General features: G+C 45.6%; 1 protein-coding gene across 1 annotated transcript; it reads left to right on the top strand.

Annotated features, from left to right (window-relative positions):
- The first annotated feature begins 9,229 nt into the window (after positions 1-9,229).
- Positions 9,230-41,165, top strand: LOC116885165 (microtubule-associated tumor suppressor candidate 2 homolog). Its single transcript, XM_032886381.1, has 3 exons — positions 9,230-10,216; positions 14,568-14,808; positions 40,632-41,165. The coding sequence occupies exons 1-3, from the start codon at positions 9,281-9,283 to the stop codon at positions 40,928-40,930; spliced, it is 1,476 nt and encodes a 491-aa protein (XP_032742272.1). The 5' UTR covers positions 9,230-9,280; the 3' UTR covers positions 40,931-41,165.
- The last annotated feature ends 20,300 nt before the right edge of the window (positions 41,166-61,465 follow it).

Below are 61,465 nucleotides of genomic sequence, written 5' to 3'. Positions count from 1 at the left end.
ACCCTTTGTTGCTTGACTCAGCAGCTCCTCGTTCTCCTGGTCACCCCGTTTTCTTTCCCCCATTTTCTTTCTTCTTGCTGCTTGTTATGGTCTTTTCCCCCTAGGGTTGCGTCTTGGGGTTAATAATTTACCGTCCTGTCCCCTTAGGCTCATTTGGTAGGAGGAAGGTGGCAGAAGCTTCTGAGCCAGGATAAAAGAAAGGAATGCGCCTTCCTTTAGAAAAAGGAAGACATTCGGAGGAGCCGCATTTATAGAGGCTGACCCTGTGCAAGCCTCTGAGCTGTGGGTGAGCATTGCTTTATCCCTGACGAGGTTGGAAAAGATTTATCTCTGCTTTTTAGATAGCACAAGAGGCCGGGGAATTATAGCCTGCAGCCCTGTAGATAAGGGAGTTTCACAGGCAGCCTCTGCCCTGAGTGCATCCCTTAGGTCCGAGGGGCTGAGGACCAAGTGCGCGTAGCACAGACATTCTGTTGCCTTGGAATGAGTCCACTAGGGGCAGTGGCCGAGCTGAGAAAGCTTGCTCTGTCTCCATTGCACCAGGCTAGCCCTCTACCTCCCTATGATTAACCCTACAGGGTCAATCTGCTCCACCTGCTCAGATGGTTTGAATTTCCCTGTGGTTGCCCCATTCAGTTATTTCTCTCTTTACGGGAGGCAGGGGCCCCTGGGCTAGCCACAGGGATGAGAGGGAGGAGAGGGTTTGCTGGGAAGATAAGCATAGTGTTTGTGGGGGGGGGAGGGAGGGGATACGTTAGTGAGAAATTTTGTGACTGGTGCTGGCGCAAAAGGGGATAGAGTCCGAGTCTCAGATCGGCTTCCGGTGCCATTGTGGGTAACTAAGACGGAAACAACCGGGTTGAGTTCATAGGTCTGGCAGTCACTGTGCACACAGGAAAGCAATTGCTTTGCAAACAGTCGAATGAATTCTATTCTTCAAAGATTGCTTCCTGCTCCTTCAAGCCCAAGAGTAAAACCGCTTCTGATTTCGCCTTCGGAGAGCTGAGATAGAGCGCCCGGATGTAAATGTACCTCTTCCATCATTCCAAAACGGCTTATTTTTATCTAGATTAAGAAATCCATGTCTCCTTTCAGTAAACCACAGCAATACACTGCTATGGGAGCAGTTCAGCTCTTACCATGTGTTTCATGAACAGAATATTAGTCTTCAGGGCTCTAGCTTTGCTCACCTGCCTTAGGGAGTGAGAGCCAAGAACTTACCACCAGTTCTCAGTGGCTGGCACAGTATTCTTGCACGTTTGAAACCGTCAGTCTCTTCAACTAGCTGGAAACAAGCGTATATCTGCCTTGTAACTCTCTGGCAGGGCAGGCAAGGGTTGCAGCAATGAAGGGAAACCTTAGATAATTCCTAGGCCTCATTTCAGGACACACCCGCCCCTCCCCCAATCCTTTTCTGAGACGGTAGTATCTGGCAGACATGAGGTTCACAGTGGCTTCTCTTCCTCTGTAGTCACCACCAGGGAAAAAACAAAATGGACCGTAAGGAAATGGGTGTCTGGGTGGAGTAGGGATGACTGACAAAGCCTGGACCAAGACCTTTCTGTTTGTTTGCTTTTGGTTTTTCTGTGTAGCTCTGCCTGTCCTGGACTTCATTCTGGAGACCAGGCTGGCCTTGAACTCAAGAGATCCACCTGCTTCTGCTTCCCGAGTGCTGGGACTAAAGGTGTGCACCACCCCCAGCCCCCTGGCTCTCACATTGCATTCTTTGGTCTGTGTGGCAGGTGGCTGGCTCGAATGCTGGTCACACCAGCAGGGTCTCCATATTCTCACTATGTGCAAGAGGCAAGTGTCCCTTCCCTCAGTTGGACTTGCCGTCTCCTTGACCCGCTGAGGTGATTCGGGTTTTCCAATTAGCAGCCTGGGAAGAGTTGCGACAGCTTAGCCTGGCTTATAGCATGCACACAGCCTGTGCTCAGCCCTCAGATACCCTGGTGACTTCTAGAGTTACCCAACTTGCCTCTGCCTTGGTGTCATCACCAGTAAAAGGGGACAGAGATGCTACTCGCAGATAGTGTTAACACACAGCACACAAGCTGAAAAACCTGGTTCGTGCAGCTCACCTCATGATTGTAGGATAAAAGCTCTGAACACTACAAATCAAATTCTATTTCATAGAGGTAGAAGAGGAGGACCTTCACAGATTTTTACCTTTTTATGTGCAACCAAAATATTTAAAAAAATAATTAATGATATAAATTTTTCATTTTGGAAAATAAAACCACCAAAAGGCAATGACTGCAACAGGTAAGTAATGGGTATTTGAATTTCCTGGGTGAAATTCTTTCTTGAAAAGGACTTTGTAAGTGGTGAAAACAAGTACATTTTGTTAGCCAGTTAGCCAGTCAGAATGAAGTTTCCTTTTGATGGGCGCGCAACATATTGGTCGTGGAACCAAGTATCAGGTTAGTTTAACTGAATAATAATCCAGTTACCCTCTCTCTTGAACTTATAAAGGAGTAAATAGCATGTCACACTTTAAATATTCTGTAGTACCTCGAAACAAACATGATGTAGATAGTGCCTTGATTATTCATTGGGATAAGATGTGACGGCGCTCTCTGCCTTTCTTTCAAAAGAAAGGAACGAAGCCAGCTCCGGGAGCTGTTGTTGCTTCTGTTTGGTCTGTGGAGGTGGTCAGCACCACGGACAGCTACCGAGCGTCCGCGTACTGACTACCTTACCCTACTGACATCCAAGCACATTGCAGAGGGATTAAACGTGTAATGCTCGTTTAACTCCAGAGGATCGTGCTTTAGGAGAGTAAATATAGTCAGATTAAGCACTCCAAATTGAATTTCACATCAATTCTCTAAAACCTGAAACGTTAAAAAAAAGTATATTTTTCTTCTCTCTTTGTCTCTGTCTGTCTTTCTGTCTCTGTCTCTGTCTCTCTGTCTCTGTCTCTCTTGTCTCTGTCTCTGTCTCTGTCTCTCTCTCTCTCTCTCTCTCTCTCTCTCTCTCTCTCTGTGTGTGTGTGTGTGTGTGTGTGTGTGTGTGTGTGTGTGTACATCCATACCTAATAGGCCCGGGGATGTTGGGGAACCACTTGTATAAATGAGTCTGGTCTCCACCATGTGGTTTTGGGATCATATGCAAACTTTTGGGTGACAAGCACTTTTACCCACTGAGGTATCCTACAAGCTTCAAATGTCTTGAGTGCTGACATGATACCGCAAGACAACATGCCACTTCCTGACCTTGTGGTAGCTGCAATAAAAATGCATATGCATTAAGGACGTGTGGCATTACCTTTAAGCAATATATAAAAGGTGCATGATAAGCCTAGCATAACTGCCCTGTGAGAGGCTCCTCCCAGCAGCTGACTGAAACAGATGTAGAATATCACAGCCAGACATTAGATGGAGCTTGGGGGGTCTCATTGAGTTGGGGGAAGGATTGAGGAATCTGGAGGGGATAGGGACTCCACAAGACCAATGGAGTCAACTAATGTGGACCCTTAGGGGCTCCTAGAAACTGAACAACCAACCAAAGAGCATACAAGAGCGGGACCTAAGCCCGCCACATATACGCAGGAGAAGTGCAGCTTGGTCTTCATGCGGGTCCCCCAACAACAGGAGTGGGGGCTTACCCCGACTCTGTTGCCTGCCTGTGGATCCTATTCCCCTAACTGGACTGCCTTGTCTGACGTCAGTGGGAGAGGCTATGCCTAGTTCTCCAGTGACTTGAGGTGCCAGGGTGGCTTGGTACCCAGGGGGGTCTCCCCCTTCTCAGAGGTGAAAGGGAGGGGGCATGTAAGAGGGAAGACTGGGAGGGGGGCTGTGATCAAGATGTAAAGTGAATGAATAAATAAATAAATGGGGAAAAGGTAGATGCTAAATAGAAATGAATCCCACGTTTTGGCTTACTATGTATGCCAAAGGTACTTAAACATACAAAACACTATAAAGCAGGCCTAAGAATCTGGAAAACTGCAATGCTTATGTCTGCATCTTTTAAAGCAGACAAACAGATGGGTTTATAAGAAGTCATGTGTAAGGACATATAAAATTACATGGTTATGTGGAATTGAATATTACAGATACCAGATGCATTCTCAAGAAAGTTGTCCATTAAAAATTAAACTTGGGACTTTTGACACTTTGCATGATAGCAATCAGAACATAGTTTTCTTCAAGTTTTAGAAATAGCACTTTTAACATGTGTGTGTGTGTTTTGCCTGTAAGCCTGTGCACCGTATGCCTGCAGTACCCATGAAGACCAGTAGATGGCGACAGATCTCCCTAATTCGAGCCTCCATATGGCTGCTGGGAAGGAACCCAGGCCCTCTGGAGGAGCAGCAGACAGTGCTCTTACCCACTGAGCCGCAGAATGTTCTCTTCATCTTTCCCCTGATTTAGCCCTGAAGAGGAGGTAGCCTGTTCTTCACTTAGAAGAGCGACCTTACCATTTAGACTTACCATTATACAATTGAAAAGGCTGGAGTTCACTCGCAATCTCACGGTAGTGAGCACTCAGTGTTCTGAGCTAAGGCTGGGGTACGGTTGGGTCACTTTGTCTCCGGTCTCTACACCGCAGAGGGCTGTCCAAGAAGCCACAGAGGCACAGAGGCTTCTGAGTCATTAATCTAATAGCTTGTCGTCTTCTAAAGGGACGGAGACTCACTGCCCGATACAAAGCACATTTAACTGCTGTAAAATTAAATGTAAATTCCCATCCCCCATCCCCATCTCTGGGGGTTCCACATCCGTGGGTTCAACCAACTGCAGATGGAAAATATTTAAAAAGCGCATCTGTGAGGTTGGGGATTTAGCTCAATGGTAGAGCGCTTGCTTAGCAAGCTCAAGGCCCTGGGTTCGGTCCCCAGCTCCAAAAAAAAAAAGTGCATCTGTGCTGAGCACACATTGAGCCTTCTTGTCACTGTCACCAAACAACACAACATGCTAGGTATTGTTGTTGTAGTAGTGATCATTAGTGATCTAGAGGCATTTAAATGAGTTTTTAGTAAAACTGCACAAGTTTAATTACAGATGGACTATGGAGCCGGGGACTCCAGCTCTAGCCTGTCATTCAGTCGGCTGGCTCAGGGCGATGTCAAGGATGATATGGGGTTGAATCTACCGTGCTTCTTGTTGTGCGAGAGTGACTTACGGGCTGCAGTGCCGGAGCAAGCAGAGCTTGCAGGGAACTGGAGTCTAAGATAGAGGAAGAGATTATGCGTGAGTATCCAGGTATCGTCGGTCCATTTCATGAGTCAAAAGGAGGTAACGCCTTCAACCGAAGAAACTTCTAGATAAGGCGCCCAGTGGTTACTGAACCTGTGAGCTGTAGACAGCTGAGCCTGCCCAGTGGTTAAAGATGGGTACGGATAGAGGAACCCAGTACTTCTGTTGCACCCATATCCTCTGCAGGGACATTTTGACCAACAAGGGATGCCTGTGTCACAGTGATCCTATTAAATGTTAATGATGCTGTTAAAAATCTCCAGTGTTGGACTAGATGGCTCAGCCTTTGAGAGCCGTGGCTGCTATTGCAGAGGACCCAGGTTCAATTCCCAGCCTTGACTCAAGCTGCTCAAAACCACCTGTCTCTACCAAGGGATCCGACACCACCTTCTGGCCCCCAAGGGTACTGCATGCACGTCATGCACGGGCACACGTGTTTGTGAAACAACCATATACCATCAAATAAAAATTAAAAGACAAAACAAGAAGAGAAAAACAAAACAAAAACACAACACAGCTTTCTCTAGTGCTACACTGATTTTTATGATCAGTTGTCACTTTCTAGCAGATCCTACTGTGCCTTGTGGTTTCTGATGTTCTGTTTGGTTTGTCCCTGCTATTCAGATCAAAAGAGCTCTTGGCTTTGCATCTGTATGTCCACCTACAGAGGCCCAGAGCTGGTGTCCTTCTGTGGATGGTTGTGCTCGTGAGTTCCTTGCTGCCCTTGACGCATTTGGGACATTTATATCCCAGCCTGGAGAGTCCAGCTTCTTTGGAAATGGCTGTCATCCCAATCTGCCTACATGTTGTTAGTATTTGTGCCCAGGGGGCAAATGTATCTTCAAGTGGAGCACGTTCTCAAAATGGAAACAAGAAAGAGAAGGCAGTTGTGGCATGTCCCTTCTGTGTTAGGCTCAGTCCGTCAGTTAGGGGCTGTGTGAGGGTCGAGTTGCACCTGGGGTGCCTTTGGCATGCTGAGGACCGATGAGGAGCTCTGGGGGTGGGGAAAATGGAGATTATGAGGGAGCTATGGGAAGAGCCAAAGACCAGTGCAGCGACGGATAATAGAGGATATGTGTCCCAGCGTCCACATTCCCAGAGGACAGGTACGGACTCAACTGTGCTAGTATGTCCTGGGGCGAAGTGGGGACGGGCGATATAAGAAAATAAAACTGACCAAGGATCAGCTTATAGGAAAGGACCTCATTTAGGTGGGAACACATCTATGTACAGGCGGAAAAGAAATGGATGGGAAAGAGATTTATTATAGACGTTGCAAGGATGATGGGATGGCTTATTAGAACTAGGAAGTGGGGGCTACATGGAGAAAGATGTGGCAGTAAGGGCAGGATCTCTGGTCAGGCAGCTCTCAGATGCGGGACAGTGGTTCACCCTCATTGCTAAGGATGCAGGTCAAGATCCCTGGGGTGCTTAGCTTTATGAGGATGTCATACACATCAGACCTGTGATTAAGTGTGTCTATGCATTTGGCCCAGCATGAGGTTAGCACCTGGCTAGCTAGCAATGAAACAGAGGATTCGTAACAGTGAACTGGAGGGAATTCATCTACACGGGACCTTTCTTTTCTTCTCAGAATAGCTTGTGTTGTCATACTCACTCTTCTGTGGATGGTGGGAGGTGGCATGATGCCTTTGATGAAGGGGTAGGAGCGGTGCAGGGGCCATGACGTCACAGCAGGGAGCGGTGTAGAGGCTGTGACGTCACAGCGGGGAGTGGCACGGAGGCTGTGACGCCACAGCAGGGAATGATGCAGGGGCTGTGACGTCACAGCAGGAGCGTTGCAGGGGCTGTGACGTCACAGCAGGGAGTGGTGCAGAGGCTGTGACGTCACAGCGGGGAGCGGTGCGGAGGCTGTGACGCCACAGCAGGGAGCGACAAGAAGGCTGTGACGTCACAGAAGGGAGTGGAGTCACATGGTCACAGGTTGCTGAACACAAACCTCTTTTCACGTGGCACTTGGTCTGATAACGGAAAGCCACCACGTGACAGGAAGGAAGGGGCAGGGAGAGTGTTAGCAAGCTGAAGAAAGGAAAGATCCAGAACCTGAAATGACGGAGCTGGGATAGCACATGGTTTTATCACATAGCTAAAAATTTGTACCTTGTTTGAAACCAATGGATTGTTTCTGGAACTTCATCTGATATTCTTAGAGCATGGCAAACTCTGGACAACAAACCAGAAAGTAAATTGGCAGTGAAGAGAGGAGACACCACACATACACCATACTACACATACCACATGTGCTCACACACACCACAGTACATATATATATATACCACACTGCACATACACCAGACACCACACACAAATACACAATACACACCACACACAAATACACAATACACACCACACACACATACATACTACACTATACATAAACTACACATACACATACAGAGACACAACCACACACACAACTCTAAGACAGCATACATGTGAGACCCCTTATATCTCACTCTAAAATGTATCCTTGTGGTGTCTCAGCCTGGATATTTAGTCAGATACAGCCTTTATTTGAAACGATTTTGAAATAAGCACATGAAGTAACAGAATAGAAGAAAGGGTCACATCTATGTGATTGCTGCCTGTATCTTTTGCTCAAGATTATTGCTGTCTTCACTCTAAAGCGCACATGATTTGGTTTCTTTCCAGGTCTCCTGAACCCACTGGTTTGCACTGAACAGCAATGGAGCATGAAGAGTTGTCCTACTGTGTGTCAAGACAGTGGTTGGTTCTGAAACTCATCTGAAGAGGTTCAAAGAATCTTCTAGATGTGACATTGTCAGAGGGGGACAGAAAAGGTGACAGCTGCCTGTTGCCCTGCAGCTTGAAGGGAGACCACATGGCCAGCAGCCCTCATTGAAGACGTGACCATGAGTGTCCCACTCGCTCCAAAGAAATCCTGTTTCGGTCAGTTGCGAGATCACCGAGAGGGAGCAAAAAATAATAACGAGAATATTCTGAGGACGGGGGATACAAATGCCAATCAAATCATGTTGGAGGTTAGCGCCTCTTGTGATGAGCCCAAGTCACGTGATCTGGATGATGAGATCGGAAATGCAAATTTAAGCAGGCCACAATTCCACGGCCACTTCCAAAAGGAGCCCCTTCACCTTCAGGGCCTCGGGAAAGGGTCTCAGGCTGGCTCTGTCAGCCAGAGGGATTCTCAGTCTTCTCTGACTGTCCATAGGCAACTGAGTGAGGAGCACACAGTAAAAAGAGGTACCCTGCAGACCCCCCAGAGTATTCAGGGACCAAGTTTCTCCAGCTGGAGGAACGCAGTGGGTCAAGCCAGTCCAGAGGTTTCTGCTGAGATTCCCAGGCACATTCCCAAGGACAAATTGGCAAAGACTCTTGACAACGAAGAGCTGAAGCGAGCAAGCAGGTCAGCAGCTGCAGCTGGTGGCATCACTCCAACTACGAACCCGCAGCCAGCGCAGCCGGACATCTCGGAGCCTCAGGGCCACGTGCCTGGGCATGGGGAGGGGCCACAAGGGACACCAGCCAGTCACTCTCCGGGGAAAGTTTTTTCTCCAGGTGACGGAACCTCAGAGGGGAACGGTGTGTCTCTTCCTAAACCATCTACCTCAGAAGCCAAGGGCTCCAGCCCATCAGACACCAAGGTGGAGGGGACACGTGGCCCAGATGTTCACAACCAGTGCACCGCTCGTGCAGAACTGACTTCCTGTCTAGCTTCAGCACTGAGGGAAAACCCCAGCCTCTGTCATCCAGAAGTGTATTTAGGTCAAGGAACAGGGAAGCCCAAAGTGGAGCTCAAATATATCCAACCCAGGAATGAGGAGGGACTAACATCAGCCCAGGCCCAAGCTCTGGTATGTTGTGAGGAAAGAAGCACGTCACCTGTAGAGAGGAAGGAGCTACTTGAGAAGGAATACCGAGAGGCCACCGGTCAACTGAACAGCAGCCACCACCAGCTTGGAGTGGGACGAGGCGGCAGCCAGGAAGACGGGATTGGAGTCAGTGCTGGTGTGGAGGGGCCCGCGGGAGAGGCAGGGACTGGACTCACCGGGAAAGCGTCAGCAGGTGCGGGTAGGATGGCGAGGGAAACAGCATTCGGCAAAGCTGTACCTGATGACGAACAAGTAACTCCTGTTCTCCGTGATCCAAATGAGAGCGCGCCCTCCGAGGTCAGTGGGGAGGGGAGGAGGCTGGGTAGCGGGAACTCCGGCAGTGCCAAATTGTTGGCCTCAGGTCCTTCTGTGGGTGGGAACAGAACCGACGCCTCCGAGCTCTTGAGCCCTCGAAGGAGCAGCTTGGAAGCCAGGAAAAGCAAAGAGACGGTAACACCTGTAGCTGAAGATAGGAACCTTCCAGAAAATGCGGCCCAAACTGACGTCACTCCGGCTGGAGTAGATTCCGTGTTCAGTACTCCGGCTCCCCTCCACCCAGAGACAACTGTGAACTTGACTCAGTACCTGACTCCTGCAAGTAGCAGTTCTCAGGAGCTCGGAGTGTTCAGTGTGGACACAGGGTCACCCTCAGTGGCCTCACCCCCCACTGATGGTGGGCAGATACTGAACACATCGCCGAAAGTGCCTGACAAGACCACCTGCCCCAGTGGAATCCCCAAGCCTCTTACGCATCCCAAGGACACGCCCTCCTCCCAGGAAGCACTGGAGAAACCGGAGACAGAGAAAACGGAAGAAAGGACAGAGGCAAAGCCCATCCTCATGCCGAAACCCAAACATGTGAGGCCCAAGATCATCACTTACATACGCAGGAACCCCCAGGCGCTGAGTCAGGGAGATGCTTCCCTTGTCCCAGTGGGGCTTCCGTATGCCCCTCCTGCATGTGGTATGCCTCTTCCCCAAGAAGAGAAGGCGTCGAGCCTTCAGCGGTCTGCAAATATGTACGAGAAACTGAAGCCTGACTTGCAGAAGCCAAGGGTCTTCCCTTCGGGATTGATGGTGTCTGGGATCAAGCCCCCAGCGCACCATTTCAGTCAGATGAGCGAGAAGTTCCTGCAGGAGGTAAGCCGACATCATTGTAAAATGATGTATCCATTTGTGGTTTTCTTTACCTCTGTTGTTTTTGTTTTGTTTTGTTTTTTGAAGTGAAACTTGGAAACAAAATGTCCTCTGTAAGTGAACTGCAGACGCTCAGGGATACTCCGCTACCGAAGGGTGTACTTAGGCCTGGGAGTGACTACTTAGAACACAGAGTGATAGTCAGGTTGGGATCGTCCCAAGATCCAAGGCGGCTCATTCGAGTTTTACTGAGCACGAGAGACACGTGGAATTAGACAGGGTCTCATTTAAGTCAGCTTCCACCTTTAATAAGGAAGTAGCGATGTATGGGCCAGGTCAAAGCAAGGAAAAAGCTGAAGTAAACAGTATTCAAATCCTTTCGAGTGGAGCAGTTGACTCTGGAGAAAGTCTTGTGGTGAGCTGCAAATGGTGGCACACGCCTGGGATCCTAGCATTCATGAGGTTAGGAAAGAAAGAGTCACAGGGCCTGGGCAACTGAGTGTAACTGTGTCAGAAAATACAATGGAATATAGTTCGAATGTGGGCACGGGCTTTTTGTTGGCAGTAAGGACAGTGGTAGTGGCTAACATTGTGTTGTATCTTTAGTGTGCACCAAGCCCCACCTGGGCAGGTGGTGGGTCCTGGGATGTAGAAGAAAGCAGGCTGAACAAACATACCATGGTGAGTAAGCCAGTAGGCTGCGCTCCTCCAGGGTCAGTTCCTGCTTTTCTGGTTCCTGCCCTGACTTCCCAGCACAATGCCCCGGGGCTTTGAAGGGTGAAATGAATCAAGCCTTCCCTCTGAAAGTTAGTTTTAGTTGTTTCATTAAAACCACAGACAGTCAAATAAGGGCCATCTTGTAGCAAACTGTCCATTAGTTGCTCTTCGTGCTAGCCTGGGGCAAATCATGGCATTGTCCCTATAGCTGAGAGCACAGTTTGTCAAAGCCAGCAGGCTCCCTGAGGAAGGCTGGGATGGTGTACTCATGAATAAAAGACTTTAGAATCTGGCCTTGTTTATGCTTCCTGCTGTCTGAGCCCCTAGTCAGCTCTGCGACTTAAAAACTACTTAGTGCTTCTAATTCAGCTTTGGGGTTTTTTTGGTTTTTTTTTGTTTTTTTTTTTTGTTGTTGTTGTTGTTTTTTGTTTTTTTTTTTTTTAATCAATTCTGACTTAAAGTCATAGAGCACGTGGTTGATGGAGCATTATTGACATCAGGAAAATACAGCTGTCCACAATTGAGTGACCCCTAATAAGTTCAGTATACTCCTCAAGCAAGATGAGCTTTAAGGAGCCATTTAAAAAAAAAAAATTGTGTGTTTTGTCTGTTTGTGGATCTGTGCCTTGTGTGAATGTTGTGCCCAAGGAGGCCAGCAGATGGCGCCGGGGCCATATCCCTGGAACTGAAGTTACAGGGGGTCAAGAGCTGCCATGTGGGTGCTGGGAACTGAACCCAGATCCTCTGGAAGAGCAGCCAATGCTCTTAACTCCTGAGCCACTTCTCTAGTCCGTGGAAGGAGTCATTTTAGGAGCTCTTGATGCTGTGCCAGTTTGAGAGCATATATTAAATTTATATGGCCCCAGAGAAAAGTCATGCAAAAGAAGCCTAGTGAAAACAGGGAGGGGCAAAGCAGGAGGGGAGCTACGGCAGGGGGAATCGGTTTGCATATATCGTTTGATCTTAGGACTCCATTTGAAATCTGAGGAGTCTTTTGTTGACTACGAGTTTTCTCTAAAAATAACCCCGTTGGAGAAGGAGCTCAACGGAAGCTTGTTCCCTAACTACAGAACCTGCTCTGTTTTGTCACAAAGATGAAAGGCGAATGGGATCCCCCTGTTTAATTAAAAATGCATAAACTCGACATGAAAAGCCTACTGTTCACCTTGTAAACGAATTTGTGCTTGTTATTTTTTGTCACTTTGACAAAATACCTGACAGTGGTGCCATAAAATTGTGGCATCCTGAGGAGGCTAGAGAGAGGAAGCTCGCAGCCTCAGAGAGTTTCAGTGCACCGTGCAGGCACCGAGCCGTCAGGGCAGCTGGCTGTGGTAGGAGCCTGTGGCTGCAGCGGACATAGTGTGCACCAGGAAGCAGAGAAATCCGGTTGGGTGGGTGCAGCGTCAAGGTTCAGTTGTAGAGGTGTCGCGAGGACCATACCTCTTACTGTGTCCTCAGCTTGCTGTAGCAGTGCCGCCATCTTGGAATCAAGGACTCGGTACAGGAGCCTATAGAGGACATTTCAGACGTTCGCGTTGTGAAAAAGATACCCAGCCAGATGGCAGGCATTGAGACTGCTGAAATCTTTAGAGTCACTGTGGAATGACAAGAGTTTCCTGGGCTTTGAGCTCTAAAAATTGTGCATTTCCGAAGAATCAGATCAGCCTACCGCCATTCTAAAACACTTACCTATGGAGATTAGAAATGATGTGAACTTCCTTGTGTTGTACGCTCATGAGAGAGTGCACATTTTGGCACCCCAAAATGTTAAAAAACGAGGGGTCTAGAAGAGAGAAGTCAGGGATAGATACAAAGACAATAGATGATGATAAAAATTTCAGCAGAGCGCAGATGTTGAACTTTCTCTAGAGGGGATATAATTCTCCCTACCCTGAGTGCATCCTAAGCACCATGCCTATTTCACAGTGTGATTATAATGAAAGTTTAAATGCCTAATCTTTTGTTTCAGGGATGTGTTTTAATATCTATTTGAACATTAAAAGGGGATCAAAATAGGGTTTTTGCCTTCAACAGCGTGGATCAAAGCTTTTAGAGCCCCTATTAAAAGATATTGGGAGAAAATCATAGTACCTAAATTTATTATGATTCCTAGCAGAATCAATTAATAAATGTATCTACCCAGATGTTGTCCCAGTGCTGGGTTTTTCTTATAACTTAAACAGACCATGCCACTCTCTTCTGCTTGTTTAATATAAAGGAACAGTGAACTGGGAAGTGGGTCAGGAGTAAAGAGCTTCCTTAGCATGAACAAGGCCCCCAACCCCAGCACCACAAAGTCCCAAGTCATTCGAGAACAGACACTCTGAGAGCAGGATGTGTATATATGACCTTCTGTATTATACTTACACACGTGTACATATATACTCATAACTATGTTTCCTAAAGATTGTGTCCTGTTAATTCTTTACTGTTGAGTATAGGAGAAATTAATAGTGATGCTATGTTATTAAACCGAGGCAATGGTGGAGGGAAACACAATTCCTTTATTTAACAAGTCTGTCTGTGTAGGCACTGCTGATCCGTGCTCTGAACAGAGCAGTACACAGGATTCAGCCCGAGATCTGTTATCCCAGAGGAATCCACCTACCCAAGCATTCCCGAGAGCACACAGCACCCGTGTGTGTGTGTGTGTGTGTGTGTGTGTGTGTGTGTGTGTGTGTGTGTGTACAAAGCAGGAGCAGAGGTCAGAAAACAAGTTGTAGGAGTCTGTGCTCCCTTTTCATTGTCTGAATCTCTGGTATTGAACTCAGGTCATCAGGCTTAACAGCAAACACCTTGACCCACTGAGCCATCTCACTGGCCCCAGAACCTGGTTCTAATGATGTAAACACACAGTGTAGGCCTACAACACTCTTTTTCCTATTAATTTCTCTATCTTTTTGCAGGTAAAACATTTCCCTTACTAACAATTCTTTTTAGATGTTCTGTTGGTCAAATAAAAAATGATAGTTTATTTACTTATTATAAGATTAGTGAACATAAAATCATGCAATTTATCCACAGGCATAATGACACTTTTGATCATTTTTGAACATTTGATAAATTCTCTCTTTTATTAACATTATTTATTTTAATTTTTAAGATTTATTTTTCTTTTATGTATATGGGTAAAAGAAAATTTACCTGCTTGTGTGTGTGTGTGTGTGTGTGTGTGTGTGTGTGTGTGTGTGTGTGTACCTTGTGTATGTAGTGCCTGAAGGGGCCAGAAGAGGGCGTCAGATCCCTGGAGCTGAGTCACGGAGGGTTGTGAAGCCATCTTGGCGGGTGCTGGGAACCCAACCCCCGTCCTCTGAAGGACAGCAGCTGCTCTTCACTGCAGAGCCCTCTCCAGCCCTGACATTATTTATTTAATGCATAGTCACTCAAGTTTCAAAGCATTCATAACAATGAAATTAAAAAGCAACCCCGAAACTGAGCTCTTTTTTCTCCCCTGGAGTATTTGCACCAGCAGGCAACGAAGCGCTTACACCATCTTCGTACTGTCATGGTAAAGGCGGGGACCCTGGGCTGGGCGTGGCACCAGATCTCTGAGCGAGCAGCCAGTCCTGTGGTGGCGCTTATCATTTGAGCGTGGATCTCCTGCCTGTGATGAGCTCTCTCTGAACTCTCATTTTAGGTCACAGACCACCCTGGGAAAGAAGAATTTTGCTCTCCTCCCTACACCCACTACGAAGTCCCTCCCACTTTCTACCGCTCGGCAATGCTCCTTAAGCCTCAGCTGGGGTTGGGTGCCATGTCCCGACTCCCATCGACCAAAAGCCGGATTCTGATCGCAAGCCAGAGGTCCTCAGCGGGTTCCATCCATCCGCCCGGATCAATCGCAACAGCCGCCAGTTTCTACGGTTCTGATCCTTCAGGTAATTAAGTCTAACCGTGCTCTCTTTTCCTGTTGTGCATTTAAATATCAACTATGAAATATCGTGACTGTCTCCTTACGACTGCCCCTAATAAGAGAAGCCACTCCCTACTCCTCCGTCTGTGTAGACACAGATGTCCTTGAGAATTCACCTGCAGGGGCTCCCATCTTCCACGCCGCTGTCACAAAACATGGGCGTTTGTTATCACCTCCTGGCTTCTTGTGTAAAGTAATCTACATGTTATTCTTATGATAAATGATTTGAAGTTAATTATTGTGTGAAAATAGATCTAGACATAAAAAAATGTGTTTATCTTTTTTAATTTTATGTGTATGACGTTTTGCACCACCTGCATGCAATACCAACCGAGGCCAGAAGAGGGCATCAGATACCCGGGAATTGGAGTTAACCAACCATTCTAAGTTGTCAGATGGATGCTAAGAATCAAACACTGTCCTCTGGAGGACAGACAGACAGACAAACCTCTCTTAACCTCTGCACCATCTCCAGCCTATATTTGAATACATGTGTGTGTGTGTGTGTGTGCGTGTGTGTGTGTGTGCATGTGCGTGTGAACTAATTTTCTAGGTAGTTTATAGCAGCTATTTTGCCCTAGAGTTTCTTGAAAGTCTCAGTTCCTTGAGACTATTGGGTTTTACCATTTTATTTTTGAGCCAAGTCTCACACGTGGCCCTGGCTGGCCTAGAACTCACTATACATACCTGGCTGGCCTAGAGCTCACTATACATACCTGGCTGGCCTCAACTGTGAGTCGCCATACCCAGTGAGCATTGAGATTATTGTCGGAGAGAAACTTTTTCATCTCTTTGCCATTTATTACTTTGTGAATCGTCGTGTACTCAGAGAGCTACTGATGGCCCTATTTATTTGTTTTCTTTAATAAGCTTCTGTATTGGCGATTCCCACAGTAGCTGTATATCTTAATAGAATTACCTGTGCTTAGAGCCGGTACAAGTCTGCTGCTTTTCAGTTAGTAGGTAATGATTTCTGGGGGGGCTGTCAGCCCAGCTTGCTGTGTAGGGACAAAGAGATCAACACACAAAAATATCCTTGCCCTCTGGGAGCTTACATTTTAAAATATGGGGATGCTTTGTTTAAAAAAAAAAAAGCCAGTAAATTACACAGTCTGTTGAAGTGAATATTGAAGAAAAAGAAACATTAGTGAGGGAGGAGGGGGCCTTTGGAAAAGAAGGAAGGGTGTTGTCTCTTTGAACAGTAGCCAATCCCCAGGGAAGATGAGAGAGGAGCTGTAATAATTTTTTTTCCCTTCCTGGTCCCAGGCTCCTGGAATAATGACTCTGGGACTCAAATATAAATACCTAAGCCAAAAGCTTTGGCTGTTCCCCGATGGTTTATAATTTTTTTTTTTTTTGATTCTTTTTTTCGGAGCTGGGGACCGAACCCAGGGCCTTGCGCTTCCTAGGCAAGCGCTCTACCACTGAGCTAAATCCCCAACCCCGATGGTTTATAATTTAATAATCCCATTATTGTCATCTAAGCTGGGGCCCCATCCTCCTGTGCTTGGCCCTCCCCCAGAATCCTTCCTGCCTGTTCTAGTTCCTGCCTCAGCTACAGGCCAATCAGCTCTAATTGACAAGTGTTGCATCCATACAGTACACAAGAGATTTTTCTCTGCGGGGGGTGGGGGGGAATCCTGGAGGACTTCTGAAGTATTGCTTTCCAGGAAGTGGGAGGAGCCAACGCAAAGGCCGCTGGGAAGCACGGGACTGGATGGAGTGGAGAGTGGCAGAGGAATGGGATGGGGACAGGGAGGGAAGTTGGGGTCAGATAAAGTCTCTTTGCCAGTGATTTGACTGTTCCTGTGAGAGGCAGCTGTTGGAGGGCTTGAAGCTGGCACGCACGGCACAGTCCAGCTTTTTCTTGTTTAAGCACGATCTCCTTGCCTGTAGGGAGGAGAGCAGAAGGTCAAATAACCTATAATATAGGTCATTTCTGGAGTCTGTACTGAGTGTGTACTCACAGGGTCTCTTCACTTGGGCTATGGAACAAATTCAAGATTGTGTGAGCTGTGAGAGTATGATTTGTTTGTTTGTTTTTGTCTGCCTAATAACATCTCAAAATTTTGTCCATCTTGTAAGGCTTTCCACATTACATCTACAGACTGATGATAAACATTAAAGAGTGCGTCTCAACCTTCCAACGCTGAGACCCTTTAACACAGTTCCTCAGGTTGTGGTGACCCCCACCACCACCATTACTGAACTATAGTGTAAATATCTGTGTTTTCTGATGGTGTTAGGTGACCCCCGTGGAAGGGTCCTTTGATTATCAAGGGGGTCGCAACCCACAGCTTGAGAACCCCTGATGAGAGCTTTAAGCGACTCTGATGCAGATTCTTGGACATCCCGTTCTCAAGACTCCCTTCTCTCTGCCTCCTCCAACCTAGATGTCAAGCGTCCAAAGGCCTCACCTCTGTGCCTCCTCCGTTCGAATTCCTCCTTCAAGTGCTGCAGCCTGGAACCTGCCCTCTGAGTGGGCTTTCTCCCGTTCTTTTCTCTCAAGGGTCAGGACCCTGTGAGGGCTCCTGTGCGGTTCCTAAAAACGTCAGTGGCTGGCCTTTGCCCACATTTTGATGGTTCTTGTTTCCCAGCTGTTCACAGCATGTCGCTGACGCCTCTTGGGTAGGATGTCCCTTACATAATCACAGAAGCTGCTAGCCCAGCCTCCTGTGGCTTTCCTGTGTCTAATACGAGGCTTACTCATCTGTGTTTACGCTTTTAGTTCCCGATTACCACGTGGTGCCTATTTGCGCGATGTCCGAAGGCCGTCTTTGATGCGCGTCTGTCCACGGTTGTGGTTTTGTGTTTAGCCGCCATTCATACCTGATCGATTCAGATACTCTGTCGTGTCTCCTGGGCATTGCTGTATCTGTTTTATGAGGCTCTGAACAGCACCGCACTGTCAGAAGAGAGGCGGAGTTAGGAGCGGGATGCTTGCTTCTCAGCGTGACCGAGCATTTACATGTTTTCAATGTCAAGTGAACGTTTACATCCTAAAATCTACGAATAGGTTAGATACCTGAGTTCTAATACACTAGCTGGATGTTTCCCAGCTCAGGTAGGAAGCCTCTTAAATGCCTAATAGCCTCTTCAATGCCTAATAGCCGTGAGCTCTAAGTGAGTCAGGAGAGGTCCCCAATGCTTCCATTCCACTGCTGGTTTTGCGGGCAACACCAGGTGTATTGCGATGGCCTGAAAGAAGTGGACACACAGTCAGCCCACACCGTCCCACAATGCAGCTCCTTTGAGAGTTTGCCTTATAGCTAAGGCAATGTCCTAAGATTTACAGATCTTGATGTGACTACATAAAGAATCATTGAACCCAAGGGCTTTCTCCTTAAATCATTTCTTGTTTTTGTTTGTTTGTTTGTTTTTTGGAGGCTAGCTTTTTCTGATTCCACAGTGATGCTTAAAACCAAACTTTTGAGCTGGGCACAGGTAATGTGCGCCTTTAATCCCAGCACTCAAGAGGCAGAGGCAGGCGGATCTCTGTGAGTTTGAGGCCAGCCTGGTCTACAGAGTGAGTTCCAGGATGGCCAGGGCTATACAGAGAAACCCTGTCTCGAAGAAAAACAAAACAAAACAAAACACAAAAACAAAAACAAAACAAAACAAAAAAAAATCCCACCGAACTTTTGCTGTCTTCTTGCCCAAGTGCGAAACTCAAGACATCTGAACGCTCAGAGTGCAGAGGGGATCCACAGGCCTTCGTGTAGCTTGAAGCCTGCTCAGTAGGGGCCGTGGTTGTCCACAGATCAGTTTCCTATTAGAGCCTCCACTTTTTTTTTTCCCTTTTCTTTCTTTTGGAGCTGGGGACGGAACCCAGGGCCTTGCACTTGCTAGGCAAGCGCTCTACCACTGAGCTAAATCCCCAACCCGAGTCTCCACTTCTAGAAGGTGAGAAGACCTTGCCTCTCCGCACTGTCTTTTTAAAAACTCTATATGTTTTATGTCCTTTCTTCAAAAAACAAATCTTTAATGGCCCCCAACATGCAGAGGCTGTTAGCCTGCCCAGTGTACAGTGTGGCGAAATGTAATTTGCCTACGTGGTAAATGTACTTGAAATACATTTTTTTCCTGAAAAACGTAGTGCTTTTTTTTTTTTTTTAATATATGAGGCAATGCTAGAATGGAATGTAATATTTGCTGTTGGGAGCAGTTGAGGCGTTGAAAGCAAAAATCTTTTTGAAGGATGGATGATAAAACCTCCTTCTATGAATAGCTAGAGAAATCGAATCAGTTAAATTGGAAAACTTTCTCTCAGGATATAGACAACTGGGCTATAGAGTCTGATTATTAAGATAAAATTTACTTTGGAGTTTGACATGCTCTGCAGACTTTCTTTCAGGGACATAAAAAAAAAAAAAAAAAAAACCCAAAACAACAGGGCGAATCTCTCCAAGTTTTAAAATGAAGAAATTATTAACATGTTTTGAAAAGCAAATAAATGGAATTAGAATATTTGAAACCAGTTCTGTCCAGCTGCTGCTGTGGTGGGGGAGAGGGGAGGTGCTGGGGGAGGGGGAGAGGGGGGAGGTGCTGGGGAGGGGGAGGTGCTGGGGAAGGGGAGATGCTGGGGAGGGGAGGTGCTGGGGAAGGGGAGATGCTGGGGAGGGGGAGGTGCTGGGGAGGCGCAAGCGCCTGGGCAATTTAGCATAAATTTAGCATAGTCTAGGCCTGTGCTCAGTATCTCTGGATAAGAAGTCTAAAATGAAAATGTTATTTTTCTCTCCCAAGACTGTACTGAAACCAGTGATCATTTTTGAGCCTTCTGGTTGGCACAAGAAAAGTTAGTCTTGGGGTTTCCCAGGAATCAGGGTGCAGGGGCTGAGTGTCACCGGAAACAAAACCAGATGGGTAAGCTAGGGCCAGAGAGTGAAATTTCAGGACCAGGCTCATTTTAAGGGAAATTGGTTGTTGTTTTGTCTGTTGGTGAGGGATTAGAAAACTTGAGGTTTTAAAACAGAGACTTGACCGAATCCTCCGTCGTGAACACAGGTTATGGTACAGAGGTCTGAGGAAGCTGCTCTCACATGACAGCATGCTATGAGAGCTCCCCTATAAGAGTATGAAATACATTATTCATTCTTTTCATATTTTCCAGGTTTTATAACGCTACACCTCATTTTTTTCAAATTATGTTTTTATGCATGAGTGTTTTGCCTGCGTGTACGTCTGTGCCCAGCATGCATGCAATTCCCTCAGAGGCCAGAAGAGGGCACCGCATCCATCTGAACTGGAGTTTCAGATGGTTGTGAGGCCACCATGTGAGTGCTGGGAACTGAACCCTGGTCCTTTGCCAGAGTAGCCAGTGTTCTTAGCCGATAAGGCATCTTTCTTTCCGCCAAGCCTGGACGCCTTACTTTTGTGAGCACTGAGCTGAGGATCCACACAGCACAAGTCAGGGTGGCGGGGGGGGGGGTTCTCAGGGTTTGCCTTAGTTTGGGCTTTTATTGCTCTGAAGAGGCATCATGACCACGGCAACTCCTATGAAAAGAAAACATTTAATTGGGGCTGGCTTACAGGTTCAGAGGTTCCGTCTACTATCATCATGGCAGGAAGCATGGCACCGTGCAGGCAGACAGGGTGCTGGAGAAGGAGCTGAGAGGTCTACATCGTGATTGGCAGGCAGCAGCAGGAGACCGTCTCCAGCAGGTATCCAGGAGGAGACTCAGGATCACACTAACAGACCTGAGCATATATATGAGACCTCAAAGCCTCGTCTCCACAGTGACACACTCTAACAAGGCTACGTGTCCTCCAAAAGGGCCACACCTTCTAATAATACCACTTCCCATTGGCCAAGCATATACAAACCACATGGGGTCCACGTTGGTCTTTCTCAGGTCCCTTTCATCAGGCACCGAATCTACATTTTCCGAGTCCCAGCCTCTTTGCCTGTGAAATGAGAATAAAGTCAAATTTAAAGCATTCGATTGCTGACCGAGCATCTGATCCTCAGAAGACCGGTGGCTAATCAGAGCCCCCTTTTCAGATGCCAAGGCCTCGGGGCCAGGTTTCTTCCTTGCTTTCTCCTTTGAACCTGTTGGGATCTCTTAATACAACACCATGTATTCTCTTCTCCACACACAGCCCACTGTGGCCGCCAGCACTTCCGGCACACTGGACTCTTTCTGACTTGTGAATCTTGTACTTACTTTGGTTCCCACAACACCCTCCCCAAGGCCAACTCTGTCTCATCTCTAGGGATCCATCATCCAGGTCTCCGCACACAAGAGGCATGCAACCTTGACCATGCACGCGGTACAATGGCCCCTCCTTAGCCAGGAACTTCCGACCCATCGTCCTCTGCGTTTCTTTTGCCCTTTTTACGGAGGTCTGCCAGTGTCTTATTTGGTTGGCTTTTACAGGAATTATTAGCACTCGGCCCACTGCCGTGTGCAGCCTATGAGAACAGAGGGATTTAAAGCAACTGTGAGGGTTCATCTAAGGGTGGGCCGTCTGCATCTCTCACTCGTGGCTCAGCCGCCATTGAAGAAGGGGGAGGGGAGGGAGAAAGGATATAAGAGCAGACCGTAGGGCAGGAGCCGCACAATGCTCTTTCCTGCGCACGCCACGACCTGTACAAGTACACGAACTCACAAGAGCTGTGGTTTATGCACAAGACCTACGCAAGACCAAGCCAGTCGAAAGTCCAGCGTGTACAGGGGCGGGGCTGCCCCACCCCCACCCCCATGCAATGACTCTTCAGATGCAAACGAAAGGCAAGAGAGTAAAGAGAACTAGGAGCGGGCAAGATGTGGGTTCCCGGGTTAATTTATCGACGCCATCTAAATTCCACTTCGCATGGTGTCTCCACCAATAGCTATGGGGGCTCTTAGCATGGGGGCTCTTAGCCACGGATGGCTGCCGAGAGGGGAGGTGCCCTTTTATTTTGGGTCTATGACTACTGGTGGTTTGCCTATGCCCTAGTGGGTAGCCCCACACCCATGCTTATATAAGCAGCACCAATTGGACTCAGTGCATTTTTTTTATTTAAAGATTTATTTATTTATTCTATGTAAGTACATGGTAGCTGTCTTCAGACACACCAGAAGAGGGCATAGGATCCCATTACAGATGGTTGCGAGCCACCATGTGGTTGCTGGGAATTGAACTCAGGACCTCTGGAAGAGCAGTCAGTGCTCTTAACCGCTGAGCCACCTCTCCAGCCTGACTCAGTGCATTCTTAACAATAGTTTTAAAAGAGGCAAAGCATGTGGGTGGGTCTTGGCTGAAGGGAGGAGCAGCAGGTATACATGCTTGACATTTTCCCAGGAATGAGTTAGAAATACTGTTGTCAAAGAAATAGGATCCTTCCGGTCTCCATCTACACCCCAGAGCTAAGACTGTCCCACAGCCCTCTGTACCCAAATCCCACCTGGAGAGAGCTGGTCTCCCAGGAGCGCTCTCACTCCTAAGATCACAGGCTCACAGGCCCACAGGAGGGACAAGCTCCAGTCAGAGACAGCAAGACCAGCTAACACCAGAGATAAGCAGATGGCGAGAGGCAAGTGCAAGAACCAGCAACGGAAACCGAGGCTTCTTGACATCATCAGAACCCAGTTCTCCCACCACAGCAAGTACTGGATAACCCAATACACGTGAAAAGCAAGATTTTGATTTAAAATCACAACTCATGATGATGTTAGAGGACTTTAAGAAGGACATAAAAGAAATACAGGAGAACATAGGTTAACAGGTAGAAGCCCTTAAAGAGGAAACACAAAATTCCCTTAAAGAATTATGGGAAAACACAACCAAACAGGTGAAGGAATTGAATAAAACCATCCAGGATCTAAAAATGGAAATAGAAACAATAAAGAAATCACAAAGGGAGACAACCCTGGAGGTAGAGAACCTAGGAAAGGGATCAGGAGTCATAGATGTAAACATCACCAACAGAATACAAGAGATTGAAGAGAGAATCTCAGGGGCAGAAGATACCATAGAAAACATCAACACAATAATCAATGAAAATGCAAAATGCAAAAAGCTCCAGGAAATCCAGGACACAATGAGGAGACCAAATCATTGTGAAGTACAGACAGACAAAACCAGGCAGAGTTTGCCAAGAACAGTGGCTGCTCCCTGGACTGTAATTGGCTGAATGGCCACTGGTTTTGTTGTTGTTGTTGTTGTGTGAGAACCTTTGAAGTAGCCAGCTCTGTTCGTGTTTTCTGAGACCCATTTATGGGCCAGTTGTTAGTCTGTGTTCAGGATACACAAATATACACCCGCTGGACTTTGTGGGATACAAACAATTAAATTAAAGGTTCCCATAGATGTGATAAGTATTTGATAGTGACCCGTTGAGAATCGACTGCAGGCTTGCCCGTGGGAGCAGAGAGGGGGTCCGGAGGGATGCTGGAGACAATGGTGGGTTGCGTGCATTTTGAAGGATACATAGGGGTTTATCAGGCTGCGAAAGGGTAAAGGTAGAAAGAGAGGAGCCATTGGTAGGCGTGGAGTGATCCAGATCCATTATAGGGATTGCAACTCTAGAGGGGTCCTGGAGAAGTTGTTCTAGCATTGGGGGTGATAGTGGACGGTTCACTCACACATGGGAACTTGAGGTTCCTCTGGACATTAGACAGGATTTTCTAAATCGAGTAATTGTGGCTAAAGAGAAACCTAAGGCAAGGATTCAGTGTTGGGCGACTACCCCATGGTTGTGTACCGAGGCAGTGAGAAAGGATGAATGGATTCAGGGAAGAGAGAGACAAGGTAAAGCCAGGAGGTGGGCAAGAAATGAGGATAACCGATTTCAGAGGCAACGGAAGCAGAAAGTCAGCGGGAGATGGAGCCCTGGGGGAAGGGGCCAAGGAGACACCCGGAGAATGCAGCGTGGGGGTCTTCAGCAGAGCTTCTGAAGAAGGAAGTGACTACCGGAAGTGACCGGAAGTGACATTCGCGGTTTCATAGGAGGCAGGACAAGAAGGAGGAAGTGACTAACGGGATTTCCTACGAGGCAGGACAAGCAAAAAAATGCTAAGAGGCTGTTGAGACTGGAAATTAGGCAACAGTTGGTGACCTACTTTTGAGGGAACACGTTTAGTCAGACATGGGGGCGGAAGTCACATATTAGCGGGGTGATGCATGAATGAAAAGTGAGGAAATAGAAATAGAAGAGAATGATTTTTAAATACTAGCAGATGCAGGAAAGTGCCAGGGGTGCTAGCTGGAGGCGGGGGTGGGCTAGGCTGCGTTTTAGAGTGTGGGAGGAGATGCTTGCTGCGAACCATCTGAAACAGGAAAGAGAGGAGGCGCTGGGAGAGAACTTGGCGCTAATCGGCCCCGGGGGACTGGTGAATGATTGGATCATGGCCACGAGCAGAGGATGCATCTTGGGGTATAAGGCAAAGGCCATGACTCTTCAGATGCAAATGAGAGGGGAACAGAGTAAAAAGGAATGAGAGGAGGGGGCAGGGTGCTGGTTCCCCGGTTAAGAGAGAAATTTATTGACATCGAAATTCTACTTCACTACGCCGTCCGCGATGTGGATCGAATCAGATGGGATCAGAAGACAAACCCGTGCTTTACTGAGACGGCAGAAGGGGACATGGCCTAAATGCAGTTCCTTGGGCATCTTTTTATTTATTCTTTGCAGGAGTTGAACCCAGGGCTCTATATATGCAGGGCAAGCACACTACTGAGTTTTTCCTTTGGTATCTTTAAATATTTCATGAATTCATTTATTCTTACGTGTATGTGCCTACATGGGTACGTGAATGTGTGTATAGTGTGTGTACACACCCACACACCCACACATATATACATACATATACCTATATGTATATTTAAAGAGCCATGGATCTGAGGTGCGGTGTGAAGAACGAGGTCATGAGGCCCAAGGAAGGGATGGTTCACATGAAGGCTTGTTGTAGCTTCAATGTCAAACACTGGGGCAGGAAGAGAAAAAGACTGGAGAAAACTGGAGAGACCCAAACTGTGCTAAGGACTCTGCCTTTTACCTCAAAAGCAAGATTGTGTCTCTGAATGGTTTGAAGTAAGGGCATACTTTTTTTGTTTTGTTTTGTTTTGTTTTTTTTTTTTTGAAGGTGAGATTGGATAGAAGTTGGGAGAACAAAAGTGGGATGGGGGGCTGGAGAGATGGCTCAGAGGTTAAGAGCACTGACTGCTCTTCTAGAGGTCCTGAGTTCAATTCCCAGCAACCACATGGTGGCTCACAACCATCTGCAATGGGATCCGATGCCCTCTTCTGGTGTGTCTGAAGACAGCTACAGTGTACTCATATAAAAAGTGGGATAGGGTTGGCAAGAGGGGGTAAGACAAGGGGTCCTCTCCAGGAGGCCATTTTGGGACACTAGCAAGGAGAGCCAATGTGGCGGAGGTGAGGATGGAGAGAAGGAGAGGTTTCCAAGGTAGATTTCATCAAGCGCCTGCCTTAGCTAAGGTTTCTCAGAGACTCAGAACCAACGAGAGAGAAAGACTTATCAGGAAGAGTGTCTCTTTATACCACACTATGGCTGACAGGCTTCCCGAGTCTGGCCCAGAGCCAGGTTCAAGTCTGTGCCCTTTGACTTGCAGCTGTTCCTGCCACTGCATCCAGTCGCAGTGTCTCACTGTCACCTGAGAGCCCTCTTCCGTCTCTTGTTCTTTCTCCAGTGCCTCGGTCACCCGGAAACCTAGGAGACTACGGAGCTTGGCATCACTGTGAGAGCTGTGTGCAGGGTGTAGATTCAGGAGAGCTGGTGGTACCAGCACAGGGAAAGATCTGTCCCCCGGCTCAAGCAGCCCAGCAGAGGGAATTGAGTCTCCTGGTCTTTCCCAGAGCTTAATAAGCTGACTGAGGCCCACACATTGGAAAAAACCTCTGCTCTCCTCACTCTGCCAATTCAACCCCTGATTTCTTCTGGAAACACACGCATGAATAATTTTTAACCTGGTACACAAATATCCCCTTACTCCAATTAAATCTCTGTGTATAATTAGCCTCCTGACCCTGTGGGCCAAGTTCACTTCAGAGTCGACTGGGAAGGGGAAGAAGAATGAAGAAAAGCCCAAGGATCAGTGATGCCAGCCCCGGCTCACCTGTGTAACAAAATCTATGCTGTTGGTGAACCCATCTGTAATTGTTATTACCGTATAAAAAGAGGACGGGTGTTCTGGAAACGCCTACATCTGTTTCTGGCTGTGAGTTACTGTGGGACCTCAAGATGTCTGTTTTGTTTGTGAGTAAGTTTGAGCCCCCAGCACAGTGTCTTTTCTTCAGGCTTTCTTATAATCCAAGGGGACGTGCCACAGTTTGGTAGCTTGACAGCCCCCTGATGTCCATGTGTTGAAGGTTTGTCCCTGTGGTCACAATACAGAGACCCTTGAAAGGTGGGGCCCAGGGGGAAGCCCTTTGGTCCCTGGGTGTATGTCCTTGAAGAGATTTGTGGGTCTTACTCTTTCTTTTGATGTTGGGACCAGAGGTGAGTGTTCTGTTCCCTACAGGTGTTATTTCACATCCTGACCAGAGGCTTCCAAACTATGGTCTGTCTAAGTGAGTCCTCATAATTAATTTCCAGAGAGAGAGAGAGAGAGAGACAGAGAGAGAGAGAGACAGAGACAGAGAGAGAGAGACAGAGAGACAGAGGGAGAGACAGAGAGAGAGACTAGGAGAGACAGAGAGAGGGAGACAGAGACAGAGAGAGGGAGAGAGAGTGGGAGAGACAGAGAAAAGGGGAGAGAGACTGAGAGACAGAGACAGAGAGACAGAGGTACTGAGAGAGACAGAGAGGGACAGAGGACAGAGAAGAGAAAACTACATGGCAGAGTTTTGCATTCCTGAAGATGCTTTTAAGTCTTCATTCACTGCATTAAAAGTGATTTTAGAGGCGGAAAACAGTTTTCTTCTGAGATGTAACAACTTCTGGTGCTGATCATAAGCAATCATTGTTGCCAATCTGATGAAAAAATGTGGGTGATGGTGATTTCCTCCCATTGATGCATTTTATAACCCTCTCTTCACATTGCTGTTTTTGAATTTCCAAGTGACACACACACACATGCACACACACATGTGCACACACACGCATGCACACACACGCACACACACACACATACACACATGCACGCACGCACGCGCACACACACATGCATGCACACATGTGCATGCACACACACAGACACACACATGCACACACACACGCACACACATATACATACACACATACACACACGCATGCACACACACATACACACACATACACACATATACACACAAACACATGCACACACACATACACACACACATACACACATACACACATGCGCACACACACACGCACACACACACACACACACACACACACACACACACACACACACACACACACACACACACACACACGAGTTTGTAGGCATAAAGGGAAACTCACGTCAGAAACCAGTTGTCTCGCCAGGCATCAGTTCAGTAAAGACTTGGCTCTCCTCACTGCTGGTCAGTCAAGCTGTATTCTTTCCATTTACCTCAGTCTCTCTGTCCCTGCCTTTGTCCACCTCTCTCCTTCCCTTCCCTTCATCTCCCTCTCCCTCCACCCATCTCTCCCTGCATTTTAATTTGGTGTGATTCCTCTGCCTCATCTTCCCTCAGTGTTTTCGACTAAGCTGGATTCCTTTCCCACCCTCTGCTGAACTGTTGCTTTCCCATGGACAATTGCTAAGAATGCTTTCTGGGTCACCCAGCCTCCCTCCTAGCACGCCCTTGTCCTTCTTATCATCACGGCGGCATCTTCTCGTATGAATGATGTTGCCTTCTAAAGGATATTGGTGTCTCCTTGTCTCCAGGGCAGTCTTTCTTCTTTGCTGTTGGTTTTGTTTCATTGAATGCTGGAAGATTCCCCCTAGTTCTCTGTGATCACTGACTTGGATGAACTTGAGTTCATGTGTGCTAATTCTCCGGGCATTTATGTTCCCTCATGTTGGGGCTTGGCAGGGTTGGAGTGGTGGTCAGAACCCTTAGGAGTGGCTCCATCCTCTGTACTTTTTTTCTTTCTTTTCTTTTTCTTTTTTCTGGCCTGCCCTTGGGCCTATGTCTCTGCTCACCCGGCTTCCCAGGCTGAAGGTCAGTGGCTTCTTCCTCTGCAGGGATCGGTGCTGTCTTCACTGCAGCACATTCCTCCTCCTCCCCCTTCCCTCCTCCTCCCTTCCCTCCTCCTCCTCGTCCTCCTCCTCATCCTTCTCCTCCTTCTCCTCATCCTCCCAGGTGGTCAGGGACTTTTACCTGTGTTTTATGATCCAGAATACTTGGAGTACCTGGCTCAGTAAGTATATGTCTCTTCTCTTTCTGGCTTGAGGTTGAAGTGTAGAAAGTGCTTAACGGCAAATACTGGGTGACTGTTGGCTTTGGGTTTCAATGTTGCCACTTGAAATGTAGCAGCTCTTGTTGGAAAGCAACTTTCATTGGAAAGAATTAAAAAACCCAGGCACTCCCCACTTAAGCTGGCCTCGGTTTTCCTTTCTGCTCAAATGATGTGTTGGCGGCCACAGATTTCCAATCTGGTCAGTCTTGTAAAATGTGTGTGTGATCGTGAAGGCGTTAATGAAAGTCGTGCTTTTAAAACTTAATCCGTAGGAGAAGCCTTTCGTTGTTCTCCAAGCAGAATGTTTGAGTCCTTTCCTCAGCAAATGCAGCAGCTGCCTTCATTCCTCTTCTGCTCTGAACTGCTAGAGCTGCCGCTGAGGAACACATGAGTCGGCAGAATCCACTCCAGATCCTTCTGTGCCTTTGGACTCGCTTAGGAACTGCAGCTCGGCTCTGAAAGTCACTAATGTGAATGAGATCCGAGCGAGGCTGGTCAGCCGTGTTTGTAATACAACGGCTGGCAGCTCCATGCCCTGGACAGGTCTAGGACCTTGTGATCCCTGGCTAGCACAAGGTCACCTTACATTCAGCCTGGCTTTCCTGGCAGCTTCTGTTTGTGCACAGCTGTTCCTTGCACCATTGTGCTTCTGGCTGGTTTCTTCTGTTCAGTGTCGTCTCCTGACATGTATTTTCCATCTCTGACACAGAGGTTTTGGTCCATTTATCTCCCATTGTTTTGCTCTGGCACGGTGGGAAATCAGCCACTCGATGTTTGTGAACCTTAAACCGGATCACCTTAGCTCATGTAACAAAAAATGCAGACACAGGCATTGAATCCCGTTTGCTCAAATACTCCATAAATAGCTTATTTATGTACAATTATTTAGTTTTCTGTGTGCTTTGCCTGTGTGTATGTCTGTGTGCCACCTGCATGCCCCATGACCAAGGCCAGAAGAGGGTGACAGATAGGCTGGGACTGGAGTTACAGACAGTTGCAATCCGTCTTGTAAATGCTGGGGATTGAACCTGGGACCTCTGCAAGAGCAGCCAGTGCTCTTAACTGCTGAGCCATCTCTCCATCCCTTATTCCAGAATGTGTGGGACTCATTTAAATCATCAGAAGATGTCAAACTTAAGATTACAATCTCAATTAAAAAACAGTGCATAGATAGGATTATTTGGCCTTGTACATTATTTCTCACCGAACACACACCTACACACACACACACACACACACACACACACACACACACACCATACAATAAATAACTCACTTATTTTCCTTTCTGGCCTAGATATTAAAGTCAGTAAACCATAACTATTGATAAGAATTTCTTTTTCTCCCATTTTTTCTTAAAGATTTATCTGGGTGTGGTGGCACAGGCCTTTAGTCCTAGCACTGGGAAGCAGAGCAGTTGGATCTGTTGAGTCAGAGGCTAGCCTTGTCTGCATAGCAAATTCCAAGTGAGCCAAGGCTACACCCTAAGACCCTGTCTCAAAAAATTTTCAATATACATTTATTTTATGTGTGAGTGCTTTGCCTGCTTCTACACCTCTGGACCGTCACAAGCAGTACTCACCTGAGCCCTCCTCCTCCCCTTCCTCCCCTCCTCCTTCCCCCCCACTCCCTCCTTGCCTCCCCCTCCCCTCCCCCCCCCTCCCCCCCTTCCTCTTCCACGGACACCCCATTGCCTGGCATGACCAAACTGGGCTGAGTTCCTGTTCTTTTCTGCTCCTCAGCTCTGGGTCCACTCAGCCCATTTTTCCATCAGTCCTTACTGTGTCTGAGGAGGGCTTAGCAGGACCAGGACACATTTGTCCTCAGTTTCCCTCTGACGCTTCTCCTTTTCCCTTTGGTGGAGCATTACCTGACACCCTTCATGGTAGCCCACACGACCGCAGTGTGTGCTGATGCTACTAACATATGTTCTAGTCATCCTCTCTTAGGCTGGGAAGGGCTAACCTACTGCTCATCTGCCTACCTTCCTATTATCTCTGTGGCCGTCTCAATCTTGGTTTCTGTTGGCCTCCAACCCGGTCTTCTCACTCCTTCTCAAACAAGAGAGTTTTTGTTGTTGTTGTTGTTTGTTTGTTTTTTGTTTTTGAAATATAACTCACACACCACATAATTCACTTATTTAAAGTACAAACACAATGGTCTTTATTTTTCTTTTTGACTCTTCTCAGATATGTAACCATGATCACAGTAATTGTAGAACATTTTATCACTCTGAAAAGAAATGTCAACTTCCTGTCACTCCAGATGTGCGTTTTACCTCCTGGACCCAAGCTCCCAGAATAATGACTCTGATATATTTACAAACATCTTGGCCATAAGCTCTGGTTTGTTCTCTGATTTGCTCACAATTTAATATCTCTTTTATTCTCATTTAAGTTCTGCCTTGTGGCTGGTTTCCTCTGCTTAGCTCCCATGCTCCCTCCTGCCTTCCATGTTGCCTGCCAAATCCACCCTTACACTCTGTAACCCCTATCCCACTTCCCTCCCCTCACCCCTGGCTTTGTACTTGGCTCTATACCAGAATCTGTTCTGCCCACCAATGTCTCACCTTCTACCCTTTCCTATAGGCCATTGGGTTTTGATTGACAGGTGCCGCAGCCATACAGTGCACAAGAGTTTCGCTCTTCATCAGATTTTCCTTAAACACCAGCCACTTGCATCTACTGATGAACTTTCTGTCTTTAGAGATCCCTGTGTTCTAGATACCTCGTGTGATGGATTCATGGCATGTGGCCTTTTGTATGTGACTTACTCCGCTGGCTTCGGAATGTCAAAGTCTGACTGATTGATAGCACAGTAGCGTTTCATTTCTTAGTCTCCTTATTTTGAGAAGACCCAGTGGCTTAGACGTTATTTTTGTTTTGTTTTTGTCCTAGATCTCAAGGCTTGAAATCCAAACTCGAGTACCAGTAGGGTTGGTTTCTGCTGTGGCCTCTCTCGGTTTGTGGGTGAGAGTCCTCTCAGATGCTTTTTCTCTTCTCTGTGTGCACAGACGAGGGGAGTGCTGCCACTAATGTTTCTTCCAGTCTCTGGACCCTTACAACTGTAGGGGGCCTTAAGTATCCTGCCAAGGCTGTGCCTCCAGGAACATATGACTGTGGAGGTGACAGAACCCAGCCCATAACGACTCCTTCCAACTGGTGAAACATTTTCCATTTTCTCTCTATACCGTGACTTACTTATAATTGCATCAGTTCATGGAGATTTGGGTTGTCAATGTTTTTTGTTGGTTATTGACTATGTGATCATTTTCTTACCCTGTGAGTTTTGGACAGATTTTTTCTCTTGGGTATTATATTACTCAGAGTTCTTCAGAGGAATATATAGCTATATATGTATGTATATATCTCTGTCTATGAATATCTATATACACATACACACATCTCCAGTTCCATCGGCACAGTCTCCACATTCCATATTCTATCTTATGCTTGCTATCTATTAGCATGGGCTCACTGCCCCATACATTTCCTCCAAGACCTCACTGACAGCTTTTTTGAATGCCTATGGACTTCTGGAAGTCTCGTTGAAGCTCCCGAGACGATTCCATTTCTGTTACTCTAAAGTTCCTATAGCATCCCATCTGAAGCTGGCTCCAGGGCCATTCCTATAGTGTAAGTCCTGCTAGGACAACACCTGCCTTCAGGTACCCAAATCTCACTCAGTTCCATGTTGCCAAATAATATACCATACCAAGCACCAGTAGTTTAGAGCTACAGCAAGAATTTACTGCCATTCACTCGTTTCTGTGGGCCAGGAATTGGGAACATCTTGATGGATTGTTTCTGTCTTGGCATTCCCCACTGGGTTGCAGTCAGCTTTGTCTAGTTCTGCAATCATTCGAAGGCTGCCAAGGGCGAGGGATACAGTTCTGAGATGAAGGGGTTGTTGGCTGCTAGCAAGAGACTTGCCTTCTCCAAGCGGGAGAACTGTTTGCTGTCCTCATATGAAGCCTGGCTTCTCGAGGCAGCAATCTGAGAGCAAAAGGATGGTCATGCAATGTCGCTCATGACCTGCGCAGTATTGCGTGCGTCACTCACCAGAGCAATCCTCATTCACTGGTGGGGCTTGATCGGGAGCCATCTTGGAAATCGGTTGTTACGCACCTTGATCCATGTCCTGCTTTTTTCTTTTGTTAAAAGGTATTTGCAATTTCAATAAGTGTGGCATCAATGTTAGAAAAAGATAGCAAGCTTGTCTCTGTTTGCATAATGGTGCTCATTATATATCAGACAATACACTATGTCTCTTCTAGCGTAATAACGATTAGATAGATGGGGCGGTTTGAAGGAGTCCCTCACAGGCTTCTGTGTCTGAATGCTTGGTCTCTGGTTAGTGGCACCAGTTTAGGTTCTGCAATTTTGTTGTACTAAGTTCAGCACCGAGGGAGAGAGCGGAGAGCTCCTTAGCTATGCCCTAATTCAGGCTTGTTCTTTCTGGTTCTTGCTTGTGGTTAGGGTGTGACCTTTCTGCTTCCTGCCAGCCATCATGCCTGCCTGTTGCCATGCCTCATCACCACGGCGGACTCCTGTTCCTCTGGAACTCCCTTCTGTAAGTTGCTCTGTGCATGGTGTTCTACCACAGCAACAGAGAAGTAGCTAAGAGAGTAGCTTTATCCTCACTTTCTCCCGTGATAAATTGAGGTGCCCCGAGCTTGAGTTCAATCAGGTTGAGCCCAGGTCTGAAATCTGGCCTGCAGCATGCTATTTTACTGGCTTTGTCTGTGTCCTTCTTTTCCTGGGAGGAGATGCCACTTTAACAAGGAAAGTTTTATCAACAGAGTTCTGTCTCAGCGAGAAGAAAGCGTGGTGGAAACAGCGGCGGTGTGAGCTTGTGCAGGGAAGCTGTGTGAGCATGCGCAGAGAGGCTGAACTGCTCCTCGCTGATGCGAGCATAGCCGAGTACCTGTGAAAAAAGAAAAAAATTGCTTGTGACAGTAACTGGAAAGAAAAGTGAAATTAAAGAATAATCTGGCTCAGATTATATAAATATGCTATAAAGACCCCAGTGACTGAGTCCAAAGTCAGAGGCTGTCTCCTTCCACCTGCTGAGACGGGCTCTCCATTCTTTCCAATGTGCTGACTTCCAGCCATTCTCCTGTTTTGATCTCTCTTTTTGACCCAGTACTGCTGGAGCTGTGAATGGGCACCACCATGTTTGGCTTCTTATGTGCGTGCCCAGAGATGGGACAGAGTGTTAGGCTTATAAAGCAAGTGCTTTTATCCACTGAGCCGTCTCTCTAGCCTCACTCGCATGGATCTTCTTACATTCAGCATTTCTACTTTCTTTATAATCATTAATGCATATTAACTACAAATGCTAGGGGTTTCATAGTGACATTTTCCGATATGCAGAAATCGTGCTTCGATTACATTTACCCTGACTACTCTTTCTGACTCTTCCCTCTTCCCCTCACGGCTATGGTCAACCCAATCCTCTCTGGCGGACTTTCCACGGTTTCCAGACTTTTGCTTTTGCTTTTGAGGCAGAGTCTCTCGGTGCACCGAAGAATGGCCTTGAGTCACCTCTGAGTGTTGAGATTATAGGTATGTGTGTCTGGTTTATGAGGTTCAGGGGCTCAAACCCAGGACCGCAAGCATGGTAGGCGTGTACCCCACTAACTGTCCCTACAGCCTCCTTCTGTCTTCTTCCAATTCGCACTGAATTGGATTAATGAGCATTTACCCTTTTAACATTTTAATTTCACTGCCTGGGATGCATGACTGTTGGATGATGATGGATGGAACTTTATCAATATAGCGTTAAATCACAAATAAACGATCTTATTCTACGCCATTGAGATTTAGTTTAGTATGGCAGAGCCGTAATTTAAAAGTCAATCTATACGAAAAGGAAAAGGCCCAAACAAATAAAATTCATGTCATTTCAATAGGAAGATTTGCTTCCTTCAAAGAATTTACTTTTCAAAGGGAAAATAATATTACTTTGAAATAGCATCACGTCTTTCAGCAGACAGCAAAACCTCTTTTGTTGTTCCAGCAGGAATTTTTTTTTTCCTTTTGCTTTCTAGCAAAAACTTGTCAGGAAATCGAGCTTTGATTAAAATAAATGAGTTCAGTTCAGCTCCCTTGCACGAGGCTTGGACATTTGATCCCAGCGTTTTTAAAATGTTTATCAGCTTTGAATTTATTTTAATTAGCTTCCCCATTATGCCTGCATTCACTTGGAAGGGACTTTGATGTGTAATACAAAACATTTATTGCCCCTCTCTGGTCGAAGTATTTTTGCAGAGGACACACACTGACAGATCAGATTTTCCAGCCAGTGTACGCCCTTTAAAGGTTTTGCTTATTTTGAACAGTCCTAGAAAAGATCCCATGGAGTGAGGTAATCTGGTCTCAGAAAGACAAATGTCGAATGATCTCCTTCGTCAGAGGCTCTGCTTCTAAATCTTCAGGCGGAAGTGTAGTTCCCCACCCCTCAGGGAGCAAATTTCTCTTTGCAACACACAGAGACCATTATAGAAAACCACAGCCAATCAGAATGCAGAGGCATGGAGCCTAGTCCCAAGTTATCATGTGTCCACCAGCACTCCTGCACCTAAGGCTCAGGGATAACTGTGAAAGAGGGGGTGGAAGGATTGCAAAAGCCAGAGAGCCAGGGAATTTGCTATGGGATTGTGTCCCCTAGTGATACGGAAGCTACCCATAAAGCCTCACCAGCATGATGGCCCAAACATGACATGAACAAGGACGAAGACAACAGATAATGCTACCATGAATTAGGGCCTCAATACCGGACAAAGAACGACAGGCAGCTAAGGGATGCTAAGAGGAGGAGAAATAGTCTTTCCCAGGGAGACTTGGTTATCGAATACCAAGTAGTCAGTCCTATAAACATACATACATACAAGTAACATTTTATAGACTTAACAGGTTATATCTAGGAAATAAAATTTCATATATTGTGTTAGGGTTTTACTGCCGTGAGCAGACACCATGACTAAGGCAAGTCTTATAAGACAACATTTAATTGGGGCTGGCTGACAGGTTCAGAGGTTCGGTCCATTATCATCATGGCAGGATCATGGCAGCATCCAGGCAGGCATGAGGCAGGAGGAGCTGAGAGGTCTACGTCTTTATCTGAAGGCTGCTAGGAGAAGACAGAGGTAAACGGGTCTCTGAGTTTGAGATCAGCCTGGTTTACATATTGAGTTCCAGGCTAGTCAGGGCTCATATAAGATTTTGCACCTCCCTTAAAATATTTTAAAGATACGGATAAAAATTGAGTATTATGTATCAACGTGTGTGTGTGTGTGTGTGTGTGTGTGTGTGTGTGTGTGTGTATTATATCAACAGTTAATGAAAAAAGAGTGTGAATTTGAAAGAAAGCAAGGATGGGTAATTGGGAGAATTTGGAAGAGTAAAAGGCAAGAGAAGAATATTACAATCTCAGATATAAAACAAAAACATCACACTTACTTTTATTTTGTGTGCATGAATGTCCTGCCTGCATATATGTCTATGTACCTCATGCATTCAGTGCCATCAGAGGTCAGAAGAAGTGTCAGATCCCTGGAATTGGAGTTACAGAGGGTCATGAGCTACCGCGTGGGTGCTGGGAACCTAATGGGTCCTCTGCAAAAGCAGCCAGTGCTCTTAACAGGGGAGCCATTGCTCCAGCCCTGACGTAGACCTTGTAAGAGTATAGTGGCATGATATGGAATTGCATCCTTTAATAGCAGTACTGGGGCAGCAGAGGTAGGCGGATCTCTGAGTTTGAGGCTAGCCTGGCTTACGTATTAAGTTCCAAGGTAGTCATGGCTTATGTAGTAAGGTTTTTGCCCCCTCTCTAATATTGTAAAGATACGGATATCTCCTGAGTACCAATCATGATTCTATCTTAAGTCCGTGACTTGACTAGAAATAGAAATGATTCTAGTTTTCCGATATTTTATTGTAAAGCTTATTTTTGCTAGCGTACATCAATTATACATAGAATTGGGTTTCAGTGTGACATTTTCACTCATGCATATAATGTATAACATACTTTGATTGTGTCACTCCTCCACCCCAAATATTCTTAGACTTGTGATGTAATATTATAGCTTTGGTGAGCTGTAATTAACATCTGAGGCAAACAGTTTCCCCATTGGGCTTTCCTCTTCCCAGCCCTATCGGGCTGGCAACAAAAGTAACTAGGGTATCCATATAAAATGAAAGTGCAGCATTTACTTTTTCCAAGGCAGACTTACTTCATTTAATGTGATTATCTCCGGTTGCATCCATGAAAGTAACATAACTGTATTGCTCTTCATGGATGACAACATTGCACTCTGTGTGTGTGTGTGTGTGTCTGCATTTCCTTGTCCGTCCCTCTGTTATTGGACACCTGGGATGGGTTCATGCCGCCACTGTGAACAATGTAACAATGGACTCAGGAGGGCAGGTGTCTCTGTGATGTGTTGACCCCGAGCCAGAGGTGAACACCAATTGTGTTGGAGCTGAGCCCAATGGAAGCCAGATTCATTACTTGTTTTAATTACTCACTTTTGTTAAATCCGCTTTTCCTGTATTTGTCTCACAAATTATTGACACTTGCAGCTCCACTTTCTGCTGCATTCCCAGAATGGAAATGCTTTGAGGTGGGTCCATCATCAAAGGTATCCTAGAGGAGGAAGACTTTTAAGAGCTTTTTAGAGACCAGAGCTTCTTTCTATGGGTCCGTGGCAAATAGTTGCAGCAACACTGAATTCATTAAAAGGACTTTTTATTTTCATGCTTGTTTTTCACCAAAGACACGTGTGTGTGTGTGTGTGTGTGTGTGTCTGTGTGTCTGTGTGTCTGTGTATTTTATTGAAAATGATATTTTCATGCAGTGTATTCTGATCATGGTTTCTTTTCTCCCAGCCTCTCCCAGATCCTCCCCACCTACCCCTCTACCCAACTCCACACTCTTCCTTCCTTTCTTTCTTTCTTTCTTTCTTTCTTTCTTTCTTTCTTTCTTTCTTTCTTTCTTTCCTTCCTTCCTTCCTTCCTTCCTTCCTTCCTTCTTTCTTTCTTTCTTTCTTTCTTTCCTTCTTTCTAGAAAACAGACTGGCAAACCAAAACAAAAAAACAAAACAAACAAACCCAAATTTAAAAAAACACAAGAGATGCGCGTGCGCGCGCACACACACACACGCGCGCACACACACACTCTCTCTCTCTCTCTCTCTCATACACACACTCAGAAGCTGTAATGTGCAAGCAAAAGACCAGTAAATCCTATGAGAAAAAATAAGTCCACAAAATAGCCATTGAGTTTGTTTTGCCTTGGCCATCTAACGCTGGGCATGGCGTGTCCTTAAGTGTGTTTATATACCTGGTAATACTCCATTGGAGAAAATTAATTTTTCCTCTGTAAATAGTTGTCAACTGGAGATAGATCTTTCATTGGGGTGGGGGGGCTCCCGTATTCTTCCCCTCCCAGCCCTGGGGAACCCATCTGGCTTGAACCTGTGCAGGCCTTGGGCATGCTGCCACTGTCTCTGTACGTTCATATGTGTCCATCCTCTGCTGTGTCTAGGGGACACTGCTTCTTTGGTGTCTCCCGTCCGTCCCCTCTGGTTCCTCTCATCTTTCCTCTTCCACACAGCTCCCTGAACCCTGAGGGGAGGGGATTGACAAAGGCATCTCATGTCACCTTTTGATGTCCCTTCCATTAGCATTTATAGATTGGATTGTTTGAGTACTTTGTATATTCTATATTCTAGACAATAATTTTCCTTTTGCATGTGTATCTGGCAAAGATTTTCTCCCATTCTGTGGGCTGTCGCTTTGCCCGATTAAGTGTTTGCTGTGAAGAAGCTTTTCAATGTCATGAAATCACATTTGTTGGTTGTGGACATTATTTTCTGAGCAACCAGAGTCCTATGGAGCAGGTCCATGCCTCTGCCTACATCTTCCAGCGTGCTCCCTACATCCTCCCCTAGCAGGCTCAGGGCTTCAGCTCTCTTATCTCGATCCTAATCCATCAGGAGTCCAGTTGTGAGTCCTTCGCCAGTGCATCCATTCCCAATGTCTGGCGCACTCCTAGGAGCTCGTGTCTGCATTCTCCTGTGGATTCTTTGTTGTCATAATTACTCCTAGAGAGATGTGGATGGATGTCTGTTCGAACCTGATAGGGTACCACAGCGAAGATTACCCCGTCTTAGGGTTTTACTGCTGTGAACAGACACCATGACCAAGGCAAGTCTTATAAAGGATAGCATTTAATTGGGGCTGGCTTACAGGTTCAGAGGTTCAGTCCAGTATCATCAAGGCAAGAACATGGCAGCATCCAGGCAGGCATGGGGCAGGAGCATGTTGAGAGTTCTACACCTTCATCTGAAGTCTACTAGCAGAATACTGGCTTCCAGGCAGCTAGGTGGTCTTAAAGCCCACACCCACAGTGCCACGCCCACTCTAGCCAGGCCACACCTTCTAATAGTGCCACTCCCTGGGCAGAGGGTATGCAGACCATCACCCCCCCACAGCTCAGTGTGGTGAACCAATGAGTTCATTGGGCTTACAGACAGAGGGCAAGGGAGGAATTGCTCACAGAGTATGAAGGACTGCTAAACACCATCACAAAGTTCCACCCTGGCTGGTTAAGAACCAATGCTGTGCTGGGAAGGCCGACTTCCAGTTAGCCTTCTACTTCCTGCATTCTGTGTGTAGAATTCCACATGAGAACCTTCACGACCCTTCCTTTCTTCCTGGCTCTCAAGCCCAGAGGATTTCCACCTCTAGGTGGCACTGTGGGGGAACACGTTATGGCTGGAGGGAAAGGCCAAATGACAACCCACTGGTTTGAACCAGGCTTCTATCATCCTGTATGCCACGCAATCCTGTTTGAAGGCTTCTTCTCTGCAGCCTAGCATTGTGCTTGCCGGGCTGCAGGCCGTAGTAGCTCCATGACGCTTGCAATCACCTCTCTAAGTATATATTCACAGAATGTCTTCAGTTGTCTAGCAAACCAGGGGCCATTTTGGAACTGATGTTCATGATGCATTCCTGTCGCGTGCCCAGAAAAGAGGGTTTCCCCTGCTGTCTCCTGACAGCATAATGCCAGATGTCTTCATGCCCACTCTTTATCTGTTCTGTAAAGTATCCATTCTTGTAAGTACAGTGCAGCTGCAGAGGCTCTGGCTTCGTAGCACGACACGACCATCTTTACACTCCTCCCTGGCTGGGCACATAACTGGGAACTTAATGAAGTTTGGACTACCATAAAAACCAGTAATGGGAGAATAAGAGAAATCCTATCACCAGACTATACAGTGGGTGCCAAATGTGGGTTACAGCGTCATACTTTACCGAAGATACTGCTGTTCTCAGGGGAAGGTGAGGGCCTGGAGTTTTCCCAGTCAGTCATTGGGGAACTACAGTCTGGCTGACCCCACCTCAAAGCGATGGGCTTAGAAAAAGGGGTGATTTGTGGAACATATTTCTGTGAGGCTAATGGGTTCAAGCCTATTTCATGTTCAATTTTAAGGTGTATCTTGTTTTCCTGATTCTAAAATAACTCCCAACAACCGGTACCCTCTTTCCATTCTGCATGCCACACCCTTAAGCCTTTCCTAGGCCTTAAAGCGAGGCTAGTTGACTGTCCTCCATGCCTGGCTTGTTGTCTGAACTCCGTCCCTCTCCTGCTCAGACTGTGAGCTTCCCCCAGGGCCGTGGCTGCTGTGGTACTCCTGCCCCAGCCCTCTGAAGCACCCACCCTGATACCTTAAGGGGCCTTTCTCTCAAAGATGGGCTTTCTCTTTTAATATATTCTGTATCTCATGCTGTTCTCAGAAACTATTTGCTGAACTAAATTTCTACCACAATACAAAGTGGAGATGGCAGGAACGTGGAAATCAGGACACAGAGATGTGTGTATAAAGAAGCAATTGTTGATCTTAATAAAACCTCTGCTCGTTTCTAGGTTCCTATTGCACAGATGTGTCCCACATTTTGAAACCTCTTATCTGTTACAAAACATAACATTATCACGCTATAACTGATTAGGATAGGATTTATAGAATGGCTGTTATGCTGGTGTGATAAAATCTATTTATCTCGGGCATTATGTGGTTATGAAAATCAGACTTAAGAGTTAGAAGAACAGGTTGGGGATTTAGCTCAGTGGTAGAGCGCTTGCCTAGCAAGCACAAGGCCCTGGGTTCGGTCCCCAGCTCTGAAAAAAAACAAAAAACGAAAAACGAAAAACCCAACAAGAGTTAGAAGAACAATATCTGAGTTCTTGTCACCCTATTGCTTATCAATATTATGATTCTTATGAAGTTACTTGACCTTATCAGTGAAAACCAAAAAGCATCTTTAAAAAAAAAAAAAGATTGATTCGCTAGTGTGCCAAATTGGAGCCTGCAAGATTAGTCTATTCATGACAGACACGTTCTGCAACGTTCTTTATCTTGCTACGCACTGAGACTTTTCCTTTGGTTTTGACTTTATTTCAACAGACCTCAAGAGAGCCTCCAATTCGAATGCTGCAAAGTCCGGTCTACCGAAATCCGGACTCCGTCCTCCTGGCTACTCACGTCTCCCAGCAGCCAAGCTGGCGGCCTTCGGCTTTGTGAGGAGCTCCAGTGTCTCTGCGGTGCCCAGCACCCAGTCCCTGGACAGCGCACAGCCGGAGCAGAGCAGGCCGGTCACCCGTGAGTGGGGCAAAGAGGTTGAGGAGGTTGGAGGAGAGGCGTGTGCCCTGCCAGGGGCGGATGGCAGACAGGGGATACCCAGGGACCCCGTGTACTGTCCTTGATTAGTTAATTAAGAAAAGAACTCGGATTACTACTCGAATCTGTCATCTTTTTACCGTATCCTAATCACCCACCAAAGACAAACAGCCTATTTGACACTTCCTCAGTTACGGGGAGTTAATACTCTTAAAGAGGAGCCAGGCACCCACACTGGGCAGTTTACAAACACCTAAAATTCCAGATTTAGGCGGGCGATCTGATGTCTCCTTCTGGCCTCTGTGGGCACGACATGCATACAGTGCACATAAACACACAAACGACACAGATGTGCACGCACATGCGCGCACGCGCACGCACCCCCCCCCCCACACACACACAAATAATAAAGTAAATAAGTCTTTAAAAAAAATCACCCAGAGACTACTCTTATCCTTTATGAGAGAGTGTCAGGGCTCGCCATCTTAGACAACTTGATTTGGAGACATGAGCTAAAACTCACGAAATGCCTGAGTTTTCTTTCTTAAGATGAACACAATCTCTTTAATTATTGAGTAGGATCTGGGTTCTGAGGATGGTTTGAAGTAGAAAATCACCAGTCTCTCTGGAAGGCTAATCAATGAAAACGAGGGTTAATGTGAGAGATCCCCGGAACGTGCACTCAACATTGCGCTCCTGAGTGCTATAAAGTGTGTTTATACACATGGCCCACTTGATTATCTGCACCTGACGCGCATCTTAAATAAGATCAGAGTTGACAAGAGACGTTATTAATAACTCCTATAGAAACAGTCATCAGCCCGTCTCATGTTCCCCTGGCAAAGAGGGAGTCATTTTTTATTCATGGAGAAAGGAGCCGTCGGTGACCTGGGAGGTCAGGTTCCTGAGAAGCTATTTCTCATCTGAGATTAAACCTTATTGATGTCTGTGCTCCCTCCTCGGATCCAGACACTAATCACCTCCACCCAGCCATGGGAGTGAAAGTATGAATTTGTGTTTCTTTGTCTGTTTGGTTTTGGTTTTAAGGTAAGTTGCCCGTTTATAGCTGTTACTGTACGAAGCAGAAGCTTCTGTTTATAGTGAAAACAATGCCATCAGAACGGCCGTCTTTTTCTTGGCCGCCCCACTTTACAAAGATTAGCTTTTATCCCCTTTTGCTACTACACTGGTTCAGCACCCCATCCCTGCCCGTCCATTCATTTTACATTTAGGTAACTCTGATGTGAATGAGCGCTGGGGTCCTCCCCTCTTGGGGACTGGAGGGAGAGCTTAGTGATGAACCTGAGCAGTGATGGAGGCCGGCTGCATAGCCTGGTGGGGGAGGCACAGGAGGGCTGGGAATGGAGCTCTTCTTGAGCTGCCGGGAGTGCTCACCTGGCCTCCTGCAGGACCCATGCAGGCCACTGCTAAGCCACTGTGCTGCGTCTTTGTGGCGATTGCTCTGTACCAGAACAGCAACATTCTGTTTAAGTGTAAACGGGTACCGGTAAAGAGCAAAAAATCTGGAGGTGAAAGAGGATAGATCGAAAACGTGAGATTGGCGAACTTCCGAAAGCCTAGTGTGCTGAACTGGGAGAGGTTACTGCGTACCTTGCTTGCCTTCGGTGTGCGGTTTAAATTTTTCATAAAAGAGGTTAAAATCCTACCATCTCCATGGCTGGCTAAAATTACAGCTTTATCGAGGTGTAATCCATGCACCATGTAATTCAGTCAATTAAAGTATACAATTGAGTGTTTTGTTTTGTTTCGTTGGTCTATCTATAGGGATGTACAACTTCGAGATACTCGGTTTTAGAGCACTTCCCTTATCTCTTCCCCAAAGAAACCCAGCGACCCATTAATGCTCTCCCCCGTGTCCCTCCAGCGTCCAGCTCTAGATGTCCATTAATCTTCTTCCTTCCTTGCTTTTATAATTGAAAAAAGTTTTTCATACAATATATCCTGACCATAGTTTTCTCTACGCCAACTCTTCCTAGGTTCTCCTCACTCACTGAACTCACCACTCTTTCTTCAGAAAACTGGGAAACAAACAAACAAAAAATAACCAAACAGAGTAATAGAAGAAAAAATACAATAAAAACACACAGAGATACACATATATAACCCTCCAAACTGCCACAAAGTAGAAATCACAATCGTAGATTCAAAAGACCAATAAGACAAAAACTGCCCAGAGTAATATAAGACAGAATGTCCACATTTAATGTTTCCAGAAAGATCTTAGACACCTTTAATTTTTTTTCCTTCTAGTATTCTTGAGTTATAATGTAACAGAAAGCATAGTATCAGGTTTTATTTTTGTAAGTTTGCTTACTGTTGCTGTGATAAACACTACCAGCAAAAGCAACTTGGGGAAGAGAGGGTTAATTATAAGTTACATGTTCACCTTGAAGAAAAGCCAGAGTAAGAATTTAAGACAGAAACCTGGAGGCAGGAACTGAAGCAGAGACCGTGGAGGAACACTGCTTACTGGCTTGCTCTCTGTGGCTCTCTCAGTCTGCTCGCTCTCTCTCTCTCTCTCTCTCTCTCTCTCTCTCTCTCTCTCTCTCTCTCTCTCTCTCTTAAATGCATTTATTTATTCTATGAGTACACTGTAGCTGTCTTCAGACACACCAGAAGAGGGCATCGGATCCCATTACAGATGGTTGTGAGCCACCATGTGGTTGCTGGGAATTGAACTCAGGACCTCTGGAAGAGCAGTCAGTGCTCTTAACCACTGAGCCATCTCTCCAGCAGTCTGTTCTCTTATACAACCCAGGGCCACATACTCGGGGTAGCCATACCCACAATGGGCTTGCGTCGCCCACATCAGTTGATAATTAAGAAAAAACGCCCCACAAATGTGCCCCACAGGCCAATCCAATGGAGGCAATTCTTCAATTAAGATTTCTTCTTCCCAAATGACTCTAGCTTGTGCAAGTTGACAAAATAATGAACACGAACAGATAACATGTTATTTCAGTGTATAGCTATTTATATATGAAATGTACATATGGAGAATATATGCCATATATGAGATATATTCTATATTTTATATAAAACATACATATATATTTCACATGTATGATATATATGAAAACCAAATATGATATATATGAAACATATAGCGTATATTTTATGAAGTGGCTACTGCATCAAGGTCATCCCTTTCATCGCTTTGTGTAGCTCCTCTTGTCCATGTGTTGGGAATGTTTAGGACTTGATCTCTTAGCACATTTCATGACAGGATGGTTAGCTGTCCATACCATAGTTAGAGCTCCAGCGTCTGGCCGCGCTGCATCAGTGAAACTTGGTTCTGTTTGGTTTTAAGAGCTGCCACAGTGTGACTCTATAAACAGTAGAGCCTACCTACCATCTCTGCGTGATCTATGACTTTGACATCTTCATAATTGACCTAGGTTTAAAACCATCCATAGAACAAACAGGGAGCACTAATGGAAGTAACATACACAGAGTGTTTAGAATATGGCTTTGCACAAGAGTAGTTCTTCTTGGGCTCTTTCTCTCGGCGGGCCATGTCAGCGAAGTTCAGTGTTGACCGTTCAAAAACCCGGGTGGGGAAAAAGGCCACATTGGATTAACCGTATCCAATGGGGAGCCAGGGACATGGTCCTCACAGTCTCTGGTTGCGGTTAGGATAACGTTGAGGTCAGAGAGATGATGCTCACTCCAGTGCCAGCATTTTATAATCACCTATACATAGTAATCAATAACTTTCGAGGGTTAAAGTAAAACTTAGGGTCTGGAGAGAGGGCTCAGCTAGTTAAACACCGGCTGCTTTTCCAGAGGACCCAGGTTGATTCCTAGTAACTACAAGGTAGCTCTCGACTGTCTGTAACTCCAGCTCCGGGGGATCCAACATCCTTCCTTACCTGCCTCCATTGTCATCGGGTATACGTGTGTTACTGAGACATTTATGAGGCTCAACGTTGATTTTCAGGGGATTCTCTTATGTCAGGGCTGAAAGTTTATTTATCCTTTTGATATGTAAAGGAGGTTGTAGGGGGCTGTACCATGTCTTTATGCTGTGTAAGGAAATACAATTAGGTTCCTTTCTAAAAGGTGATCTTAGTCTAATCTGGTGGCATTTAAACCCTCTACTTAAAATAGAACTGAGCTGTCTTTATTTCTGTGGCGTTCAGTGTCTGACAGGGACAGGGTGGGCGTTTGCTTTTACAGTCTGTGAGGCACTTCATACAGTTTTGCATGTTGCTGGGGTCTAATTTCTAGGGTTCTGCCATTTACTTGAGTGTCTCAATTCAGTCTGGGTGGGCGAAGAAAAGAGGACCAAGAACAAACTCCCAAATGTGGTCCTAATTTTCTGTGGAAATGCAGAACTCAAACAAGCATCGCTGATAAGATTTGAGTATCTGGTTCCTTGGAATTCGTAACTGTATAATTTGAAGAATTCTTCCCGAGGAAAAGAAATAGTCATTTTTTTTTTGAGTCTTGCTGGTAATTTTCTCAGTGATTCCCATGCATTCTTTTCCTTCCTCTTTCTCCATGCACATTTACAAAGAAGAACATGAGTTTTCCCCCCGCACGTGACTTGCCATCACTTTGGTGGAAATCTGCTTTCTCTACTGTTCAATGGTTATCCTCCTGACTCAGACAGACTGGGAAAAATCTGTCAGGAATCACATTCTCTGTCGAAGCTTTATAAAGGTCATATTTTTATCATTCAAGATACTTCATGAATCAAAGATACCTTGAGCTATGGAAACAGCAGTTAAAAAGAGAAATGCACCACCCTCACGTACGTGACAGCACTGAAACCTGGGGGCTGATATGTACAAGTCATTTAACTTTAGTGGACTCAGATGTTGCTGTGGTTAGGTTAAGTGTCCATTAGAGACCTTGTGTCACTGGCTTTTGCCACTATTGGGAGGTGGGACCCAGTGGGAGGAAGTTGGGTCATTGGGGACGCGTCTTTAGAAGGAATATTCTAGCCCTGGCCCTTTAATTCCTCCCGTTCTTTGTTGCCCTGAGGTAAATACCTAACCTTAGATGCATGTTCCTATATGCATAGATGCAAACCCTGGAAACCATGCACAAAACTCCACCCCTTTTTGTGGGGCTGAGATCCACAAGCACTTTATCAATTTTCCCAGCTTGGTTCTCAGGTCCTTCATTGGTGAAGCCATTGGTCTTTCATACAACTCAACTCCCCTCTCAATGATTCTAAAACACAGAGGTGTACTTAAAATAGGGAGAGTCATCTGGGAAGAGGAAATCTCAATTGAGAAAAATACCTTCATAAGACTGGCCTCTGGGCAAGTCTGTGATTATTATTATCATTATTATTATTATTATTATTATTATTGTTGTTGTTGTTGTTGTTGTTGTTGTTGTTCTTGTTGTTCTTGTTGTTGTTGTTAATGATGGATGTGGGAGGGCTCAGTCCACCACAGTTGGTATCAGCCCTGGACAAGGGTCCTGGGCTGTCTAAAAGGCTGAGCAAGTCATGGGGAACCAGCTAGTACACAGTGTTCTTCCATGGTTCCTGGTTGAGTTTCTACCCTGATGCCCTTCAGTGGTTGACCGTGGTCAGGACTTGTAAGCCAGATAAACCTTCTTTTTTACAAGTTGCCTTTGGTTTATTACGGCCGTAGAAAGCCAGACAGGGAGGGCTGTTTATTCTGTTTCTATTATGTCACGGAGCTATAATGGAGCATCAGTAGACGACCAGACCAGGTGTTCTGGGGCTGTTGCCAAGCCGTTCCTGTGTTGAGGGGTGATACAAGGGCATGGAACTCTAGTTTACCTTGGAGAACTCTGAGGCATAACTGTGAGATGACTTTCCACAACTCTGCCTCTGTGGCCCCAGTACCTCTACTGTGGGACGGCTGTGTGGGGATCACCTAAGATACCCACTTATCAGGAAATTCAACACCCACAAAGGTAATGGGAACTCATGGGAAAACAAGCAAACCAATAAAAAGGAATTAGATGCGTTTCCTGTGCATCATTTTTGACCTCCCTACATAAAGTGAGCCTGGGTGCGACATAGTTGTGATATGTCTGACTCTTCCCAAAGGACCTAGTGAGAACCCAAAGCCCCCATAAAATAGCTAAGACATTGGGACTTTGCTCCTTAGGTGGGGACCCACTAATCTTGGTTTCCATTTCTTTTCTACAGGACAGCATTTCCTTCCCAGTCGTGTTGCTTTCTCCCTTGTGTGCTTTCTTTGTCCTCCCCCTGTGGATGTGCTCTGTTCAAAGGAAGAGATACTCTCAGTGCACATGCAAGGTTACAGTGTGTAGCCTTGTCTAGCAGCAAGGCATGCTGTAACCATAGCGTCTGTGTTTCTCTGCTGCTGGCCCCAGTGGAGACGTTGGGTGATTGACACCTCAGTCTGGCCAAGGACTCTTTCTGCAGTTATGCTAATACGGGCACCACCTACAGCTCAGAGCCTGGGGAGTATGGCCTGGCTCTTCTCTTTAACCATCAGAGTCACGTGGCACCTCCCTCACTTTCTCTCTCTGGTGTCTAGGGTCAGCTACTGAAAGGGACAGTAGGTGTGTGAAGTTGTTATAGGATATTTGAACCTGCTTCTAGTTAGGGTGTGGCTCAGCCCTGGGCACACCCCTTTAATCCCTCTGACTGGAATATCGACGAGCCCTTAGTACTCACCTTCAACCCCAAACAATGAAGGTAAAGTCAGTGTGCAGGTGGAAGCAACCATGTTTGAAAGAGATGTGTGAGTGGCAGGAAAAGCGGCCAATCAGAAGAAGATTTTACAGAGTAGGATATGCCCAGCTCTCAGGAGAAGAGAGGAAAGGGAAGCTACTTAAGGGGGAGACAGACAGTACGGGAGGAAGTACAGTGGAGTTCGCGGAGAACAGCACAGTGGAGTTGAGAGGGAGAGTGGAGCAGGGAGAAGGAGGCAGTTTTTCCGGGAGAGTTTTACAGAGACAGAGTGAAGAGAAGCTAGACACAGGCAAAGACAGGAGGTGCGAGAGAATGAAAAGGAACCAGAATATTAGGAAACATAGGTAAGAGTTAGTCTGAGGCTGAGCAGAGAAATTCAGAAACCGAGAGAAGCCAGATTGAACCTGTCAGCTTGGAGAGGAGTTTGACCAGCCAGCTGGAGCTCAGAAAGACCTAGAAACGGTGAGCTTATTCAGCAGTAAGTCTCAGAGGCTGAAAACCTTCTAGGCCTAGATAAGATTATACAGAGGCTAGACGCTTCCAGGACTAGACCTAGGTTAGCAGATAGAGGCATAAGCCTCTCAGACAACAATTAAAACAGGAGAATAAAAGTTACTTTTATATTCAGCCACATTCCTGCATGGTAAGTACATATTCATACCAACTTACCACAGGTTTGCCCAAAGTGGGGTGAGGCTTTTGATCCCCCTTTACCCCGTCTAAGTATGGTCATCTCTCTGTATCTACAGGAATTGGACCTGAAGATCCAATTGACCCTACACCAAAAAATACTTGGGGGAAATGCATTTGCATCAAATACATACTGACATTTCCAGTCATCATGTTTTACATATCATTGTAAAACAGATTTTTCCAGGGTCTTGTGTGTCATTGTGTACTGTGATATGTGGATCTGGACGGCATGTGGGCGTTCTACACGAGCACTGTGCCACTGTGTAGACATTGGTGTACTGTGTCCCGGAGTGGGTCCCCAGCGGAAGAGCAGCTGCCACACAGCCACTGCGACAGAAAGCTGAGACTCAGGTCCTCCTCTCAGCAGCATGTTTTAGACAGCATATTTTAGAGCGTGTGTGTGTGTGTGTGTGTGTGTGTGTGTGTGTGTGTGTGTGTGTGTGTGTGTGTCAGGGAGTTGACAGGCCAGACAGTTTAAAGCATGAGCTGCCAACTCCCTTTACTTCTGACCCCTTTGATTAGAAAATGGAAAATAGTAACACATCCCGGGCATTGTCTATCGTGAGGTGTGTTTCTAACGGTGGTGGAGGTGGTGGTGATGATGTGGGAGACATCTCTTGCCTCCAGGAAGGCTTGCTAATGAAGGCAAATGAGTCTGGATAGACCCAGTGACAATGGATTCCTTGGGGGGAAACCACCAATTAGGCAGGAGGGCCAGAGCAGACGCTGCTGTACACAGGTGCCTGTTAGTGTGTGTCTAGGGTGGCCCTGAAAGTGTGGGGAAGCAAATAGGACATGCTTCTCTGCTGGGGTCTGCATACTTTGCCAGGTTCTCTAGATTTTCTTTGGAACATCTTTCACAAGGCTGCTGGGCATCCTTCATAGCCTGGTTAGTGTCTTTCGTGTACCCTTAGCTGTGCGATTCTTCTGGAAGCTCCTGCTTGCTGTCAGAGATGGCGACGGGGGTGAATCTTTGTAACTTTGATCCCATCCAGGTAACCACATTGGGAGGAGCAGATTCAAGCAGGACAGGTGTGCAGACCCGCCACCCTCCCCTCTTGAGTTAGGGGTGGGCCTGGGGCTGGAGAGACACTCTGGTGTACACACCAGGGTGAGAGGCCCTAGATGTGGCTTTGGATTCAGGGCAGGAAAAATCTGTTTGTGTAAGACAGCCTGAGCTGCAGGATCAAGGATTTCCCTTGTTGAGGCCCAGCGCCGTAAACTGACATTATATTGCCTTGATGAGTTTACAGGAAGCCGAGTTTAGTTGCCCCAAACATATGTGGGCCTGTCTGTGAGTTGAGATGCCCTGTGAGCAGTCTCTGGAGGGCAGAGGGTGGGGATGTTTGTGTGATGAGGATGGGAGTTTGCTGGACCCTGGGTATAAAATGGACGTGCAAAGGACTGACCACCAAAGGAGAGTGGTACCCACAGTTCACACAGGCAAGGGTTGGTTGATGTTGCCTCATCCAGACCACAAATCATGCTGTAAGGGACTCCTGGAGAATACTCGGGAGGGTGTTGCTACAGTGGTGGTAAGACTCAGGAGACGGTGAGGCAGACAGAACAGTGGCTAAGGGGATCTGGTATCCGGGTCCTGGCCTATTTCCCTACCAACCAGTCACAGAAGTCCTGTGGGCACCCAGTGTCCTCTTCACATAGGAAGTGAGGTGGTGGATGCCTGGGTGGCTCTGTAGATCTAAGGTCTCTGGTTCCGTGACTCCTTCCTGTGGTGGACCTTCTCAGAAGGTTCCAGACTTTTCTTTGTTCATGTTTCTGTTCAGAAACTGTAAGGAAAGACGTCACACCCAGAGAATACGGACACTGTAGTCTCTATGCAGTTCTTCCTTTCTCCTCAGAGAAGGGGAGGCCCCCCATGGATATCAACCTGTCTTGGCATATCAAGTTGCAGTAAGACTGGGAACACTTCTATTGAGACTAGACAAGAAGTCCAGCTAGAAGAAAGGGATCTAAAGGCAGGAAACAGATACAGCCCCTGTTCCTGTTGTTAGGAGTCTCACACGGAGGCTGAGCTGGTTTAACTGTTACCTATGTGTAGGTAGCCCAGGTCCATCCACGTATACTCTGGTGGTTCAGTCTCTGTGGGCTTAGTTGACTCTGTGGGTTTTCTTGTAGTGTCCTTGACCCTCCGGCTCCTTCAGTCCTTCTTGCCTCTCTTCTGTACGATTCCCCTAGCTCCTCCTAAGGTTTGACTGTGGGTCTCTGCATCCGTTTCTATCAGTTGCTGGGTGAAGCCTCTCAGGGGACAGTTATCTGCAAGAATTGCAGAATATCATTAACAGGGCCAGGGGTGGGCTCTCTGTCATGCCACGGGTCTCAAGCTGGGCCAGTCATGGCTGACTGTTCTCTCAATCTCTGTCCCATCTGTACCCTTGGACATCTTGCAGGACACATTGTGGGTCTAAGGTTTTGTGGCTGGGTTGGTGTCCCAGTCCCTCCATTGGAAATCTTTTCTGGTTACAGGAGATGGACATTTCAGGTTCTCTCCTCTCCCCAGGAGTCTTAGATGGGATAACCCTCATAGATGCTTGGGAGTGTCCATCGTCCTAGGTTTCTAGCGCACCCCAGAGATCCTACCCCAGATTCCAGTTCTTTCTCCCAGTATGGTCTCCTTCTGTTCTCCCCCCTCCCCACTCGATCATTCTTGCTCCCTTCCCCTGTCTCTATGCTACCAAGTTCCCTCCCTCCAAATACCCCAATGTCTGTTCCATTTCCCCTTCTCAATGAGATTCAAGTGTCCACCCCTGGGCCCTCCTTATTATGTAGCTTCTTTAGGACTGTGGGTTATAGCCTGGTTATCATGTACTTTATGGCTAATATCCACTTATAAGTGAGTACATATCATGTTTGCCTCTCTCGTCTCCTCACTCAGGATGATCTTTTCTAGTTCCATCCATTTGCCTGAAGATTTCATGATGTCATTCTTTTTAATAGCTGAATAGTATTCCGCTGTGTAAACGTACCACATTTTCTTTATTTATTCTTCCATTAAAGAACATCTAGATTGTTTCCAGTTTCTGGCTATTATGAATAATAACAAGCACAGGAGAGCAAGTATCCTTGTGGTACAGTGGGGCCATCTTTTGGTTATGTGCCCGGGAGTGGTATAGCTGGGTCTTGAGGTAGAACTATTCCCAGTTTTCTGAGAAACCGCCAACTTGGTTTCCAAAGTGGTTGTACAAGTTTGCACTCCCACCATCAATAGAGGAGTGATCCCCTCGTTCCACGTCCTCGCCAACATGTGCTGCCGCTCGAACTTTTGACCTGAACCGTACTGATGGGCAGAAGATAGAATCTCAGGGTCATTTTGATTTGCATTTCCTTGATGACTAAAGACATTGGACATTTAAGTGCTCCTCTGTCAGGGAGACTCTGTTTAGATCTCTCTGTACCCCATTTTATAATTGGCTTATTTGGTTTTGTTGATGTCTAGTTTCTTGAGTTTTTTTTTTTAAATAAAATTCAGATATTAGTCCTCTATTGAATGTAGGGTTGGTGAAGATCTTTTCCCTGAGGATACAGTTTTGTCCTTTCAATGGTGTCCTTTGCCTTACAGAAGTGTTTCTTAGCTTCATAAGATCAATTATTGATCTTAGAGCCTGAGCCACTGGTGTTCTGTTCGGGAAGTTGTCTCCTGTACCAATGCATTCCAAGCTTCTCTACTCTTCTGTCGGATTTAGTGTATGCTAAAAGTCTCTGATCCTCTCGGACTTGAGTTGTGTGTAATAGACACGGGTCTGTTTGCATCCCTTTACATGCAGACATCCAGTTAGTTCAGCAACAGTTGTTTTATTTTTCCATTGTACTTTTGGCTCCTTTGTCAAAAATCCAAGTGTCCATAGGTATTTGTGTTTGTGTCTGGGTCTTTGATTCCATTGAGCACGTTTTTTTTTTTTTTTTTTTGGTTCTTTTTTTTTTTCGGAGCTGGGGACCGAACCCAGGGCCTTGCGCTTCCTAGGTAAGCGCTCTACCACTGAGCTAAATCCCCAGCCCCCATTGAGCACGTTTTTATGACGAAATCATGCAGTTTTTATCACTACTGCTCAATGGTACAGCTTGAGATTAGGGATGGTGACTCCTCCAGAAGTTCTTCGATTGTACATGGTTGTTTCAGCTGTTCTGGATTGTTGTTGTTTTTCCACACCAAGTTGAGTATTGTCCTTTCAAGGTCTGTAACGAATTGTTTTGGAATTTCGATGGGGATTGTACTGATTCTGTAGATTGCTTTTGGTCAGATGGCCATTTTCATTATGTTCACCCTAGCTCTGCAAGAGCATGGGAGATCTTTTCCTCCCTCAATCTCTTTCTTCAAAGACTTGAAGTTCTTGTCATGCAGGTCTTTCATTTGCTTAGTTAGAGTTGTACCGAGATATTATTTGTGGCTATGGTGAAGGGCATTGCTTCCTTAATTTCTTTGAGTCCATTTATCATTTGTATACAGGAGGACTACTGCTTTCTTTTGTAACATAATTTTGTATATAGCCACTTTGCTGAGCTGTAGGAATTCCCTGGTAGAATTTTTGGGGTCATTTATGTACACTGTCATGTCATCCTGGAATAGTGATACTTTGACTTCTTCCTTTCCAGTTTGTATCCTCTTTATCTCCTTTAGCTGTCTTATTGCTCCAGCCAGAACTTCAAGTTCTATATTGAATAGATACGGAGAGAGTGGACAGCCTTGCTTGTCCTGATTTTAGTGGAATTGCTTTAAGTTTCTCTCAGTTTAATTTGATGTCGGCCATTGGCTTGCTGTATATCGCCTTTATTGTGTTTAGGTATGGGCCCTGTACTCCTGGTCTCTCCAAGAATTTAATCATAAAGCAGTGTTACATTTTGTCAAAGTATTTTTCAGCATCTAATGAGGTGGTCATGTGGTTTTCTTTTTTCCTTTCGGTTCGTTTATATGGCGGATAACAGTGTTGGATTTTTATGTGTTAAACCATCTCCACTTTTCCGGGATGAAGCCTACTTGATCATGGTAGATGTTTTTTACGTGTTCTTGGATTCAGTGTGCGAGTATTTTATTGAGTATTTTTGCATCAATGTTTGTAAGGGAGATTAGTCTGACATTTTCTTTCTTGGTTGAGACTTTGTGTGGGTTAGGTCTCAGGGTGACATTGGCCTCATAAAATGAGTTTAGCACTATTCATTCTGTTTCTACTTTTGTTGAATAATTTGAGTATTGGCATTATCTTTTCTTTGAAAGTCTGATAGAATTCTGCACTAAAACAATCTGGCCCCGGACTTTTTTGGTTGAGAGACTTAATGACTGCTCTATTTCCTTGAGGGTTAAGGTCTATTTAAATTGTTTACCTGATCTTGGTTTAACTTTGGTAAGTGGCATCTATCAAGAAAATCATCCATTTCACTTAGGTTTTCCAATTTTGTGGAGCACAAGAGTTTGAAGAAAGACCTGGTGATTTTTTTTTTTTTTAAGTCCTCAGTGTCTGTAGTTAAGTCTCCATTTTCATTTCTGATTTTTGTTAATTTGGAGAATGTCTCTTTGCCGTTTAGTTAGTTTAGATAAAGGTTTGTCTATTTTGTTGATTTTTCTGAAAGAATCAACTCTTGGTTTCATTGATTCATTGTATTATTCTCTGTATTTCCAATTTATTGATTTCAGCCTTGAGTTTGATTACTTCCTACTGTTGTGTTTGCTTCTTTTTGTTCCAGAGCTTTCAGGAGTGCTGTTAAGTTACTAATTTGAAAATTCACTAATTTCTTTATGAAGGCACTTAGTGCTGTGAATCTTCCTCTTAGCACTGCTTTTATTATGTTCCATAAGTTTGGATATGTTATGCCTTCATTTTCATTGAATTTTAGAAAATCTTTCATTTCTTTATTTCTTCCTTGACCCAGTGATCACTGAGTAGGGAGTTGTTCCATTTCCATGGGCTTATAGGCTTTCTGTTGTTTCTGTCATTGTTGAAGTCTAGCTTTAGTCCATGGTGGTATGATAAGATACAAAGGGTTATTTCAATTTTCTTGAGTTCGTTGAGACTTACTTTGTGTCCAAGTATATGACCAATTTTGAAGAAGGTTCCATTATGTACCCAGAAGAATGTATATTCTTCTGTTTGGGGGGAATGTCCTGAAGGTATTGTTTAGGTCCATTTGATTTCTAACATCTGAGAGTTCCATTATTTCTCTGTTATCTGTCTGGGTGACCTGACCATTGGTGAAAGTTGGGTGTTGAAGCTCCCACTATTAATATGTGGTGTTTGATATGTGATATAAGCTTCAGTAATGTGTCTTTAACAAATGTGGGTACCTTGAGAGGTCATCTTGGGGGAGTTTTCCTATGATGAGAATAAGTGTCCTTCCCCATCTCTTTTGATTAATTTTGGTTGAAAGTCTATTAGCTATTAGACCGGCTACTCCAGCATCTTTCTTGGATTTGTTTCCTTGGAAAATCTTTTCTTTACAGCCCTTTCCTCTGAGGTAATGTCTATTTTTGTTGCTGAGGTGTGTTTCTTGTATGCAGCAGAATGATGAATCCTGTTTTCACATTCTTTCTGTATGTTTTTATTGTGTAGTTGAGTCCATTGATGTTGAGAAAATTTAGTGACCAATGTTTCTTTTCTTTCTTTTTTTTTTCTTTCTTTTTTTTTTTTTTGGAGCTGGGGGCCTTGCGCTTCCTAGGCAAGCGCTCTACCACTGAGCTAAATCCCAACCCGTGACCAATGTGTTTCTTAATTCCTGTTATTTTGAATGATGATAATGTTGTAGTTTGTGGTGGTGGTAGTTGTGTGTGCGCACACGTGCTTCTCTTCTTTTGGTTTTGCTGGTCTCGAATTATGCATTTCCTGTGTTTTCTTGGGTGAAGTTAACCTCCTTTAGCTGGAGTTTTTCTTCTGTTATTTTCTGTAGGACTGGATTTGTGGGTAGACATTGTTTAAATTGGTTTTGTCACGGAATATCTTGTTTTATCCTTCTATGGTGATTGAAAGTTTTACTGGGTTTAGAAATCTGGACTGGCATCTGTGTTCTCTTAGAGACTGTAAGATATCTGCCCAGGCCATTCTGGTTTTTAGAGTCTCTGTTGAGAAGTCAGGTGTAATTCTGATAGGTCTGCCTTTTTATGTTACTTGACCATTTTTCCTTGCAGCTTTTAATATTCTTTCTTCTGTACATTTAATGTTCTGATTATAATATATGGCAGGAAGATTTTCTTTTCTGGTCCAATCTATTTCTGTAAGCTTCTTGTATTTTTATAGGCAACATTTTTTGGGTTAGGTAAATGTTCTTCTATGATTTTGTTGAAAATATTTTCTAGACTTTTGAGCTAGGAATTAACTAGCATAATTTAGGGTTAGCCTTTTCATAGTGACCCAAATTTCCTGGATGTTTTGTGTCAGAAATTTTTTAGATTTTACATTTTCTTTTATCAGTCTGTGGATTTCTTCTATTATATCTTCTAGGCCTAAGACTATCTTCTTCCATCTCTTGTATTCTGTTGGTAATGTTTGTGTCTATAGTTCTTATTCTCTTCCCTAAATTTTCCATCTCTGGAATTCCCTCAGTTGGTGTTTTCTTTATTATTTCTATTTGCATTTTCAGGTCTTAAACAATTTTATTCATTTCCTTCACTTATTTGATTATATTTTCCTATATTTCTTTAAGGGATTTATTTGTTTCCTCTTTAAAAACCTCTATCATCTTCATAAGATTGGATTTAAGGTCATTTTCTTGTGCTTCAGCTGGACTAGGGTATCCAGAGCTTGCTGGAGTAGCATAGTTCAGCTCTTGTGGTGCCACATTGCCCTGGCTGTTGTTGACTGTGTTCTTATGCTGGCCTTAAGCCATCATACTGTACTTATTATGGGTTTAAATGCTGATTTCTGAGTTTATTTTTGTTGCCTGGGTATTTTTTGTTTGCTTGCTTTTTGTTTTTTCCTGGTTTCTGTTTCCTCTCTACCTCTGGCCTGAGTAGCCTGGAGTTCTGGTGACTAGCAGGTCTTCAGGTCCAATAAGGTATTTCTCTCCTGGTTTTTTCTGTGGCCATAAAGAAACCATAAAGAAAAATATTTTAAAATGGAAATTTCTTTTTAATTACCTCAGGCCAAACGAAATTTTAAAAGTGCAAGGGTGGGGTGTAGAAAACCTAGAAATCAGATGGTAAAGTAGAAACTCTCTATAACCTTTGTTGACAATGGTCACATTCTTGCTTCCTATTACTTTTCTGTTTTGGTAATGAAATACCCTGACAGAAGAATGTAGCTTTAATTTTTTTCAATTCTTATTTTTATTTTTTTTTATTTTTTTTATTTTTTATTTTTTTATTATTTTTTTTTTCCGGAGCTGGGGACCGAACCCAGGGCCTTGCGCATCCTAGGCAAGCGCTCTACCACTGAGCTAAATCCCCAACCCCCAATTCTTATTTTTAATGATGATTTTTTAAATGCTTTAACCTACTATCCACCAGAGGTAGCAGGGAAGAAAGGATACAGGAGGGAGGATGGGGGGAGTGGACCTGTTTAGAAAGTGTCTTAGTTAGGATTTTACTGCTATGAACAGATACCATGACCAAGGCAACCCTTTAAAGGACAATATTTAATTGGGGCTGGCTTACAGGTTCAGAGGTTCAGTCCATCATCATCAAGGCGGGAACATGGCAGCATCCAGGTGGTCATGGTGCAGGAGGAGCTGAGAGTTCTACATCTTCATCTGAAGGCTGCTAGCGAATACTGACTTCCAGGCAGCTAGGATGAGGGTCTTATAGCCCATGCCCACAGTGACACACTTGTCCCAACAGGGCCACACCTACTCCAACAGAATCACACTCTCTAATAGTGCCACTCCCTGGGCGGAGAATATACAAACCATCACAGAAAGGTTCTTTAGAGCAACACCCATCTGTGTTGTCTGAAAATTGTCAGTTCAGTTCATAGGTCAGCAGCGGCAGCTCGATCCACTCACTAACACTTCACTGATGCACCAGAAGTCCAGTTCAATAGAGTCGGGTTAGCAACAGTGGTGACCCGACATAGCAAAGACAGCCAGGCCTCAGCCTCGGCACAAGTCAGCAAGAGGAACCAAGAAGAACACCAGAAGTTCTCGGCTGTGCCTCCCTCAAGGGAGCAAAGAGCAATAAAGATGTGAGACCCACAAGCATTGCACAGCTAGCTGTACCAGCAAGCCAAGCTCTGTCTCTGTCACTCCATTGAGTCCTTTTTATACCCTCCAAACATCCCGTGTCCTCCACAAGTCATGCCTCAGCACACGAATCTAATCAGCCTGAGTCTGAGTAGTCCCCACAAATAGAGCTCAACTATACAATGAAAAGCAGACCCATACGTGCGTGTTGTTAGCACAGAATCCTTCGTCATGTGTCCTTTCACGTGCTGGCTTTAACGGAACATCCTTTCACCAGTGTCTGCTTCAGCTAAACGGTCCTTCACGAGTCTGCCTTAGTCTTTCACCTGTGTCCACTTCAGGAAAACACTCCTTCACATGTTTGCCCCAGCAAAACACCATCCAACATAATTGACTCTCCAAAGAACCCTTAAGTTTTCACTTCAGAGGAGTTTTAAGGAAGAAGGGGTTCATTTTCGGTTACAGTTCAAGGGTACAACTCTACCATGGCAGAGAAACCTTGGTAGCAGGAACCTACAAGCATTGCACAGCTAGCTGTACCAGCAAACCAAGCTCTGTCTCTGTTACTCCATTGAGTCACATTGCATCCATACTCACCGAAGAAGCCCAGAGGCATGAATGCTGGTACCCAGCTCACTTTATCCTTTATATTCGTTCTGAGATCCCAGCCTACAGAATGGAGCCGCCCATAGTGGGTGAGTCTTTTTATCTCAATTAACCCAATCCAGATAATTCCTCATAGGCATGCCAGAGGCTTATCTCCTAAGTGATTCTAAATCTTATGAAGTAGATCATATTAATTATCACATAAGTTTATAACTCAGAACTATCTAGAAAACCAAACACTTTAGGGTATGTATGAGTTTTTTTTAATGTGTTAGATGACACAATTATAGGCTGAGAAATCCTACCATTTCCTGTCAGTAGGCTGATGATGTGGTTTGAAGGCTTGAGAACTACAGAACTATGGCCGATGCTGGTCCAGTTCTGAATGCCCAAGAACCAGGATGGTCAATGTCACGAGAAGGTAGAGCCCTTGTTCAAGTTATCGGATGAGAACTAATTCAACCTCCATCTCTTGTTTTCCCAAGGCCCTCAGAGGACTGGATGATGTCTGTCCACATGGGGTAGTTTTCCCATCTAGAAATCCTGATACTTATTTCCCCTAAAAACACCTTCCAAGAAATACCTGGGCATTCTCTGACCCAGCCAAATTGATAAAATTAATCATATCCCTCAAGCAAAGAGCTCTTACAAATCCATAAAAACACACATCATTTAAAGCAAAGCACATGGTCCTCTTGCAACCCGGAAAATAGGGAGGCAGAGACCGGCCCCAAGACTTTCTGCTCAGCCTACAGTCTACTCAGTGAGCTCCAGACCAGTGAGAGACCCTGCCTCAAAAAAGCAACGTGAGTTTTTAAGGCATGACACCTGGAGTTCGCCTTTGTTCTACACACACCTGCGTGTATGCACACACCAACTAGAGAAAGCACGTTCAGTAGATGGAATGGGTGAAGGAGATAAATGGGCATTTGTCACAAAAGTGAAGGCCACGCCCAACAAATTTATAACTTTTTTTTTTTTCGGAGCTGGGGACCGAACCCAGGGCCTTGCGCTTGCTAGGCAAGCGCTCTAACACTGAGCTAAATCCCCAACCCCTATAACTTTTTTTTTTTCTTTTTCTTTTTTTCGGAGCTGGGGACCGAACCCAGGGCCTCGTGCTCGCTAGGCAAGCGTTCTACCGCTGAGCTAAATCCCCAACCCCTATAACTTTTTTTTTAACCACTGTCATTGATGTGATAAAATATACTTGCCTGTGTTATTAAGTGGACAGAAGTGGGAGAGGATGGCGGTCATGGAGTGTTGGTGACAGCACGGGAATCTATGCTGCTTTGTACGCACAGGTCAGTCACATACTGGTGCTGTGTTTAACTAAGATCATTCAGTAACACTTAAAAAGAAAACCCTTAAAACCATAAGTATCCCTTTTCCAAGAATTCTCATGTAATAAGTTTTCTTAGAAAAGATACACACACACACACACACACACACACACACACACACACACAGAGTGAAGTCCTTTTACATGGTCTATGGGTGCATAGTTTTCCTAAATGTTTATGGTTATTTAGTGGGGTGACTGGTATGGTAATGTACACCTTTAGTCCTGACCCTTGGGAGGCAGAGGCAGGCAGAATCTTGTGAGTTTGAGGCCAGCTTGGTCTGTAGACGTGACTAGATAATTATACTACTTTTTTCCCTGTTAATGTATTTATGGGTGGCTTTAGGAAGTGTTCAGTGTCGACACTTTGAAAATGCAAGTGACGTGAGAAATCCAAGGGTGGGAAATATATCACCTCTTCCTTAAAAAGCAAAGAATCAAAAGGAAAGCTAATTAACTCACAGTTCCGAGGAATCCGAGAAGGGCTTCAGTCTCCCTGTGAAGTGAGGGTACCCTGATTCCCTGGGGGACTCGTGGGCGTTCCGTTTCCTTCTATCCTCCGACTTCGAACCATTCTGGCCACAGAGATCAAAGCGAGGCAGAAATAATCTCAACAGCTTCTTGACAGAATTAAGAGACGAGAGACGACTGCCTAAAATCATCTCCAGAGCAGGGACACACGCGTGATCAGAAGAGCCTTCGATAAAAGCCGCCTTTGTTAAGTCATGTCACAGGAAATTGACAAGACACAGGCGGGACATCGGGGCACTTCTCCCAATTTCTGTTTCTGATAAGCATAAAAAAAATGTACTATTGTGATTTTTATCTAGGGGACGGTGGCAAAATTTGATATAATTTAAAAGGCGTGCCGCCCTTAACTGAGCATTCTTTTTCCTGAGGTATTTATCCTGTGCCTTATCTCACACCCACACCATTAACAGTTGTTCAGAGGTATTCACTGCAGACGGGTACAATATCCCCAGTGATCCACAGCACTGTTAAATATGGACGAAGGGAAAAGAGTTCCTCACCAGTGATGTAAAACACGCCTCCAAAAGCCAGCTCCACCGGTCCCTTCTTCCTTTGTTGTTACACATGTGAAAACAGAGGCAGGGGAGGTTGGTCTGCATCTGCCAGCAGCTGCCTCGTTATCTCTGCAGGGGCACAGCGGTGGCTGCCAGCAGGACAACTTGGGGACAGAAGTGTGAGAGGGGAGCAAAGGATGCTTGCCCTTCAGAACGGTTTCCTCAGCCAAGATGGACACTGCGTCTTCAGAATTAATGCCAAAGCCAACCCATGTTTCTTTTTCTGTTTTGAGTTGGGATGTATGTTAAAGCTACTGCGAGAACTGGCCTGTCAGGTGCCAGGGACTTTCAGGCCTTGTTCCCTGAGACCCTTAGTCATATTTGTCCCCTGGATCTCCCCCAAGCTGCAGCCTGAATCAAAACGGGTATCCTTTAGGGCCTCAAAGAGCCCGGCCAGTTTGAAATTTTGCTATCTTCCTATATTTCTTGAGGATATTCTTTCAGGGATCATAAAGTGCCCTATAATTTGTGTTTTTTTTTTTTTTCTTTTTTTTTAGAGCTGGGGACCGAACCTAGGGCCTTGCGCTTGCTAGGCAAGCGCTCTACCACTGAGCTAAATCCCCAACCCCATTTGTGTTCTTTTTAAGAGATGGCACAGGTGTTTTACGGGCCACCCATAAGAAAGGACTGACTTATCCCTAAAGAAACCAATGGAGCACAGACTTGATAGACATTGTCAGGTGTGGATTTCTGAAAATGTCTTTTGATGATTTGCACACTTAAAAAAAAACCAGAAGCAAAACCTGTCCAAAAACTGTGGCGATCCGAGTAGTTTTCCTTGTCACTGGATGTTTGAGTGCCGAGAGGATGGATCTAGAAGACAGGAGCCCAGCAGGAGGGAGATTATACTTACTTGATTAGAGACGACTTGATGAGGCTGGAGAGATGACTCTGCAGGTCAAACATTCAAGGATCAGAGTTCAGATCCCCAGAACTACGGAAAAGCCAGGCGGGCGTCATGGTCCTACTGTAGTCTCAGTGCGAGAAGCGAAGATGGTACCATGAGGAAGCCGGCTACACAGCCGGAACATGGGCTCTGGGTGTAGTGAGAAACACTGCCTTTACGTCTAAGGTAGAGGGCAGTAGAGGGACACATGACTTCAACCTG

The sequence above is a fragment of the Rattus rattus genome, chromosome 16 (assembly GCF_011064425.1).
Source record: "Rattus rattus isolate New Zealand chromosome 16, Rrattus_CSIRO_v1, whole genome shotgun sequence".
Classification (NCBI taxonomy): Eukaryota; Metazoa; Chordata; class Mammalia; order Rodentia; family Muridae; genus Rattus; species Rattus rattus.
This window is presented reverse-complemented; position numbering and strand designations above follow the sequence as displayed.

Coding starts and splice junctions, on each gene's coding strand:
- LOC116885165 (XM_032886381.1), top strand. CDS start 9,281: ATGGCGAGGGAAACAGCATTCGGCAAAGCTGTACCTGATGACGAACAA. Junction 10,217..14,567: donor GCGAGAAGTTCCTGCAGGAG/GTAAGCCGACAT, acceptor CTCTCATTTTAG/GTCACAGACCACCCTGGGAA. Junction 14,809..40,631: donor CTACGGTTCTGATCCTTCAG/GTAATTAAGTCT, acceptor TTATTTCAACAG/ACCTCAAGAGAGCCTCCAAT.